Genomic DNA, 72,089 nt, shown 5'->3' on the forward strand with positions numbered 1-72,089 from the left:
ATGCAAACACAAACCTCTCCTTGATCGTTAACCATTGTTTTTTACAATACTCAACCGGTTTTGGGTAGTCCGTGCCGTATTCATCCTCAAATTTCTTCAAGTTACATTCGTAAATTTCCTCGGTCATCGACCAAACGATTTTGTCCCATGCTTTCATGAACATTTTCCAAATAATTCCATCCTCCTTCCACTTTTCTTCAAATAACCTATCCTCTTCCTTACGTTCTTCCACGGTTAATTTACTAATGCGCTCATCCTCTTCCTTTGACCTCTTGGTACCCTTCCTTGGTCTTTTATCTTGGAAATGATGATGGCAATTGGTTTTGAGATTGCATTGAATGTGCCACGTACATTGCAAGTTTTTGGATTCCGGAAACACTACCGCTATTGCATGCATTAAGGCTTGATCATTATCCGTTACAATAACCCTTGGAAAATTATCACCGTTATAAATGGACCTCAACGTCTCCAACATCCAAATGAAACTCACATTGTTCTCATGATCCATTAAACCCCATGCAATCATAAACGTGTTTTTGTCCCGAAGAAGTAATGAAAGCAAAATGGTTCACAACGGCATGTTATACTTGTTTGTCTTTATAAGTAGCATCTATCAACAAAATTTGATGAAAGCATTGAGCCAATTGGATCATTTTGGGATGTGCCAAGAAAATACGAACCACTATACCATCCTTTTTCCTTCTCAAGTGGCCGTGTAACTCCGCTAACCACTCGATTGTTATGACCGTTCTACCATCCCATTCAGTCCTTTTGATCGTAGCTAGGGCCGAATTGTAGACAAAGAAGACAAGTTGTCGGGTCGTCCGCCTTTATTTTACTAAAGATCGCACTCGCTTTTTTGGATCCGCATAGACCTCACCGTCTGCATTTGATGTGTTTTAACTTGGCAACCATTACATGTCCAATTAAATCCAACGGATCATCATGGTTGTGACAAACCGTTATCAACTTTTACATTTTATACTCTTTACCTTTAATACATCGGGCTTATAGAAGACAATCTTAAATGGGCATCCTATCTTCTTGGTATTGCTCGGTATTTCCTATTCGTCTTCCGACGTACTTACTATTCTTTCCCTCGTGACTCTTTCGCGTCCCACCTCGCTCACAATCATTTCAAATCGAGTGTCACTAACATGATTATTTTGAACTACCACGCACATGTTATCTTTTGCCTTGTTCATAAGCCATTCCTTGCCTCCTTTTACTTCCAAATGTCTAAACGTGCATAAAACAAACAAATCTAATAGCATAACCATTTAACATATAAATTTTGAAAAAAAGAAAAGTAGTAATGAGTATACCAAATCGTTTGCATAGTATAGGGAAGTGTCGGGCCTCAATAGAAATCATCAACAAACTCTTCAACGGCCTGCATATGAAAGCAACAAATTATTATACAATAATCGGAGGTTATTAAATAAGTCAAACTGCCGAATATACTATATTCGGATCCTATCGGTTACCCAAAACACCCGATTATGCAAATGAATGTACACAGTTATGAGTGCAAAAATGATATAATCGGAATCTAAAATATATAGTAAACAGCCGAATATAAATAACCGGGGAGATAGATAACTTTAATCGATAAACATCCGATTTTCAAGTTTTCGGAAATTTTATTTTGAGGACACTGTATATTCGGCAGTCAAATAATGTTAAACTATTACCGATTGTAAAGGATAAGAATACTGAGTTTTGAAATTTTTTGAGGGAATTCGTTTTGGGGCCATTCGGAGGTAAATAACTCTACATAACTAGAATGTAGTTTTTTTTTTGGAAAACCAGTTTGGGGTTTTTTCTCATATTCGGCAGTAAACTACTATCTTGGAACTACCGAATATACATATTTGGTACTCAGTGTGTTATATTCGCGTTAAGTTATTCGAGAAATTATCTACCGAATCTGGGTAGTTCATGGCATTCAATGCATGCAATAATCGGTTTTCTTGTTTACAAAGCACAAACGCATGCAAATCGAGTATTTGAGTTTCTTAACAAATACTGTGTTTACATGCATCGTTAGCTTCAATATCAGGCGATTCTCCATTTTCTTCCATGAAGGGTCGTCTAGGTTTTCCTCTCCACAAAAGTTTGGATCATTCAATATACCCCAAATCGTCTTCGCCATGATTCTCACCTTCTTCTTCATACCATCCATTTTTGTAGTGATAAAATGGGTTTCCCCTTTTTTCCTTCACCTTCTTCTCTATAACTCTAACAACTCAAAAAGAAAATGAAGAAATGGAAAAAAGAATGAAAAAAATCTTCTAATACTGGACCGACTAAATCGGAAGTCTGGATAAATTTTTGTCTTCCGATTGAAATCAGAGGATAAAAATGTTATCATATCCTCCGAATATATAAGGGTAATCTTGTCATTACGAATTACGCGAGATAAGGGCTGGCTACATTTTCCCTTTGGGTGACCTTTTTTGTTTTATTATTGGCCCCTAAATCCTTTTGAGTGGCCCCTAAAAACGCGAGGAAAATTAAAGTCCCTAACCTAATATGGGGGTTGGTCTAACCTAATATGAGACCAATAATTATGTTGGGTCCTCAAATAAATATGATGATTGTTTTCTTTTTTTACGTACTCGATAAAAATCTAAAGGAAATTCACTATTACTGCGTCCACGGGAAGAAAAGAGGGAACATTATCTATATACCCTATTACACCCCTTGAAAAATATCCTTTCTAATTTAAATTATACCTCTAAGCCTAATACATTACCAAAACGCCCTTTTTAATATAGTGTATATACAAAACCACCACGCTACCACTATTAAAAGAAGAAAAAAAAAGATATACGGCCCACACCACTGTCCACCGCCAACTACCACCACCACTGTCCACCGCCTCCCACCACCGATGACGACCACCACCACCACCGACGACGACCACCACCAACCACCACCACCGCCAACCACCACCATTGTCCACCACCACCACTGTCCACCAACACCACCAACATCGTCAACCACCGCCGTCGCTAACCAACACCACCACTATCCACTACCACCATCGTCGCCAACAACCGTCACCCACCGCTGCCGCCAACACCGCCGTCAACCACCATCGCCGCCGCCAGCCACCACCACCATGTGGAGTCAACTTGCTGAAGTTGTGTCCATATCGGAGGCAACCAGCTCAAGTTGTCTTCAATAGTAAAGGAAACTAGCACAAAGTTGTCTTCAAAAGCGAAAGCAACTAGCCCAACTTGTCTCCATATATGGAGGAAACTAACACAAGTTGTCTTCAGATAAGGAGGCAACTAGCACAAGTTGTCTCCAAAAAAAAATAAAAATTATACACAAATAAGTGAACCTAGTGTGAGTCGAACACACATCTTCTGACATATAGTCAGTTGTGCTACCATTGCACCACAGGTTCGCCACACCATCAGTGCTCAACAAACAATTCAAACCACCACCATAGAACACTTGCAACATGAGCCAATCATAGCTTAGGAATTAAACCTAAAACTATGGTTATATTTACACCTGCAAGTATACAGGGTCAGATAGTAGATAATGAAAAGCAGGGGAAGTCCACAGGGACAAGGAGGGATCTGGTGTTGTTTCTACTTTTCTAGTGACAGAAAGTAAAGCAATGCAATATATTAGAATGGGAGGAAAATCAGCTTGCTCACTGATATGCCCCTAGTATTGACTGTCTTTTGACAGCACAGTCAATCACATGCATACCAGAGCACTGATTACTTCCCATTGCTCAAACAAAACAGGCATCAAGATAAACATGAACAGGAGCTTGATATAAAATGTAACAATCACACACTCAAATTAAATACATGTTGGAGTTCAGAACAGCTAAAATTAACAATGCATTTGAATTGAGAATCATGGAATTGAAAAGATTGAAACCCTCAAAGCTACAGTTCAAAACTAAACTATTCTACTGATGCTCTGGTTAATCCAGGCATAAGCCTTTACATCACACCCACAGTCATATTTATACCCAATTACAAGTTAGGGTTCTTCCCAAAAAATCCCTAAAATCAAACAGAAATTAGGTAAATTATTTCTACCTAATTTGACAGTACAAATCAGACCCATATCTTCTATAATGCTCCTCCATGCTTCTCCCTAACAGTAATTAGAGTTTACTCGAAAATCCCCAAATTAACTGAAATTAGGGTTTGGGTTTTTCTTACCTTGATGTGACAAATCTCCTCAATTAGCATCGACCCATGTCTTCTCTGCTTCTCCTGGTGCCTTTCCCATACCTTGATTTCTTTTCTAGCTTCACCTAATTTCTCTGCCATGTCCATCAATTCTTTTTCCCTAATTTTCAAAACCCTAGACTAGGGGAAATCAGTGAATAGGAAATGATGGGCACGTTAGAGGGATTTGGGAGTGATGATGATGGTGTTTGTTGGCAGTTGGTGGAAGTGGTGGTTGTGGAAGTGGAGTTGGTGGTGATGATGGCGGACATGGTGGTGGTACGGGTTCTGCAGACGGGGGAAGGAAGAAGAGATGGAGAAGAAAGAAGAAGTCGATAGAGTTAGGGTTAGGGGGCGTTTGGCTAGGGGTATAGGGTGTTCGATACTTGGGTGTTAGGCGGGTTCAGCGAGGTTTGATGATCTGCGACAAGGAGCGATGGATGGAAAGATGGTAGGTGGATCCAACGGCGATACGGAGGTAAGCGTGGAGCGACCGTCGGATGAAGGGATGTAGCAAAACGTACGACCCAAGATGGATATGGGTGTTGCGATGTAAAGCGGGGGCTTCGGAGTTTGATGTGCGATGATGGAGCGACCGTAGGATGCTGAAATGCTTCGATCTGACGGCTGAAATCCGAGACGGGCATGGATAGTGGAAATGTGTTTGAGTAAGGGTTTAGGGCCTTGGGTATGCCAAGCCCATATCTTCTTTAAGGACAATTCTTCTTCTTCAAGACCATTCCTAGCCTCTTGGTTTTGTGCACAACGTTCTTCGCGGCTTCCTTGCGTAACTCCTCCCGGCTTTTCACTACTTTTCTGCTCTATTCCGCTCCGCAATTCATCCAAACTTTATTTATTACCTAAAAATATAAAATTAAGTAAGAAAAATATTTATTCTTGAAAACAATGAAAATACAGAATATGGGATAAAATGTAGAATTAATGCACAAAAGATGAGTTAAATGCCAAGAAAAATATATAGAAATATGCACTTTTTAGGACTCATCAAATACCCCCAAACCTGAATTTTACTTGTCCTCAAGTAAAAAAAAACTAAGGAAATCCTAACTATACCACTGTCGCTGGTCTCTCGAATGCATTTAGCATATGCACTAAGCCTTTTAAACCACTAAGTGTCCCTAGTGGACGAGTGAAGTCTCGTGAAGGTTTGCTTAGAACGTACCTACAAAGTTCTAGGTCAAAATATAAGCTCAGATTCCATCAAATGTGACATGTGCAAGTCAGTAGAAGCTCACTGCAAAATGTAGATGTCAATCTAGCTATCAAAGGCACAATCCTAGCACTGATAACAACTAAAGACATGTGATAAGAGTGTAAAGTGTATCTACACATGTGTAAAGAAAGATCTGAAGTTATGATTACTAATCACCAAGAGATAGTTTTTAGGCTAAGAACCGAATTCTAAGCCAAGCTAGCTGTCCGGCTTTACGAGAATTGTGAATGTTCACCCAATGAGTTGGTGATATTTCAGTTTACCCGCGTTATACATCGATGGCTGCACCCTCCTTGCTTATTACAAGACTATTTACAACAAAAAGATGACTCTTTACATGACTCTTATGTACATTGATTACTCTCTTTTATTTTTGGAACAAGAGAGAACTATTGTCTTTAACATGACAAAACATGGAATAAATAAATACTTGATTGATTTGAATTTTTTTTATTTTTTTTTTATTTTTTTTTATTTTTTTTTTTGAAGAAATAACTTTGATTTTTACAATATAATGACACTTTTGATACATGAACAAAAAGAAAAACATAATTACATGACTCTTAGCAAGAGGTGGCCCTTATCGAATGCATCCGGTCAAATTCTATGGTTGCTTTTCTTAACGTATCCTCCAACTTCTATCCCAGCCAACCAAAGAACAATCTAGTCAAGTCTCATTCAGTATTCTAAAGTGATTGGCAATCTAACTTCCTATCAAACACCTTGAAGATCGAGGCTATACATGTATTGGTAGATCGTGCGTGTGCAAGTTTCTTATCACATGTGAATTGTGCTAGAATCAGGGGTGCCTAAATATCTAGACTAAGAATCCTAATAAAAATACATATTTGCACAAGAGTCAACATTTCAAGGTAAATGAGCTCCATTTTTATGATTTTTCTATTTTTTATTTTTTTTCAATTTTTCAATTTTTTTTTTCAAAAAGAAGGAGTTCTTGTTTTCAATTATGGCATATTATCGTGGTATCTACTCTATACCCCCAAACCTAAACTAAACATTGTCCTCAATGTTTCAAAAGATGTAAAGAATTATAATACAACATATGGAGAGGATCATGTTGAGTAGAGAAAAAGGAAAGAGAATACCCGATTTCGGCGAAAGCAATATTAGAACTCCGTTATTCAAGGCAAGAATCCAACATTTTCAACTTAGATCATATTGGATTAGCAAAAATATATACAAAAGAAACCAAAAAGTTTTTTAAGAAATTTTATCTACTGGATTATATACAAAAATTCACCATACACTAACAATCTAAAGAGTTGAGGATCAACCCAAAAGACAAAGTGTAGAGGTTTCAACAGCTTCACACAATAATAATATGATAGGCATGCAAGTGAAGCTGTGAAACAAAATGAGCTACCCCCAAACCTGGATTTTTCAACGGATAAAATTTTGGAAACAAAATCTCGCAGTTTTGGGGGTTCATCATGCACAAGGTCTAGCTCGAAATGAACTTTGCTAGGGACGGGCAAACATGCTAATTCCAACTGTGGCTCCTCAAAGATATTATACTTAGATGCAAAATAGTCCAAAAGGACTTGGGAAGCATACAGTTCCAATCCTAGATTAGGAATTTTCAGAAAAATCGGTTTGACAATATGGGTACAAACCAAATCTAAGTTGGGTGGAAGGCCATCAGATTGTGACTTATGTAGGAAGGTGACATCTAAGTTTCTCACATGCATGAGATCAAAAGTACCAATATTATCAGTCACATCAGCATTTTCTAAATCATAATCAAGTTGTGTAGCATGCTCATCATCACAACACAATTTCACAAGTCCAAATTCAGAATCATGGTTATCCGAAATATCCAAATTAACATCAAAAGAAGCAATATATTGTGGCTTAAGTATGGAATCAGACACATCAACTATATTTTTATGCATAGGATCATTAGTGTCAACAGAAGATTCAACATTACCTAAGTCATGCTCTTCACAGGATAACTGCACAATATCTAAATCAGTAGCCTCATCACATGTATATGGAATACTAGAAGAAACATCATTCATGAAGGTCGGGGCAGAAAAGCCTAATGTATTTGAACCCAAAGGTTCCATAACATTTTCAGCATAGACATGTTCTTCTAATATAACATCATCATAATCATCATCATCACAAATACATGAAAATCCTACTTTGTCAAAACCATTAGTGTTTTTCGTCCATACATCTGCCTCTAAAATAGGTGAATATGGATTGACATTTTCAGCAATAGGGTATGAAACACTATATCCAGAATTAAGCTCATTGGGAAAATCAACATCTGACTCATGGTGATTACCCATATCATGTGGCATGGTCCTAGTTTCCCTATAGGTTTCCCACTGATGGGTTTTCTCTGCAACTTCAGCTAGAAATAACCATGCATCGTCCACAGTTTTATCAATTGAATTCACCATTACACATAGATTCAACCAAGGCTCGAGACTTAAAGTCTAGTCCCTCATAAAGAATGGCGACCAGTCTCCACTTCTCGAGGCCATGATGAGGACACACAAACAACAAATCATTAAATCGTTCAAAATAATGAAAAAGTGTTTCTCCATCTAACTGGACAAAACAATTAATACTTCGACGAATAGAGATGGTCCTATGATGTGGAAAGAACTTTCCGACAAATTGATTTTTGAGTTGGTCCCAAGTGGTGATTGACTGCGGTCTCAAACCGTAAAACCATGTTTTGGCCTTTTCCTTTAAAGAAAAAGTAAACAAACGCAATTTCAAAGAGTCTTCGGATATATGGTCAGGTTGTAAAGCCCGGACGATTTGTTCAAACTCTCTTACATGGTTATAGGGATTCTCATAATCGAACCCTCGAAATATAGGAAGTATTTGTATCATGCTTGCGTTTAGTTCAAATGGGCCATCAGTCTGGGGTAAGACGATACATGATAACTGACTTATTATGTTAGGGTACATGTATTCATGGAGACTACGGAGTTTATTCACACACTCGCCCATTTTTTCAAAAAATTTGGTTTTTAATGGGTTTTGAAAATTTGGTTTGAAAGGGTTTTGAAAAGAAAATTTGGTTTTGCTTGGGACAAAATTTTGGTTTTTGAAATAAGGAGCCATTTTTTTTTTTTTTTTTTTTGCCCAAAATTTAGTTAAGTTTGGTTCACAAAAGAGGCAAGCCCAAAATCCAAAAAGTTAAGTTTAGAGCAAGCCCACTATTAAGAAACTACAAGCCTAACAAACAACTAAATTACAAGCCCAAATAAAGAAAGAAATAAAAATAAAACTAATTATTACAAACCCACAAAAAAAGAAAATAAAAATAAAACTAAAATTATTACAATCCCAAATAAAGAAAGAAATAAAATTAAAATTAAAATAATTATTACATGCCCACAGATTAAAAATGGAAGCCCACAGGTTGGGTTCTCTTAATGGGTTTAGGCTTACCTTTGAAGCACAGCCCAGCTGTTCAGTTTGGTTGCAAAAGCCCAGTTGGGCTTTGGATCATCCTAAGCTTTGGCTTCAACACTCAAGGCCCAGTTGGGCTTGGTTCAATTTCCTCTCCTTCTGCAGCTTACATCCCAGTTGGGCTTGGTTCAAATCGGTTCACTTCACAAGCCCAGTTGGGCTTTATCTTACACCAGCTGCAGCAGCTTCAGCAGGCAGCAGTAGCAGGGAACAGCAACAGGAGCACAGCAGCAATAGCAGCAGCAGCTCAACAGCAACAGGAGCACAGCAGCAATAGCAGCAGCAGCTCAACAGCAACAGGAGCACAACAGCAATAGCAGCAGCACCACAGGTACCTGGTGACTCAAAGAAGAGAATGAGTTCTCAAAAATTTGGAATTGAGACAGTTTCAAACAATATTGATACCAGTAAGCAACTAAGAGTAATTTACTGCATGGCAATGAGTTATTTGGACTGACAAAGGGGTTGACACAATATGCAGTTATGGATAAAGTGCAAAAGAGAAGTGACCTAGCAAAACAAGACACACAACAAAATACTTACAACTACTAGAACAGAAAAAGGGAAATGATGGATATGAACTTCAGTTACACTACAATAAAAAAAAAACAGGACAAGAAGTATGAATTGATGCAGCTTCAAAAGTATGTCTAAGATGCAGCTACTATAAGATACAGCTACAGGATGGCAGTCAAGACAGTAAGAGAACAATGGCTTCACAACTTTTAACACTACTAAGAAAACAATGTGTTACAGGACATGGAAACTCAGGGTTACAACATGAGATATCTTACAGGATATGTTACAGGACAATGGAATGCAATGCAAAAGAATGGCAACAGTGAAGATTGAGCTAAAAATGCATATGTACAGGAGAGACTACACAGCAAGCTAGAAGAGCAAGTGAGCAGCAAATGAGCAAAGGGAAATAACTTGTAAGAGTGACAGCAAGAGTGACAGAGATGACAGATGAGATGCAAGAATGAGGTTATGTGCAAGATATGCAATGAAAGTGCAAATATGCAGTGACAATGAAAAGTATGCAGTAAAATGCAGAAAATAAGAGCAAAGATAAAGAGCAAACAGCAACAGCACCGCTACCGAGTCCCCGGCAGCGGCGCCAAAAACTTGATAGCTTAGGAATTAAACCTAAAACTATGGTTATATTTACACCTGCAAGTATACAGGGTCAGATAGTAGATAATGAAAAGCAGGGGAAGTCCACAGGGACAAGGAGGGAGCTGGTGTTGTTTCTACTTTTCTAGTGACAGAAAGTAAAGCAATGCAATATATTAGAATGGGAGGAAAATCAGCTTGCTCACTGATATGCCCCTAGTATTGACTGTCTTTTGACAGCACAGTCAATCACATGCATACCAGAGCACTGATTACTTCCCATTGCTCAAACAAAACAGGCATCAAGATAAACATGAACAGGAGCTTGATATAAAATGTAACAATCACACACTCAAATTAAATACATGTTGGAGTTCAGAACAGCTAAAATTAACAATGCATTTGAATTGAGAATCATGGAATTGAAAAGATTGAAACCCTCAAAGCTACAGTTCAAAACTAAACTATTCTACTGATGCTCTGGTTAATCCAGGCATAAGCCTTTACATCACACCCACAGTCATATTTATACCCAATTACAAGTTAGGGTTCTTCCCAAAAAATCCCTAAAATCAAACAGAAATTAGGTAAATTATTTCTACCTAATTTGACAGTACAAATCAGACCCATATCTTCTATAATGCTCCTCCATGCTTCTCCCTAACAGTAATTAGAGTTTACTCGAAAATCCCCAAATTAACTGAAATTAGGGTTTGGGTTTTTCTTACCTTGATGTGACAAATCTCCTCAATTAGCATCGACCCATGTCTTCTCTGCTTCTCCTGGTGCCTTTCCCATACCTTGATTTCTTTTCTAGCTTCACCTAATTTCTCTGCCATGTCCATCAATTCTTTTTCCCTAATTTTCAAAACCCTAGACTAGGGGAAATCAGTGAATAGGAAATGATGGGCACGTTAGAGGGATTTGGGAGTGATGATGATGGTGTTTGTTGGCAGTTGGTGGAAGTGGTGGTTGTGGAAGTGGAGTTGGTGGTGATGATGGCGGACATGGTGGTGGTACGGGTTCTGCAGACGGGGGAAGGAAGAAGAGATGGAGAAGAAAGAAGAAGTCGATAGAGTTAGGGTTAGGGGGCGTTTGTCTAGGGGTATAGGGTGTTCGATACTTGGGTGTTAGGCGGGTTCAGCGAGGTTTGATGATCTGCGACAAGGAGCGATGGATGGGAAGATGGTAGGTGGATCCAACGGCGATACGGAGGTAAGCGTGGAGCGACCGTCGGATGAAGGGATGTAGCAAAACGGACGACCCAAGATGGATATGGGCGTTGCGATGTAAAGCGGGGGCTTCAGAGTTTGATGTGCGATGATGGAGCGACCGTAGGATGCTGAAATGCTTCGATCTGACGGCTGAAATCCGAGACGGGCTTGGATAGTGGAAATGTGTTTGAGTAAGGGTTTTGGGCCTTGGGTATGCCAAGCCCATATCTTCTTTAAGGACAATTCTTCTTCTTCAAGACCATTCCTAGCCTCTTGGTTTTGTGCACAACGTTCTTCGCGGCTTCCTTGCGTAACTCCTCCCGGCTTTTCACTACTTTTCTGCTCTATTCCGCTCCGCAATTCATCCAAACTTTATTTATTACCTAAAAATATAAAATTAAGTAAGAAAAATATTTATTCTTGAAAACAATGAAAATACAGAATATGGGATAAAATGTAGAATTAATGCACAAAATATGAGTTAAATGCCAAGAAAAATATATAGAAATATGCACTTTTTAGGACTCATCATCCAATAGCTGCAGTCACTTCGATGCACCTACTCAAACACCATCAACAACACATAAACAGTAACAACTTCTTATTCTGCTTTCACTGCCTGGATACATATTGAGTTCCTTCTCAACTTCCTAAGCATTCATCTATCCTCTTGACTTTAAAGCATGAGCATCAGCAGCACAACCATCATCAATAACTCAACACAGCCATGTGTTACCATTGCACCACAAAATTCGTCACAACTACTGTAAGATATATGTATAAGATAATTTCATATTAATGAATGGACCCAAAAACATAACCAAGTTGCCTCCGAAAAAATTGGGGCAACTAGCTCAAGTTGCCTTCGATTCTGGAATCAACTAGAGCAAGTTGCCTTCGATTCTGGAATCAACTAGAGAAAGTTACCTTCGATTCTGGAATCAACTAGCTTTCAAGTTTCCTCCAATACTGGAATCAACTAGATCAAGTTGTCTCCAAGCTTCAGCTGCAACACAAAACTTTTTGCACCTCAACTCTCATTTGTTCACTGCTTCACCAACTGCAACATTGTTTCACAAACTTATAGCTCAAATCCAACAACAGCTGCAATTTTGCATTTGCAACATCACCAAAACTGCAATTCCTGCACTTGTATCTTTACCAGTAATAGTTACTGCAATTCCATCTCATTCACTCATTCACTGGCTTCAAACACCATTGGCATCTTACAAACTACTTCTTGACCTGGCCACTGCATCACCAATTTCAGTTCAATATTGATTTCAGTTTCATCAGCTCTTGTAAAGCAACACCACCTGCTACTAGAAACAACATTTATCACCAGCTCCATACAACACCACAGAACACAACATAGCTCAACTCCTTCCATGTCACATTGCTGACTCCACTCTGCAGCTTCAATAACAACCACCAGAACCAATATCTAAACTCATTTCAGTTTACTCTTCTGTTGAAATTTTGTATCTTCATAACCAACCCATTGAATCACCTACATAACTAGCCCTCAACACCCTTCATCTGTATTAACTCCCAACATCACAAAATCCTAGCTGAACACCCATATTTTTCAACTTTCAATCACAACCAATACTGCATCTGCAAATATCAGTTCAAGACTGATTTCAATATCATCGCCACCTCCCACTGCAGCAAACATCAATCACCAGTTCAACACTTTCTGAGACTGAAGCACCACCATTTTCCTCCATTGCAGCAACAACCTAACATTCATTTAACTTCAACTCTGGCATCACACTAGTAGAAAAAACAAAATAGGTGACATTTCAAAACTGTTACAATATCAATTTCATGACAGTTTAGATGAAATCTGGAAGTGCCACCAGAAGCAGTGTCACCGTACGGGTCATTTTATACTGACGCTTCTGAACTGTCACATAACCGTTACCAATTAACCATCAAAACTGTCATGAACTATTCAAAACCGTCATTATAACAGACATTCATGACGGTTTATTATTAAAAATGTCAGCTAAACGGTGTTATGGTGACTATTTTCTTGACAAACCGTCATTATAATGTTGAAAAACGTCAGAATAAATAATATTTCCAACGGTTTTCTTGTATAACCATCAATTTATGTGCCATACAGTATTCTTGTATAACCGTCGGTTTACGTACCATTCATTGACACTTTTGTTTATTAACAGTCACGTTAAGACAATTACAATGACTGTTATGTAGAAAACTATCATATATCATAACCATCAAAAATAGTGCGTTCAATTAGTGTTTGCCATTCCATATTTTTAGCAACCTGATTAGAATGGACTAGAGTTAAATTGATTTAAATGGAAATTACTGCTGATAGTTCAAAATTTACATAAAACATGAAGAAAAAAAATTTACAAGATTAAGTGAGTACCAAAAGATGTAAACTGCAACTGCTTATTCTACTACTAATAGTACCAATACATAATATACAGAGATTTTGAGATTCTAGAATATTCGCAACTCCTTGATTGCATAATGCATCACGTTGTTGATGTCTTCAATCAAAGTATACATTAATCAATTAATCCCACGTCTCTTTCACATCAGAAGCAAACTCGGGACTAGAGCAAGAGCTAGAAGCAAATTCATTGAAAACTGGAGTTATAAAAAAGCTGGAGTGACGCTACAACCTTTTGATAACATTCACCATTTATGCAAAATGGAACAACGTACCCTTTGTTTCAACCCAAAAAAAAAAACAAATCAGAACCAAGTGGAATCTGCAAAGATCAAGACATCAATTTTAAAAAACCCTTCAAATCCAAAAAACGAAACCCTTCAAATCTAAAAAACTAAAAATTGTAAGAAATAAATTAGGATACATAAAAACTGTGATGGGAGAGTTCTTCGCTCTGGCCGCAACTTCTTCTTCGTCATCTCTTCTCCTAAAAAAATAAAAATGTCTCTCTGCAAAATCACCATGGGAGCGCAACTTAGAAAATTCAGGCCTTTGTGCTGATCAACACAACGAAAATAAAATAAAATAATCAAATCATAAAAATCTTATTCGTATTGAAATTAACAGTTGAAACTATGAAGAAGACCAAGCTTTCTAAATGCGATGCTTTTTGATTTTGTGATTGGATTTGTGATTAATAGTGGAGGAATCTCAAAACATGAGAAGGGGAGGAAGAAGTAGATAGGAAAAAAGAGAGCCAGAGCGGCGGAGAGGTAGAATATTGAATTAGGGATTTTTTTTTGGAAAATCGATTTAGTGTTTTCACCAGTGAGTATATATAACATGATCCTTTATGGCAATTGCAGGGAGGATCCGAACGAGGCGTAATTTTTGCACCTACTTTTTTGCCTTTCCTGTAAATCTTTCCATTGGCTCATAAATTATTTTTTTTAGAAAAGAGTACCGTGAGTCCATGCCCATAGTCTTGTGAAATAATTATTCACGGATCCACTATCCCAATGAATATACATGTGGTCAAAATGTTCTTTCTAGTACAGTATGTATGTATATATATATTTACGTCAATAATGTTTCAAATTTTAGACAGTGATTCAATTAGCACTACATGCATTGTCGTGTATTTATTGTAATACATGATGGCACGATTTGCAGCGATTTTGATAGGCAAATGTGGTTGTGAGCTATTGCGAGAGTTAGTCCTAAACAGTCACTATTTACTACAAGCTAATGTGACATTTACCACAAAAACAGTCACTATATGAGATACTGTGACAGGTAGACACAAAAGTGTCATTATATATCATATATACATGACGGTTTATAAGTGTCACCGTAGGATAGGTCAATTATAGAAGTTTATAGCAACCACCGTCACAGTAGGCAGTTTCCGTGACGCTTATGTCAACCGTCACCATTTGTGATAACAATTCGTGACGGTCAGATTTAAGAACTGTCAACTATACCTGACTAGCAATGTATTGTGACACTTTTTTCTAAAACCGTCATGGTAGAAAATTTCAAACCGTCACCAAATTCAACATCTGGCCTAGTGTCACCAAATCCGAAAATCTGGGAACAAGATCAATTATCAAATTTCGCTGCTCCAGTTGGTGGTTGATGATTTCAACCGAATCACCCAATCACCTAAATCACCACCACCACCATCTTCAACCACCACAACGAACAATCTTAACCACCACTGTCTCAATCAATTCTCGGCATCAGAATCCAACCTTAGATATTCAGAAATTCGAATTCCATTTCTAACAGCAACCACAACCATCTCTTCCATGAGCTCAAACAACAACTCAAACCCTGGTTTCCATTTTCATTACAGATTCGCAATTTCTTCTCTTCATTCGATTCCCGGCCACAATCTCAGATCCCCTGCATCACAGCGAGACTCGATCATCGGAACCTATCTTAAAAACAAATCTCAACCGAAAATTATCAGAAATTGAGATCTAAAACCAGATCCATCTCCTAAATCTTCAACTGATATTGATTTCTGCATCTTCTAAGATAAGAGAACTGGTTGTTCTCTTCGAAACGGTTTTGGTGTTGGTGGCGGCGATGGAGATGATGATGGTGGAGTTATGTTCGATCGATTTTTTTGGTGGTGATATTGACAGCGACGAAGGGAGGGGAAAGGTTGCTGAAAGATAAGAGAGGTGGAGTTTTGAGATCTGAAATGGAAACCAAAATAAACTTAATCTGGTTTAATAGATAAAATTGGAATAAAAATATTTTTTTATTTACTTATGGAAGGTGAGGGGTATCTTATTTTACTAATACGAAGAAAAGACATCTTTTTGGTACGACCCAGAAATTGGTCCGGTCACCCCTAGATTACCAATTTGCCCTTAACTGAAAACCGGGTTTCTTCACTGTGCGCCGGTAAATTCACACAAAAGCAAGGGTATCTAACAACTTCGAATCTCTTTTTATTTTCCGACTTCGTTTCTTTCTTCCTCCTCTTCTCCGTCTGAAAATCTTAATGGAACAACACCAATCGATCAAAACCAATTAAACCAAACACTCTACGTCGATCGGTTTTATTATTAGGGTTTTTTTCCAATTTCAATTCAACGTATCTCAATCATATCAAAACATTTCCTAATTATCTCAACTTACAGATTCAAACCCTATTTCCCAATTTGAATTAGGGACCAAATCGCGTGGTTTTAGGTTGGAAATTTACAGTTCAATTCAAGCTTCATTTGCGCAATATAAGATACTACAGGTTCGTTTTTGTTTCCTTTTTTAATATTGACCTAAATTCTATAATTTGGGATTTTCGCATGTGATTAACCTGTGCAATTTTAGTTTCAGGGACTAGTTTCGCATATGAACTTTTGATTCAATTGTCAAAAATTTATACGTTAGGAATGTTACAGAAACGTAAATCAACTGAAAACGATACCATTTTATAAGTAGCTACATGGATTTTCAACGGCTGTCATGATTAACATCTTGGAAGTAGTTAATTAGTAGCTTATACGAAACATGGTTAGCTAATGAGTACACAACAATTAGTTAAGAACTCTCCTTTGCTTTAACATATCTTTTAATTAGATGTACTTGCATTAGCCATAATAATTGTTACCTAAACATGGTTAGATATTGATCGGATAACCTCTCTTTTCTGTACCATGAATCATAACATGCGGTGGATTATTCCCTGAATTTAACACGGTGATTCGGAAGATTTTATGGGGGTAATGATATGGTATTATTTCGGTAATGGAAAGGAGAAAAATATTTTTCTAGGATATCGGTAGTGGTTGTATGTGCATGATTTGCTTAGTATCGCCAATTCTCTTGATACATGGGTTTCTATACTCAAAATACAGTTCCACTGACACCAAAGGATGTAAATGACATCCATAAACGGTGGGACTATCCTTGGATCATTAAGAGGTGGCCATCATACCTCAAAGATAGTTGAAAACATCTAAGACCGGGGCATCGAACAGCTACGGAGATACAAATGTAAATTTCTTTCATATTAAGGTTTTTTAATCCAACCTATGAATGATTTCACCGCATGTTATTATGTTTGACTACTTCAGGGCTTGATTACTAAGAGGATCTGTTTTAACATGTTGAGTGGCTTTCTACCAATTTTAGGAGCATGCATCCGAGGCACACAAACAAGCTGTTGTCCAAGCAATGTTAGGGGCTAGAATTTCAATAGTCAACATCAGACGTCATAGGGCAAGATGGGAGATGAAGCCGGTGTCTGATAGGTTCTTTTTAGATAAAAACTTTTCACTTGAAAAGAGAGACAAATAAACTTGAAAAATTAGCTTTTTAGCTCAAAGAAGATGCCTATCTCTGTTCCCAATGCAAACATTTGGAAACAGGCCGTTTACCTATGAACCTAGGAAGTTTCAGATTCACCAGCTATTGAAGGGAATTATTCAAATAAAATCTATTAGCTGACATTATGAGTATGGTTTTAAAACACTCAGTTATCTGAATGTATGATACTCTTTGTTTTTTTTTTTTCAACCTGCATATTGAACCCAAGTCACATACAAAGCTTTTAGATGCTATTATGAATACGGAGGAGTTCTATTAGCTGGAGTCCTTTTGGTGTAAATGGAATTGTTTAATTGAAAAGTTCGATTTTGTTTGAAGTGGAATGGAATGGCAAGCGCATCGCGCGTGCGGCTTTAGTAGAAGTTGATGGAGTTCCTTAATGAGAATAAATGTCGCTATTAAACTTCAAGTTTCAATTTCTCTTTTGCTGAAAAATGTGGATGGAATGCCCACTGATCAAGTTTATATTAGAATTTTTATGTGGATAGCCTTCGTTTTTCTCTGTCGGGATTTGGAATCTTCTTTGGCCAGTATCTTCATATTTGTTGCTTAAATTTTTTATGCTCTTTAGGATCAATATTTTTGCCCCAATACTATTTTGGTGCATCCATGATTTAAAAATTTATGAATATATAATGACGGACATTATTATCTATTTTTTTTCTAATTGTTTTGCCCATCCAATTTTTTGGCATTGGAGTGCCATCTGGCTGCTATTATTAACCTCTGCAGAAGCCTCCAATTGATAGAGCAGGCCGATCGTCAAAAATATTAGGTACAACGAACCAAATGTTGTGCCGTAATCTAAGTAATGCAGCAATATGGCGGGATCCGAAATTTGTCATACAAATTTTTCATATTGGGCGTACAAAGTGAGCTTGATTCTTTGGTTGCTTTTTTTCGCATCACTCTTAAGAGGGGATGTTCTGGAAAATGTTGTATATGGCATCCGTTTAAAAAAATTGCAGTATATCATATAATGTAAAATAATGCATATAAAAACAAAAAAATATCATATAATGTAAAATAATGCATATAAAAACAAAAAATTTGCCTGGAGGAAAAATCATGGAGTAGAAAGTTCGTTTTGTTTTGGACCAGAAATGGCAGGCGCATCGCGCGTGCATGTTATACGCTAATATACATAATGGATAAGGATATTTATGCTAAGCTCATTGATACTAGGGGCATATATAACATTCCCACGAGAATAAAAAGGGCTAGGCAGCTAGCTGCAAAGTCGTCCTCACCTAGGCTATCTGATTAGCTACGCTACAAGGATCGGTATATTTACAGGTGCAATTTTTGTTACTCCCTTGGTTGGCTTTCTTGTGTTGTTTAATCATGTAGTGGTGGTTCTCCTTTTTATTAAGGAAGGTGAGGGGTATATACATAATGGATAAGGGTGTTGGTTCTTGTTTTTATTTGCTGAATTCGAGTGACTCATGATGATATTCCTACATTCTACTGCGCTCACAGAGAATATGAGAATATATATGATGTCGTCCGGCTTCAGCGCCAAGCCAACAAAAAAATCTCCATTTGTTCCGGGTCATCAATCAAACAATGTTTGATTGCCTCCATGCCTTCATTCAAGAGCTGGCGTCAGGTGCAAATTTTTAAATCCAAATTTAAAATAAATATCCAGGTAAAAACCAACGGCTAATTTGGAGGAAAAATCGTGTTTAAAGGGTGTTGTACTTTATTGGTCAAGGAATATCTCACTAATTAGCTAGTTTGTGCAGGTACCAATATATACCCTTATCCCTCTTCATCAAAACTTTGCCAAATTAAAATTCGAAACCTAAACATTCGGTTTCACTTCATTTATTGTCGGTTTTGGATAAAACCATTTTTATTTTCCGTGAAGTACTATCAAGAACAAAAAAAGAAAAGAAAACCATAACATAAACCAGCAAGGCCACACCCCGGTACGTCCCTGTAAGAAAATCCTTTCAAAACTCAAGTAATAATGGGTGGTCAAGACCAACAATGATGAGAAACAAAACATGAAAATCACTTGTCAAATTTTCTTGAATTCTGGAGTGGACACTGTAGAATTAAACGATCACTAACTTAACTTTTTTTTTTTTTTTCAAAACATAAATTTTAGACACCTTGTTACAACACCAATACGACCAGAATTCCGTTGGAGTTCGAGAATACACATAGCAAGTACACATAAGAAAACTTAAGTACGCACCAGTTTGAAAATTTAGTTTAGAACATCAAATTAAATAAGATAAATCAAAAAGAAAATCGCGGATATATAACTACCCCAAATTAAGAACGCGTAATTGGGGATATGGAAACTAATTGGGGATATGAATTACTTCCCCCAACTAAAGGTGTCTGTTAAGGGGTGTTTTTTGGGACGAAAATACTAAAACACCCTTAGATTAATTAAAAAACATTATGAAAAGACTATTATATCCTCCCACTAAATTAAAAACTTAAAATCAAAACCAAAAAACCAAAATCAGTTATCCCCATTTGATTTGTGTCGGCATACTCGATACTTAGGGTTAGGTTTTGAAAAAAAAAATTATTCCATCTTCCTCTCCTCTTCTTCATCGTTCTTCATATACTCTACAATTAATCGTTGAACCAAAAATTTCTTCGTCGCTTAAAACCAACCCATAAGAATGCCTCCACGAAACAAATCAGATGCCCAATCGAAATCAAAATCGATTGCTCAACAGAAATTAAAGAAAAGGCTTGCTTTGATTGCTCAAGAGCAAGAAAACGAAGAACAAGAGTTATCGGACGATCAACTACTTAGAAATATGGCTTTTGTGAGAAGGTAAGTCATTTAAAACTGTTTAATTAGTGTTTCAATCGATTTGTAGCACTGGGTTTAGGTCGAAATCGCGAAACTCTATGTGAAACAGTTGAGTTTCAGAAATTCCGGCACTCATTTTAGTATGAAGACCACACCGGAAACTAGTACCGGCAGTCAATCTAGGATGAAAAACACACCGATATCCCGTTTCGGCGTTCAATTTAGGTTGAAGACCGCACCGGAACTTAGTTTCAGCATTGAATTTAGGATGAACACCATTTCTGAAACTAGTGTCGGCATTTACTTGAACTTTTACGAGTACGCCGGTAGCAAGCTTCTAATCAACATAAAACCCTATGATTTTGTTAGTTGTTCCGCGTACATTGTATGTTAGATTCCATACCGGTACTAGGGTTTTTGTATCCAGAAACTTTAGAACTACTACCGGCATCTTGGAAAATTTTATTTCAATGCCGGTACTCCGTTCCGGCATTTATTTTTATTTTACGTAGCTGCCGGTACTTGAGTTTTTTTATCCAGGAATTTCCTATAGTAAACCGACATCCTAGAAACTTATTTATCAATGTCGGCAGCTGCTCCCGGCATGTAATCGTTTTGATATAGTTTGCCGGTATTGTATCCCGGCATGTTCGATACTTTTTTTTAGTATGCCGGTATTTATGATTCTATGCCGTAATGTGGTTTATCTATGCCGGTATTAGAAATTAAAGTTAGTTGTCTTATATTTATTTCGTGCTTCTTTTGAAATAGATCTAAAGCAAAGGAAGCTAAAGCAAAGGAGACTAACAAAGGAAAATCTAAAGATGCTGTCACTAAGAAAAGAAGGAAGGATGGAGCCGAAATTGGTAATACCGGCATTCTCTTTACACAAGGTCCGACGCCGGAAACCGGAGCCGGCATTCCAGATACTTCTAAAACAACGCCGGTACCAAAGTGACTAACTTTTGGATGTTTTTCTAGTGGTACCGGCATTCTAGATATGAAAGATTCCAAGATGGTATCTCGTGCCGGCTTGGTCCGTAATTTTTTTACCACGCCGGTAATAGGTTACGGCGTGCTCGATAATTTGTATAAGACGCCGGTATTTAAGTTCAAAACTCTCTAACTCCTGGATGTTTTATTGGTGGTACCGGCATGGAAAGTTATGAGGGAACCATGCCGGTTTGGATATTCCATGGAATATTCGGTGGGAGGTAAAACGTTAACTTCGTGCCGGCATGGTTTTTTTGGGGGAAGACCACGCCGGAAATTGTTCAAAATTGGAGAAATCTATTGCCGGCATGGAAATATTATGAATACTGTGCCGGTTCTGGTGGTGCCGGCATGGTATTCATACTACGGGTATGCCGGCACCAAGCTTTTTCAAAGAAAAAATTGCGGTTTCAAAAAAAAAAAAAAATTCGACCCTTAGCAGCATTACCTGTGTGTTGGGGTTGCTTTGTATGTTGAACATGTTTACTTTCTTGGGTTGGTTCTTCAAAAAACACTTGATGCTCACGAAAATCATGATCCAAGGGTGTTGGTTCATCATATAATTCCAATTGTGAGTTGTTATCATTAACCGAAGATTGAATATGATTGTTATTGTAGTTGAGCTAAAGATTCAGCAGCTACAATTCTCTCCTCACAATCATCTTCCATTTTCACAAAAAAATTTCCACCCAAAAATATTTTTCCCTCCTTCTACTCTCACCTCCCTCACACAAATTCAAATAAAAATACACACTAATTTATCCCCCAAATACTTAAAATTTTACTAATTATTATTAACCACTAAGCCTGATTAGTGAGGACTAGATTAGGAATTAAAAAAATAATTACATAAGGGATGACCCAGATTTGATATTTGGATCCCAATTTTATCATGTAGCTATATCTCCCAATCGCGCGTTCCAAATTAATCCCGTGATATACACATCATAGATGACAAAAATACTAACACTTCAAGCTTCCAAAGCTTGCCATAAGCACAATCTAGCTTACTAGTCCAAGTTCCTTTCATACTCTATGGGAAGAAAAAAAAAAAGAAAAAAAAAGGTGAGTGAACGCCCAGGAGGCAACAGCAAAATAGTAGTGTCGGCGCAAAACATAAACATGTAGACAAAAAGCAACAGCTAAGGCAATATAAATAAAGTAAAGCCTTGGCAATTGGAATCCAGAACAAAGATTAAGAGCCGTAAATAAACCAAGTTAGGTTGGGGGTGCTCAAATACTCTCGGCATTATGTATGGGCAGTGCCAACGTCAGGGTAGTTCTAGTTACCAGCCATTGTTGTCAAAACGTTCTTCCAAATAGCCACCGAGGTGGTAGGGTGCCATTTAAGGCCTGACAGTCCTTAAAGTAGAGTCTTATTTCCTTTTATCATGTTTAAACAGTTAAATGCAACATCCTCAAGCACATTCGAGATAGATAGACAATTCCTTTAAAAAAAAAACCAACACGAGGCTTTATGCTGCAAACGAATTCTAAAATATTAGCTACATGAAGCTGAAAGACTATCGATAAACGCATCTCCAAGGGAGAAGATCACTTGATATAATTCTGAATTAAAACATGGCAAAAACTTGCAATGTCACTAACCTGGAATTTCCATCTAACTCAAACTAGCATCTTAATTTCCGAAAAGAAGTATTTGATAGAACAGTGAATAAGCAATAATCCAAACCAATAAGGCTAATCAAATTAAAGAGCATTATTGAGAGAAAAAATATGATATTGCAATGAATTTTAATGTATAAAACATCACATGTTCACGAGTTTCGGAATCCAAGTATCCAACCATTTCAAGCTAGTTCTGGTGGGCGCGAAGTTACCAGTGAACGAAAATGCAAACACTGTAACGAAGTAAGTACAATTAATTCAAGTTAAAGACGCAAGAGAATTAAAAGCTACCATTTATTAAATCCAGTTATGCAAACAGGGATTCTGAAAGAAAACATAAGCTAGTGTCTTAAGGCAAAACATTGAGCTGAAATTTGTGAGGATCAATAAAACACAAATCTGTGAGAAAATGTTCAAATATGATATTACAATGAATTTAATGTATAAAACATCACATGTTCACGAGTTTCGGAATCCAACTATTTCAAGTTAGTTTAGTGGGCGAGAAGTTACCAGTGAGGAGAGAGAAAGATTGTTTGTTCTCCAAGTTAGAGTTTTCTGATTATTTTGTATTCAAATTAAAGATCTAATAGATGTTCGTATGAAATTTATGATGATTACTTGAATTGTTCTATTGAATTCCTTAAGGGTGTGGTTGTAGGATTTCCTGCAACTACATTTTGGCGCTAGAAATCAGCTCGGAGTGATTAACCTTGTTGATGAATCTAATTGAAAAGCAAATATGAGGATATAGGTGATTCTTTGTTAAGAAGAGGTTTGATAAAAAAAGGAAGATCCTGTTTTAAAATGAAAGAAGCATAAAATTGTTAAATCTGCAAAAATGGACGAATCGAACAACATCAAACAGCAAATCAGAGAACAGATCCAACAAAAGAACAATTACAAAAACCAAAAAGGTGCTAAAATAAGAGATGAACAAGCAGAAACGATCAAAATCATCAAAGCAAGAGTAAATAGCAGAAAATTACGGAGTAACCTAATAACGAAAACAATGGTCAATGATTTCCATGAAGGAAAGAAAATTATGACGGTAGAAAATCTATCTCCCTTGAAGGATTGGGAAAAGCGGAAGATAACATTTACAGCAGAGGAAATACCAGAAGAAAACTTAAGGCACACAGATCCTTTGGTAGTTACAGTAACTGCAGCACGAAAAGAAAGAAATGCGGAAGCGAAGTTTTCAGATGAATGGGCGATAGATAGAACCTTGGTAGACACAAGTAGTTCGGTAGATATCTTATTCTACCATGCGTTCAAAGGAATGGGATACAAGGATGCGGATATGACTTGCTCAGCTTATCACATTCATGGTTTTAATAAAACATCAACAAAGCCAAAAGGAGAGATAACCGTGCGAATACTGTTGGGAGAAATTGATACACAGGTGACGTTGTGTGTGGTTGATGTGGAATCACCATACAATATGCTCTTGGGACGACCATGGATACATGCGGTAAAGGCCGTAGCATCGACTCTTCACCAATGTATAAGGTTCCCAATACTAAGCGGAATTGGTGAAATCAAAGGAGATACTAAGAGTGCGAAGATTTTCAATCAGATAGATGTAAGAAACTATGAAGGACGCGCAGGGAAGCGAAAAGATCGCTGGAGAAGAGCAAAAGAATTAAGGAAGGAAGAAGAATTCAGAGTTTACATGATAAGAGCGCAAGAAGGAAAGGGAATACCAAGCGAAATTCCAGACAAATAGGGCGAACCGATGCACAAAATAAAAGAGCCAACACCAATAGGAGAACCAAGAGAGAATTTCACCGCAGCAGAGCCGACAAAAGAAATAAATGTTGGAACAAAAGAAGAACCAAAGATATTAAAAATTGGAACAAAGATGGGTAAAGAAGAAGAAGAGTGAACGATTAACATCTTACGTGAATATAATGACATCTTCGCATGGAGCATGAAAGAAATGCCATGAATAGATCCTTCTATTGCGTGTCATAAGTTGGATATCAACAAGGATGCACGGCCATTTAAACAGAGGATTAGAAAGATAGCAACAACATATCATCCTAGGATAGAAGCAGAGCTTCAGAAGATGCTTGAGGCAGGCATTATACGACCAGCAAAGTACCCAGAGTGGATTGCAAATATGGTGGTGGTGCCGAAGAAGAATAATGGAATCAGTATTTGCATCGACTTTAGAGACTTAAACAAGTCATGTCCAAAGGACAGTTTTTCATTACCAGATATGCCACAGATAGTTGAAGCGGCGTCAGGAAATGACAGGTTATCGTTGATGGATGGATATAAAGGTTACAATCAAATTCCTCTGGCGGAAGAAGACCAAGAACATATATACCGTTTTTTTCGCACCTAGAGAATTATATAGTTACACGAAAATGCCTTTTGGTTTAAGAAATGCAGGTGCGACATACCAAAGAATGGTAGAAAAGGTATTCGCAAAATGGATACATACAATATTAGAAGTATACGTTGATGACATGTTGGTGAAAATTAAAAAAGCTGAAGATCATGTTGACGGTTTGAGAGAAATCTTTGAACAGATGCGTCTGCACAACATCAAGATAAATCCAGAGAAATGCATTTTTGGAGTCGCATCTGGAAAATTCTTAGGATATATTGTATCAAAAGAAGGAATAGAAGTTGACCCAGAAAAGGTACAAGAGGTTCGTGACATGCCAACACCTGCGACGGTGAAAGATATACAAAAATTGAATGGACTCCTAGCTTCATTGGGGAGGTTTCTCTCGCGTTCATCAGATAAGTGCAAACATTTCTTCAACATCCTAAAGAAGGGGACCAAGTTCAAATGGACAGATGCATGTGACGAAGCGCTGCAAAATATAAAGAACTACTTAATGAATTTATCTATTCTGCAGAAAGCGGAACCAGGAGAAGAATTACTGATATATTTGGCATCAACACCATATGCATTAAGTGATGTACTGCTACGTTTGGACCAGGGAGTGGAAAAGCCTATATACTACATAAGTAAAACATATAATGCCGCAAAGAAAAACTATTCGAAGATTTAAAAGCTGATCCTCACACTGGTTTATGCAACACAAAAGCTTCGTATCTATTTTCAAGCTCATAAGGTTAGAGTATTAACAAAAGTACCAATTGAGTCAGTCATGAAAAATTCAAAGAGATTAGGGAGAATCTAAAGATGGAATGCACAAGTAGGGCACTTTGAGATCAAATATGAAGTATTATCTTCGCCAAAGTCGCAAATTATAGCGGATTTCTTGGCAGAATTCCCGCTTGAAGAAGACGAAAGTGTGGAGGAAATGATGGATGTAGATGAAGCGCATGGGAATCCTAAAGACTTGTTGACAGATCATAGTAGATGGGAGATATTAGTAGATAGATCATCGAATTGAGAAGGCAATGGAATTGGAATAATTTTTATCTCACCAGCGGGAGCGAGAATGGCATACTCATTCAGGTTGGAGTTCGCGTCCACCAATAATGAAACCGAATATGAAGAGATGGTGCACGCGCTGCGGTTGGCAATTGAAATGAAGTTAGAAGATGCGCGGATAACTAGTGACTCACAATTAGTTATCCTCCAAATAGAAGGGACATATAGCACCAATGAACTATCCTTACAGAATTACAGGAAACTTGTTGAAGAGTTATCAACAAAAATTCCAAAAAAAAACTGGAGACACATATCAAGGAAGGATAATAGATTAGCAGATGCATTTTCTTTTATTTCATCCATGATGGTAGATCCAACTGCAAGGTGTATAAATATGCAGACACTCTTTTCACCCTCTATCAAGAATGAAGAAGACGAAGATGCAGATGTAATGATCGTAGAAAATGCAGAAGAAGAGCAAGCGAATGAAGCCGCAGACTGGATAACCCAGTTGCATTTATATTTGGAAAAGAGAGAAGTTCCAAGAAATAGATTGGAGGCACATAAGTTAAAGAGTTGAGCAACAAACTACGAACTAAGAAATGGTGTATTATATCGAAGATCATTCAATGGACCATCGCTTAGATGCTTAACGCGTAAAAAGGGGATGGAAATTTTGAAAGCATTACATTATGGGGATGCTGGGAACCATAGTGGAGGCAGATCTTTGGCATGCAGAACAAAGATACAAGGATATTACTGGCCCTACATGCATGAAGACGCGAAAGAAGTATCAAGGCGATGCGAAGAATGTCAACGTCATGGAAAGAAAATACATGCACCAGGAGCGGCAATGAGCTCATCAACAAGTGTGTGGCCGTTTGAAAAATGGGGCTTAGACATTGTAGGTACAATTGTACCAGGAACAGGGCAGAGGAGATATTTAATAGTAGCAACAAATTATTTTACAAAGTGGGCAGAGGTGAAAGTGGTGCAGCATATTAGAGATAAAGACATATTCACATTCATATTTGAGAATATCATTTGTAGATTCGGAATACCCGCACAACTAGTTTCCGATAATGGAAAATAGTTTGGAGGAGAAAACATAGAGATGCCACTTAATGCATTCAAAATACAAAGCGGAAAATCCACTTCTTTGTATCCACAGAGTAATGGACAAGCAGAGGCAACTAATAAGACAATCGCAGATACACTAAAAAAAAGCTGGAAGGACACAACAGAGGGTGGTGTGAACAAGTGCATAATACAGTGTGGGCATACAGAACAACCAGAAGAGAAGCTACAAGAATGTCACCTTTTGCTTGACATATGGAGTTGAGGCGGTGTTACCAACTGAGGTCATCATTCCAACAACTAAAAAAGAAGCATGGGAAAAAGAATTTAAGTGAGGATTTGATCTTAACAAAGCTTGATGATTTAGAAGAAAGTAGATAAATTGCTTTACAACATATGGAAAATTACCAACAAAGTATAGCTCGAGAATATAACAAGCGCGTTAAAGTAAGAGACTTTCAGCCAGGAGATCTACTGTTGCGAAAAAAACGCCCTATCAGAAAGGAAAGGATGGAAAGCTGGAAAAAAGATGGGATGGACCATACATAATAAAGAGAATAGTTGGGAACGGAGCATATGAGTTGATGGACCCTGAAGGGAAGAGTACTGGCCGCAAGCTTGAACATCCATGGAACAGGTTATATTTAAAGAAGTACTATCCATAAGTCATGCGGTAATGGTCGCACATATATAACAAATAATCCGATGTAACTAAGGATAAAGTGTGTGAAATGGAAGACACGAATTTATAAAGATTCAACAAAGATATATTATTCAAAAATAGGAATATATTTGAAGATTTCGCTCTTTTAAATATAATTTTCAGAAAGACAAAAATAAGACCCTTTTTCTTAATAAGAAAGGATAAAATATATTAAAAGGAATCATTGAATGTTTACATTCAGTTCATATCTGACTAAAGATTTTAACCAAAGCGGATAATCAGAAAACCAAAATTGATTAATCGTATCAATTCTAGCCTTTTTGGCTAAGCTATTAGAAATTTCATTCGACTCTCTATGCACAAAAGTGCACTTCCATCCCCTAAAACTAACTAAAAGACTTCTACAGTCCTGAATGACATTATTATTCGTTCATCTAATACTAGAAAAATCACCATTGATAGCTATTACTACACTCTGGCGATCACCCTCCAGGTGTAGCTTTTCCACAGCTGAATCCCTTGCCCACTTAATTGCTGCCAGTCCTGCTAGAGCTTCAGCTTGTTCCTCATCTTGAGCTATGCCTGAGAAGGATTGAGCTCCTACAAATTTCCCTGCATCAGAAAACAATATCAGTCCTATACCCATATAATTATTTTTTTTCAAATAAGCTGCATCAAAGTTAATCTTATTGAATCCAATATCTGGCATTTTCCAAGGAATTATATTCTTAGTTTGATTCGCAGCAATTCTTGCAATATTGTATTTTAAAGAATTCTCATTCCACTCAACAATGTCTTTGTTAACTTGTGCCACTAGTTGAGATACTTGAATTGATCCATTGTCAAATATTACAGAACATCTAAGCTTCCAGATGTGCCATATGGCAAAGCTAACAAATTGAGTATATTTCTCCTTCTCTTCCTTGGATACATTACTGGTATGGAACCAGCTAGCTATCCAACCCTGTAAAATGACATTAGAAATACTCCCTGCAATGTTAGCATCAAGAGAAAACCAAATCCTTTTAGTAACATCACAATTAATAAATAGATGATTAGCAGTTTCAACTTCTTGTTTACAAAAGGGACATTCACTACTTATATCAGCAACAAACCTAGAAATTTTACTTCTCATAGAAACACAGTCATGTAGACATTTCCAAAGATGATATTTTATCTTTCGTGGAAGGTTAATCTTCCATAAATCTTTCCAGGGGAAAGGAGCATTGCCAGTACCATTAATTTCCTTCATAATGCAATTATAAGCAGATTTCACACTAAATTTTCCATTATGATCTGGAACCCATCTGAGAATTTCCTTTCCCAGTACAAAGAATTCTGATTTTACTAATTTCATTAACAATATTACTGTCAAAAAGATAATTCAGAGTATCTACATTTCACTCTTTTCTTTCCTGAACAATCAGTTGGTTCATTGTAGTCATAGCATTAGAAGCAAAATTACTATTAAGAAGATTGTCAATGGTTGGCACCCATTTGTCCTTCCATATTTCAATGGATGTTCTATCCCCAATTTCCCAACAATAATATTTCCTAATCAACTCCAGACCTCTACATATGCCTTTCGACTCCCAAGAAACACTTTCAGTACAAACAACATGTAAAGGACTATAATCAGGAAAATATTTATGTTTGAGGATTTGAACCCACAAAGCATCAGGATCAGTTAGCATTCTCCAGGCTAACTTTGCAAGCAAAGCTGTGTTTAAGTGTTCAGTTTTCCTAATGTTCAGACCACCCAGATCTGTGGGTTTAGCAACATTATCCCAATTACAGAGATTACCCCTTCTAGCAGACCTCTTCTTATTCCAAAAAAACCTTCTTTGAACAACATCTAACTTATCTGTCAGCTAAATGATTGGAAGCTAGGGTGCCTAAGGTTGATTTAATAAGGACAGTTCTACCTGGTTGGTTTAAATATTTCCCTTGCCAATTATCTAACCTTTTATCGCAAGATTTTTCTAAGTGCTTAAAAGAATCCATTTTGTTTCTTTGAAGAAGTAATGTAAATCCTAAGTATTTATCAGCTAGGCCAAGATTCTTAATTTTCAAAATAGCTAAAATTCGGGATTTTGTTCTAGGTTCAATCTTGGGACTAAAAGCAATCCTAGATTTCTCAAAATTGATGGCCTGACCAGAGAACTTACTAAACCTATCAAGCATGTTCTCTAAATTCCTAGCACTTTTAATACTTGCCCTAGTAAAAACAAGGCAGTCATCAGCAAAAAATAAGTGACTTACTGATGGGCTGGTTGTAGTTACTTTGATACCCTGAATTTCATTTTTCCTCTCTGCATCAATAAGAATTTTAGATAAAACATCCATACAAATTATGAACAAGTTGGGGGACAAGGTGTGTCCCTGTCTAATACCCCTTGTGGGATAGTAAACCTCACCAGGACAGCCATTAAGAAAGATAGAAGTAGACACTGTTGATATACATTTCTCAATAAGATTACACCAATGTTCATTAAATCCTAGTTTTTTCAAGATATTGATTAGGAACTTCCATTCAATTCTATCAAAAGCCTTGGACATATCTAATTTCACAGCCATTAAACCAGATTTGGTTTTGTTTTTTCTCATTGTGTCAATTAGTTCATGAGCTATAACTATATTGTCTGTTATTTTCCCAGAGGATAGGAAAGCTGCTTGGTAAGGACTAATAAATATGTCCATCACAGTTTTAAGTCTACTAGCTAAAAGTTTAGATATAATCTTATAACTAGCATTACTTAAAGTAATAGGCCTAAAATCAGCAGGAGTCTTAAGGGCATTACTTTTAGGGATAAGAGACACAAAGTTGTGATTTATCTGCTTAAGCATATGACCTGAATGGAAGAAACTTTTTACATAGCTATAGTATCAAGACCTACAGTGTCCCACATTTGCTGATAGAAACCAGGAGGGTATCCATCAGGGCCAGGGTTGGTCCAAGGCTGCATTTGCCAAACAACAGACTTAATTTCCTCATCAGATGGAGGATGAATCAAAAATTGTTCTCTTCATCAGAAATACAGGGAGTCAAAACATCAAGGAAGCTGCTATCACTGACAGGGTTTGTAGTTCTACTCATTTTACTAAAATGATCCTTTAGTTCAGTTGATATCATGCTTTTATCAGTTAGCCAAATTCCTATGGTGTTTTTCAAACATTCAATTTGTGTTCTTCTTTTCCTAAGTTTGACTTTATCATGAAAGTACTTTGTGTTTTTATCATCAAAAGACAACACATTTTCTTTTGCTCTTTGCATATAATAATTTTGTCTAACAACATACCAATGTTTCAAATCATCTTCTAATTTCTTCTTAAGTAAGCCATTAGAAGTATCATGCATATTAGTATTGATGTTATCAAGTTGAGATTGAATGTCATTTATATGAGTTTGAAAATTACCAAAAGATCTCATATTCCATTTCCTAAGAGCCACTTTAACATTATAAAGACATCTAGTATGTTTGTAGGCTTTAGACCCATTTTCACTAGTTGCCCAGTTTTCCTTGATTAGCTCTTTGCAACTGTTGTCACTAAACCAGCACCTATTAAACCTTAAAGGTCTTTTAGTGTTGTTTTCTTCCCTAGAGGTCACAAGAAGAATATGACAGTGGTCACTAGCTAAACTTAATAAGTGGTAAGTTATGGCATTAGGGAAGTAATTTATCAAAGCATGATTAACAAGGGCCCTATCAAGTCTCTCAAGAATAAGAGAGTTATTACTCCTATGATTACTCCAAGTAAAAGGGTTACTTCTATAGTTCATATCAAAATGGTCTAATTGATCTAAATGATTTTTAACTTCATCAAGTTGACTCTGAGGAATAGTGTTGCCACCAAACTTTTCCTCCTGTCTCAGGATAAAATTTAAATCACCAAGAACAATCCAAGGACAAGAGTATTTATTAGCCAAACTATTCAGATAATCCCATTCCCTATCCCACCTAACATCACTTAAAGCACCATACATACAATTCAACAAAGTGTGACCACTTCTAGAATCGATATTAACAAGCACAGTTATAAAATTGAAGTTCATATCAACAAGATCAATATGAATTCCATCTTTCCGTAACAAAAAAAAACCCACCAGAAGCCCCTATAGGATTAACATAGAGATAATTCATATAATTATAAGAATAAGTATATTTCTCCATTTTCTGATTCATAGTCTTAGTCTCACACACAAAAAAATGATATAAGTATCGTTGGCCCTAATTATCTCTCCTAGATGTTGTCTAGTATGTTTATTTCCAAAGCCCTGGACATTCCATGACAGAATTTTCATATTTCTCAAATCTAGGTCACAAGCAAACCTAATTCTACCAACAAAGTTCAGAGACACCCAATTATTGCAATCAACCCAGTGAAAATCTTGAGGGTAAAACAAATTAAAGCAATTTGTTGAATTAACAACTAAATTAAAAAGGTTATTAAGAAAATTGCAAACCTGATTTGCAGCTCTCATTCACATTTCAGCAGTGTTCTGGTGGTACGTTCCTTCACTTCTTCCTTCATATTCAGTATCTGTCATATTCAAGTCCTCTCCATTATAAGTTACAACAGAATTGTCCTCATGACGAACTCCATCACCCTGAGAAGAAGAATTCCCCTCTTGTTGTTCAGTCTTATTATCCAACAGAACATAGTTGTCTTCAATCGAATCATATCTGATTCTTTTATTTTTTCGCGGGTCAGATCCATCTTCAATTTCACAACCCGGTCCATTAGATGCCTCATTCGACCCATCAGTTTCGCCCGTTTATTTTTTCTTTTGGAGCATTTCTTAAATCATGTGAGCATGTTTTGTATGTAAGTCTCCAAAATCCCTCTCTGTCAAGCCATAAATATAGATATCCCAAGACGTATGTTCACAAGTTTCATCATTATGATCTAGAACATAACAGTGAGGACAAATTTTTTTGGGTTGTTTCTCAAAGTGATACTTAACCCAGACTTTTTGTCTGGCAGCATTGAAAATCCACACACCCCTCTTAAGTGGCTTACTGAGATCAACCAACACCTTAATTGTAGCAACCCTTCCTTTAATAGTGAATATTTTCATCCCTTCTACTTCAATCTTTGGGCCGATATCAAGGATCGACTTCTCAATGATTCCTTGGTCAATATGCTCAAGAACAAGATTGTGCAAGACCACAGAAAACATTTGATGAGTAAACTTGTAGTTTTCTAGAGGAATTGAATTATCATATTCTTGAAGAACAATGAGCATAAAGTCTATAACCCAAGGAACCATTTTGCAAACTTCTTTCATCTCTTCATTCGTCTTGAACTTGAAGACAAAAAGATTACGACACATATGGTTAACTTCAACCTTCTTATAACTTCTCCATATAATATTCACCTCCTTCAAGACAATCTCATAATCAACTTCATCCTTGTGAACAATCTTGCCTATGAGACAGTTACGCCAGTTGTTAGATGCTTCATCGATTTCCCCTCCAAGATGATACTACTTCTTGCATTTCTGTTTTGATTCAGATTGAAGTTAGTTTCCTTAAACCTTCTGGAAAGAGCAGATAATTGCATGTTATTAGGTGCCGCCATTTTTCTATTGAGGTTACTGCTTATTGATTTTTTTTGCGAATGATAAGAGGGCCCTTCATCTTGTACTTTTTATTTCAAAAATTAGGTTTAGGGTTTGGCTCGATCCAACCTACCAAACTTATTCCATTTTCCCGATTCTACGCTCCAATTTTCATCAAGAAATTTCGGAGAAGATATTGACTCTAAGAAAGGTAACTGAAAATTCAAAATTTTGAAATCCAAAATTTGCGCTTTCACCATTGAAGATTTACCAATTTTACCCCTTAATCTGCTGAGAGCACAGAGATGATCTTGATTCCAGTTTGTGGGATTATGATTTTGTAAAAATCTAAATCTGTATGTGACAGCAAATCCTACTAATTTGTGCATCATGCATAAAGACAATAAAAAAAGAAAAAACCACCACTGCGAGTTTTCCTGTACCACTCTTTGAGAACTTGAATATTTCCATGACAGATGAAGAATTACCACTATTTCCAGAGAAGACTGAAATTCCCATACACCACTGTTTCGAAAAACCACCACCGGAACACCACTAAAACACTACTTGATAACTGCAAAGAAGGTAAAAAGAGATTAGTTATCCATAAAGAGCTTAAAAATTAAACTTGTTTTTAACGAAATTTTTTAGAGAAACATGACAGAAAAGATGAACAGGTATAAAGCCAAAAGAAAGAACAGGAAGCCTTTTTTCTAATCAAACCATAAATGATCAGATCAAATCCGAAAGATAGAGTAATCATTAAAATTGAAAACCTATTTTTGGAAGTGGGTTGACTCAACAATCGGCCGATCCTCAGAGCAGCTAAGTAATTCCTTGAAGAGTTAGGTTGTCCAAAAGATGAACTTAACCAACTATGTTGTCTCTTGTTTGTATCCAATTGTCAAAAATAAGACCTTAATAGAAGGAATCAGAAGTAAAGACTCCGATAAGGAGGCTAGGTATCTAATTTTGGCGTGCACCCTAGTTCGCATACAACAAGAGGCAATAATAAGACCTAACGCGCGTCACTTTTGTAAAAGCCTAGTTAGCATGGCTCAAGCGAAAGCTACATCGACCATGGAGTTTGAGTCATGGAGATTTGGGGTGAAATAAAAGCCCATCCAGGAGAGACGACGAAATCGAAAGATTAAGGTGATAAGATCTCTTCTAAAGAGTGCAGAAACTCGATCAAGGCGCCGAGGTACACGGTTGAGTCAAGAGTGCCTGGGGTGTACCTGACCGCTCTTGACAAGTCTTGACTATGATGCACTCGGTCCGAAAAAACCCCACTTAGGGTGCGGTCTTGTAACCATATGCCATATCAGCGGAGGGATAAGAGGTCGTGAAAACAACTGGTTGTTGCATCACTGGATGGGAGGAGCCCACCCTAACCCGGTAGGGGTACGCCTCCTTGAATTTTCATGAGGCTTTTTACTCACGGGAGTATTAAGGATTGTCGTATTTGCGCGGTAATAAAACCTGCAGAGGCAATAATACAAGATGATGATAAGGCGAGATCAATGGGTCATTGCACGAAAGTGTAAAGACCGCCTACGATCTTGTCGCATAAAAGAAATACATCGGGAAAAATAATACCTTTAATTAGGAAGGCAAGATAAGACCTCATGAAAAAATTAAAATTCACACTAACATTGTTTTGCAGGGAAAATTCAAAAAGAAGTAAGACGCACAAAATCACTTGAACATTTCTTGCAAGGAATATAATAAGAGGCAAGTATGGAAATTAACATAAATAATATATTATCTTTCTTATCAAGAAATGAACGATAAAAAAGGGGATATGTGTCAAGCACACCTAAATACACTTGTAAAGACATAAAAGAAAAAGCTAAGCATCATTGGAAGACGCATCTTGATCAACCACAGAAGCTTCAACATTCATCTCGCTGTTAGGATCTTTGGAAAAACCTTCATCAGATCCATCCTTTTCAAGTTGATTTTCTTGAAGGGGAACTTCAAGATCTTCCTCCTCATCGCTCACATACTCATAATCACTGTCTGGAACAGGAAGTTGCTCATCATCGCTTATATCAAGAGGTGGAACAGTCACCAAAGGAAGCGATTTCTCAAGAAGAATGTTGTTCACAAGAGTTTGAGCCTTAATATGAGCGTCACGAGCGACAGCCTTCTCAGCATTTTTTATACCAATTTCCACGAAGCTTTGAAGATATGAACATCTCCTCTCTGATCGATCACGAGAAGAAATTAGAGCAGTTGAGAATTTCGCACGTTCTTTGCGAGCCTTAGTCAGATCGGATCCCAACCAAGAGATGGTAGATTGATGCAGTTTCTCAGACTCTGCAAGAGCGAAGTTTTCGTAAAGCAAAGATTTAAATAATAAAAGAAAATTAAATTGAGGCAGTCAGCTCCATGTGACTACCTTCCCTCTGTGAAATGAGATATTGAGCTAACGCAGAACCACTATTCTTCATATTTTCCATAGCCTTATCAAAATCATCACCAACTAAACCTTTAAGACGAGATCGAATTTTCTTCTCATCCAAAGAGAGAGAAACCTTCTCTTTCATAAGGGAATCGTGAGACTCTTTTAACTGGGCGTATTGTTCTTGAAATTGGTTCATCTTCACGGTCAAATTTATCTTACTTTGAATGACCTTTTCATTTGGAGTAGTCCATGTCTTTGTTGATTCATCAAACTGATTCCTTAACGTACGAAGAGATTGCTCTTGGTTATCACAAATTTTCTGGAGAACGAGATACTGATGCGAAAACATCGCTTCTTTCTTTAAGAAAGACCGCTTCTCAATGGATAGACTTTGATTCTCTTCTGACAAAGTTTGATGTGTTAAATCAGCACTAAACAACAATTTAGATAGATGATAAATCTGGGAACCCAATGTCTCACACTGCTGAGTTAAATGGACATTCTCACTTGTTAAATTTTCAATCTGGTCAAGAGAATATGAATGCTCGTTATGTAATTGGCTTATTTGGGTCAGCAACTTCTCATTATCAGCGCGAGCATCTTCAACGGCAAATTGAAAATCATATCTCTCCAGAACGCGCTTCTGGTTTAAATCTTAATGTGCGAACGAGGAAATTCAAAAAACATGGAACAAAAAAGATAAATTACTTCTAAAAGGGGATATAAAAGTGACGAGAATTGCACCTCTAAGCTCTTGATTCTTGCTACGAAGCTTTTCGCGTTCTAGAGTTACAGTTTGGAGTTTCCCTTTCAGCTTATTAACCTCTTTCTCTAAAGCAAGTTGTAGTGCATGATTGTTAGACTTAAAATATCCCTCAGCCAAGATCATCTGGCAGTGAGATTCCTGAAAGGGAAATAATACAAGCGTGAATATGTAGTAAAACAATTTGAATAAAAAAGATATATGGGCAAGAACACTCACCAAGAAACCAAGAGCGATATGGACACTTGGGTCAATACGAGAGAAGATCTCGCTCCTTGATTTTCGTTTGGCCGAAAACCGCATAATAATTTACTCAGAGCGTCACAAATGCGAAGTTCGGATATTATTAATCGTCGGCATTAATAATATCCGATAAATCTTGAGAAGCAGGATCAACTCCCTCTAAGACTCCCTTATCAACAGAGATGGACTCCATAAATTTAGAAGAAGAATGAACAGAAGTATAGGAAAAGACACTCATAGACACAGGGGCAATAACATTCTTTATAGCAGAAATAATTTCCGCAGGGATGACGTTCTCCATAGAAGCGGGAATATTCGCAAACAATGGAACATTCACAAAGGTAGAGACAGTCTGATTCACTGGTGGTGCAGTTACAGTTGGAGGAGCAGAAACTTCCTTCACCGCATGATCAATTGACACATCTTCGTTAGCAGCGAAAACTTCGTTTAGAGAAGCAGGTATATCCAACGAGGCAGAGGCAATCAAACCTTGTGCAGGAGTATCAATATTAACGCGAGAAGAGACCTCGACTTTCTTACGGTCAAATTCATAAATGATGAGACTCTTGTTGAGTGTGGGGGCTTTGCGAACTCTTTTAATTTTCAACTTCTTACCACCAATTGTCTCGCACAAGGAATCCTGCGAATAACAACACAGATAAGAAACAGAGGCAACGATATTGTTTCATAAAAGAAAAGGTATTTCTTACTCCTTTATTATGCGATGATTTCCTCTTCAGAGACTCTTTGCCTTCCAAATTTGAAGAAGAATTAGGGTTGGGAATCGTAAATTTGGTATGGCCAATGGAAGAACTTTTGCTGAAACAGAACCAGTATGGGAATTAGTATAACAATAAATTTATACCATGATATACCATGATTTTAACAAGAAGAAAGAAAAAATCAATTTCAGCAGAATCAGAAAGAAAAATAAGATCAGTAAAATCGAAATCAAACCTGTGATGAGAATTCATAGAAACAGCAGCAGCAGCAGCAGGATCAAGTGTGTGATCTCAAAAGACGAAGATAAAGAAATTTGAAGAAGATGAAGATTTGCAGAGGATTCACAGAAACGAGAAGGGGAAACGAAATAGAAAAGGAAAAATTATCTCTCTTCAAGTTTGGTTAATAAATAGATGAAAAAGATGACCGGACAAACTCAAACGTGCCGGTAAAAAGGAGAGAAAACTAGCACGTGTAGACGGTTACACTGGAATTACGGAGATATGTCGAAAGAAAAGGATATGAAAAGGTGAACAGGTGCGGCAAAATAGATTGGAGTTTCTCATATTGCTCCCTTTGTATCAAAAGAACGATATGAGAAGAGGCAAAATGTATGAGTAAAATACTGCACACCTATTAGTCATGCGAAATAACGACCATCAGGTCTGAGCGAAGACAACCGCATACAGTATATCCAGAATGACGCAACAGATGACGTCATCTTAGTCACGAGAAAAGTGTGAAGAACCATGCGATATTATAGAGCACATGCGAAAAGAGTCAATGTAAGCGTGCGTCGGGGATTTATTAGCTGTCATCCACTATGTAAATTCTTATATAAGAGACCGAGCGACCTTGTATTGAGGGGAGATCTTCTGGAGAAGTTAGAGTTTTCTGATTATTTTGTATTCAAATTAAAGATCTAATAGATGTTCGTACGAAATTTATGATGATTACTTGAATTGTTCTATTGAATTCTTTAAGGGTGTGGTTGTAGGATTCCCTCCAACTACACTGTAACAAAGTAAGTACAATTAATTCAAGTTAAAGACGTAAGAGAATTAAAAGCTACCATTTATTAAATCCAGTTATGCAAACAGGGATTCTGAAAGAAAACATAAGCTAGTGTCTTAAGGCAAAACATTGAGCTGAAATTTGTGAGGATCAATAAAACACAAATATGTGAGAAAATGTTCAAATCCTTGGATAGTGGTGGGGTTGAATCAGCAACATAAAGAACTTGCTTAAAGTCTAAATCATAAAGGTAAACTGCATTATCGGGGAAGTTTTCAAATACCCATTTTATGGAAACATAAGCATCAAGATTTTAAAAATGGAGAACAAGATCAATATATCAGACAGTGCAGGCCGCATTCAAAGTTTCTAAAACATAGCTCATTGGAACATTTTCTCAAACAGGAAATAGGCTAATTCGAAGTTCAGTATAAGACTAGATATAAGGTGGAAAACAAAACTTGTGTAACTGCAAAATACTTCTAATCTTGACAAACCATTTATACCATTCGATATCACAAAGAAATTAAAGGTTCTCAATTCCAGTTCAATAATATAGCCAGTTCGAAATGAGTCAAAAACATGAGGAAGTTTTAAGAAAATTAACAGATGAAACTTGTCAAATTCATAGTTAGAGAACATCCAAATTGATTTGTATGAATGGTTTTAATTAGAAATATGTGGTGTGTGATCAGGACATTCAAAAAAAGACATCAACTTATAATAAAAGGAAAAAAAAAAAGAAGAAAGAAACCCTACCTTTGTAGAACACAAATTCAGCCAACTTCAGAGTGTGGGTTGAGCTCGAATTTCCATTTGAAAAATCAGAATCCATTACTCGAGATTGATTTGAGTAGGGGAAAAAAAAGCAGTAGAATGAGAGAAGAAGAGAAAAAAATGGCGGAACAAGAAAGAAAGGAATTTATCTGTTGGTTTGAGAGAATAAAAATAAAAAAGTTGGTAACTAAGAAAAACTTCTCTCAATGGCAGTACAAAGCTAGCAACCAATATGGAATACAAAAAAGGTTGGTTGTACAATAGCGTTAAAAATCTAAATCCAAAGCCGATTGGCGAGTTCTATTTATTTTGGCATAAACTTTATGGTAATTGTAAAACATTATTGTACTACACAACAGTAGTAACCACAAGTTCAGAGTTAGCAATGTGAAAAATGTTCACACAATGAATTAGCACTTCAAGTACAAATAAAGCTACGCAAAAATCAAAGAATTGATGCAAGTCCCATTTAGCTAGACCGGAGATCTATATAAACCCTTTTAATGCGTATTGTTTCCAAAATGCAAAGAGTATTAAGAATTATTAAACAAGTTAAAGGTATTATATATGAAAAGTGGAGGTGACATTGTCTAGTCAGACAATGAGAGTTGTAAACCAAGGTCTATTTTCCTTTAAAACAAGGTAATAGTGAAAAGAAGGACAACGGTGAAATAGGAAAGTAACAAGCGCATACAGACTACTAAAATCATCTTTTTACACTTTCCTATTACAAGAAAACAGGTAGTTGGGAATGAGAGGAGAACTACGAGAGGTGGTTAAGATGCGAACGAAGACACTATCCATGTATGTAGCTTGCCTTAAATCAACACAGTGGTTAAGTTAAAATGGTGAAGTGGTAAACAAAGTAGGAAACTATGAAGGAACATAGGTTTGATATAGTAAAAAGGATTAGCACACCTAGGAAACAACACACCCGATAAAATTATGAAAATCAATGGTGGGTATAAGTAGAAGACAAAGCTACATTTCAAAGTCACAATTCATATTACATTAGGATACATAGGTCACAGACAACACCAAGCTCTCAACACAGAACTGATGGAAGGAAACTAGATCAGTTTTAAAGATTTTGCATACCAATTTTAATTCCAGTAGGAGAACTATGTGCACATGCGATTAGTATTTCGTTGTATTCAAACAAATCAACCACTGGTGTAACCAAAACCCAATTATAACAATGAAGAAAGCCCCCTACCTCAATGAAAGCCCAAAAATTTTCTCCTTAATTACTTGCGCAACGACTAACTCATGAAAGCCCATCACCACTTATCTGCTTCCAGAGGAACTTGCGTCCTACTGAACTTTCTGTCATTTCCCATTTCTTAAAATCCTTCAAGTCTATATCCGTACTCGACTACATATGGTCTCTCAACTACATCGGCAACAATCAACACATAACCAACCAGCTTTTCTAAATTGTTCACAATGCTTTCTGTCCTCTTGCTTTACTTACGGAACTTGAGACTACAGATTTCCGACACCGCGCCGTCTGCAAAACAGAAAAATCGTCAGATTCGCAATTGGTTAGTATTGTACATTACTAACACACAAAATAACATGTATATCAAAGTATCGAGTTTAGTTTTCCCAATCCCCAAAACCGAAGCGACTCTTTTAAACAACAATACCATCAAACTTTTTTAGCAAAAATTTCCAGGAACAGCTTTAACCATCATATTTCAAATTTCAGAGTTGCAAAAAGAAAAATCAGGATATGTTAGTATGAGCAAAAGGAAATGTTTTTTGTAAACTGAAACAGATTCAAATCTGATATATCAACATATTACTACAGTTTTTAAACAACCGAAGTATATGAAAGCAAATAGGACTTTGAAAAATCGACCATTTCATCAAAATAAGAAAACCAAACGCAGTCCCGATAAGTCGAAATCTTTCCTTTGATACCAACTGTAACGGACCAGAGAGTTTTCCCTTCTATTGGGTTGAAGTTCAACCTATCAAGCAAGGCCACTCAAAGTATAAACTTTAAGATTCGTTTTAAAATTCAAGTAATAATGAATGCGCCAACAATAAAAATCACTTTTCATAAATTTTCTTGAATACTGGACACCGTAAAATTAAACGATCATTAACTCAATTTTTATTTTATTTTTAAAACATGAATATTAGATACCTTTTTACAACACCAATACCAATACGACCATATTTCCATAAAAGTTCGACTATACACATAGCAAGTACACATAAGAAACTTAAAGCGCGCAGCAGTTTGAAAATTTATTATCAAAAATATTAAGTATGATAAAACGGAAAGAAAACATGGATCGACGCTGATATATAACTACCCCAGACTAGCCCCATAATATATGCACATCACAGATACAAAAATACTAACACTTCAAGCTTCCAAAGCTTACCATAAGCACGATCTACCTTACTAATCCAAGTTCCTTTCGTACTCTGTGGGAAGAAAACAAAGAAAAGGGTGAGCGAACGCCCAGTAGGGAACACAACAGCAAAATTGTAGTGTTGGCGTGAAACATAAACATGTAGACAAAGAGCAGCAGCTATATCAAAATAAATAAAGTAAATCCTTAAGCAATTAAAACCCAGAACAAAGATTAAGAGCTGTAAATACTAGGTTGGGTTGCTTTACTACTTATATGGCCAGTGCCAACGTCAGGGTAGTTCTGGTTGCCAGCCACCGTTGCCAAAATGGTCTTCCGGGTAGCCACCGAGGTGGTAGGGTGCCACGTAAGGCTTGATGGTCCTAAAGTAGAGTTCTCTATCTTTCTATCATGTTTAAACAATTAAATGTAACATTCACAAGTACATTTTAGATAATACTCCATAAAAAAAAACAACACGAGCCCGTATGATGCAAAGGAAGTCTAAATATTAGCTGCAAGAGGCTGGAAAGACTATGGCTAAACGCATCTCCAAGGGAGAAGATTACTTGATATAAGTCTGACTTAAAACATGGCAAAAACTTGCGATCAACTCAAACAAAAAGATGCCAGTACAGTGAATAAGCAATAATCCAAACCAATAAGGCTAATTAAATTAAAGAGCATTATTGAGAGAACAAATATGATATTGCAATGAATTTAATGTATAAAACAGCACATATTCCCGAATTTGGAAATCCAACCATTTCAAGCTAATTCCATTTGCCAAGAATTTAACTGTGAAAGAAAACTGCGAACACCGTATCCAAGTAAGTACAATCAATTCAAGTTAAGACGTAAGAGATTTTGAAAAAAACCTACCCTAGTGTCTTAAGGTAAAACATTGAGCTGAAATTTGTGAGTATCAACAAAACACAAAATCCGTGAGAAAATGTTCAAATCCTTGGATAGTGGTGGGGTTGAATCAACAACGTAAAGAACTTGTTTCAATTCCAAATCATAATGGTAAACTGTATTATCGTGGGGAGTTTTCAAATACTCATTTAATGGAAACATAAGCATGAAGATTTAAAAATGGAGGGTAAGATCAGTATATCTGACAATTCAAGCCGCATTCGAAGTTTTGAAAACATAGCTCATTGGATCATTTTCTCAAACAGGAAATAGGCTAATTTCGAAAATTTAGTATAAGACGAGCTAGATATGAGGTGGGGAAAAAAAACTTGTGTAACTGAAAAATACTTTTAATCTTCACAAACCATTTTATACCATCCGAAATCACAAAGAAATCAAAGGTTTTCAATTTCAGTTCAATAATATACCCAGTTCGAAATGAGTCAAAAAATCATAGAAACTTTAAGAAAATTAATGGAAGAAACTTGTCGAGTTCATAGTTAAGAAACACCCAAATTGGTTTACATGAATGGTTTTCATTAGAAATATGTGGTGTGCTGGTGCGTGATCAGGACATTTAAAAAGAGACATCATAAAAGTAAAAAAACCTACCTTTGTATAAAACAAATTCAGCCAAATTTGGAGTGTGGTTTGGGCGAATTTCCATATGAAAAATCAGAATCCGTTGCTCGAGATTGATTTGAGTAGGAAAAAGAGGCAGTAGAATGAGAGAAGAAAGAAGAAAAAAATGGTGAACAATAAGGAAATGGATTCGTTTGTGATAAATTGGTTCGAAGGAATAAAATTAAACAGGCTCTACAGTCCAGAATCACTCCAGATGCTCATGTATGTCACGTGGCAACCATTCCCAAATTCTGTAGCACCTACTAATGATACACATTAGTCCTGTAAATAAGCAATAACCTATTTTGGTGGGTTTTCACTTTAAATTCTTTTGCAGCACCGTTGGGATGATTTTAATGCTATTGTACAGGACTTCTTCAAAAGTGCTAAGTTGCTTAAAGAGGTAAATAGTACTTTCTTAACTCTTATGACTAAAAAAGATAATTATAATTTTATCTCGGATCTTATAAGTTGTTGTAATGTCTTGTATAAATGTTTGACCAGGATAATATCTATAAAAATAAATCTCCTCATGAGATTTTTCGGGCTAAGCGTGGTCTTAAACAAGGATGCCCACTGTCCCCTAGCATCCTTATCATTTTAGGTGTCATTTCATACATATTCTGCAATATATCCAATCAAGTTAATTATTGATCATGGAAAACCAAAAAGAATCGATACAGTAAATAAACGTAACAACAAATCATGAAATATCCATATATAGGAGGAAATTTTATGAGCATACAACTGGGCTAGCTAATAAACCAAGGCCTCCGGCATTGGCCACAGATGCAACTAGTTTTGGTCCAGATATGTCGGCTCCCGTTGGTGCCAATACGATGCCATTGTCCCATCCTAGTAGAGTTGTATATGGGTCGGACAGGTCGGATTTTAGCTAATACCAATAACCAACCCAACTATAGCGGATTTTTATTTTCATAACCAACCCCGCATTCACAAACATCGGGCGGATTTTTGACCCGCCCGCTATGGGTCGGTCGAGTTCGGGTTTAAACCCGCTTCAAATTGTAGTTCAACATTTTCTGCAAGTTTTTCAATATTTCGATTGTTGTCAATTGTTGGTGAAGATTCGAAGTAGTTGTTGTTGTTTTCGTAAGTGAAGAAGAAGAACTGAGGAGGAGGAGGAAGAAGAACCGAGGAGGCCGAACAGAGAGGAAGAGACTAGAAAGTGGAGAGAAAGAGGGTTATCTTATGTACTAGTACCACCAGGGTTTCAATAACGGACGGTTAGGATTAGTTTTATCAATGGTGTATATTTAGCGGGGTTTTTTTGGGCGGATTCGGCCGGGTTTTCGCTAATACCAACTACCAACCGAACTATAACGGGTTTTTATTTTCATAACCAATCCCGCACCCACAACATGCGGGTTCGAATTAAAAACCTATAGGTATAACGGGTACGAACGGATTCAGATAAATTGGACGGATCTTGTGCAACTCCACATCCCAGAGCGCTAGCGCCAGCGAAACCCATTTTGAATATAAGTCTGTATGGATGGTATTTTCTATACTCGGTCGCTAGTATCAAAAGTGCAACAAAAACAAATAATTACTAGCTAGCTAGGTTTGGTAAACAAGATGGAAAGGATTTTCTATTTATAACGTACATTATAATGAGCAGTACATTTTCATCATCCTATCAACTGCCATTGCCATGCCAGCAAATTTCTAAAGTGATTTTCTTTAGACAAATGCTATCACACACGATTTTGTGGGATGGCTTTCCGCAAAAACGGCTGCTTTACCGTTTGATGATTAAATCAACGGTTAGATTCACATTCAGAAAAGAACCTATCATTTTCAGGAAATGACCCACTACTTTCAGGATAGGACCCACTATTTTCCCTAAAGAGTTCAAGGCTGTTAAATCTGGATTTTAGCATAATCTAACGGTAAAGAAGCCGCTTGAGCGGGATAGCTTCCCGCAAGGTCGTGCGGGATAGCACTGCTCTTTTCTTTATCACATTCATGTGGTCCCGTTTCCCGCATGATCGATGGATTTTCGCTATTATTTTTTCATGTTTGGGGTGGATTCTAGGGCTAAAATAGATACCTGATTTTTGAAGGTTCACCAACTAACTCGCGATTTCCCCAAATTTAGATAAAATATCTAATAAATCTTTTGCTTCCCCCATGTCCGATTTGGTGAACAGAAAACAGTCATCAACGAAAAACAGGTGGGATATAGTAGGAGCATGTTTATTTATTTTGATCCCCGAGATTTTGTTTTTTGTTGTAGCCTTTTCAAGGAGTCTTGAGAGGATCTCCATGCAAATAAAGAAGAGATATGAGGATAAGGGATCACCCTGTCTTAATCTCCTAGAATTTGAGAAAGTTGGGCCTGGAAACCCGTTTAGAAGAATTGAGAAACTTGTAGTGGAAATGCATTGGAAAATAAGATTAACCGAAGTATAGCTAAATACAAAGGAGGATAAAGCTTTTTCAATAAAATTCCATTCCACTCTATCAAAAACTTTGGACAAATCAATTTTGAGAGCTAAGGAACCTTACTTTTTTTGTTTTGGAGGTTTTCATGGAATGCAGCAGTTCACGAGGGATGATAATATTATCTGTAATTTGGTTGATAAGATGTTGAAGGCAATGGCATTAATGCTTACTTCCATTTCAAGGTGAAAACCGTTTCTCTTTTGGACACTGAATTGAATTTAGTGACCACAGTACGATGCATATGTACTCAGAGATAAGTTTACTAGACCGATGAGCACTACTACATGTTTAAACTTAAAATGAGGAATTTAAGTATATGTACTGAGACATAAATAAGGCTACTAGATCGACGAAACAGTGGCCAGGAATTTAAATGTGGATTTAAATATTAGTACCATCTACCTAGAAGTAATTCATAAATTCACATCCTCTAATCCATCTCTTCATTACACCTTACAATCGGGTCTGGGTCCCTAATTATTTATATTGGTTGGGAGGTAATAAGTACTAGTCAGTTGATTATAATCAATGCCATTCCCCATTTATATTGGTCTCTACTTAGTTTATTTTTATAGAAAAACTTAGACCAAAAAAAGCACCTAAAACTGATACAAAAGATTGGCGTCTGTTTGGATAGCTTCCCTGCCAAATCGTTCTTACAGAATAAAGCAGCATTGAAAGTATCCAAGTTTTGTACTCTATGGATTAAATATTTTGAGCCTACGCAAAATAAAAGTTACAGGATTGATGGTAGTTTCGTTGTCTTGCTTTTCATTGTTGTTTCTTTGATGATATCTTAAGTGAAATCTTCCTTTAACAACATTGTGGTATATCAACTTGAAACGAACTAGAACTTCCATGGCTGCATCTTGTATTTCTATGTTAGTGTGTTGCATTCCTTTAGCCCATTCAAAATCTAAGTCTGCTCCTCTTGTTGCTCCTCCAGCTCCAGAGTGTCCTGGATGTCCTCTGGTACCAATGGTGTTTCCTGCAAAATCCATAATAGTTAGTGAAGAGTAATAAATCCAATTTTCAGGGTCCTCCAGGGTGCAAATTTTGATGATTATTCCATGATCCATTGTAGTGTATTGATTCATATTTTATGGAATAATGTTGTCATATACATAGCTGATTCAGAGTCCTCAGAGGATAGAGAGTAGGTGTTCATAATATGCTCTGGCATATGATGGATTCTGTTGTGATCACATAAATGTTAATTTATGTTGATAGAAGTTTATATTGCATCTGGTTGAATGTGTCTGAAAATCATATCACACCTGGTTTTCCAGATGAACCAGCAAGTAGTAGCATAGAGGTTGCTATTTTCGCTTGCCTTCCCAGATTGAAACCAAGAGTTTAACCATTCTATGAAGATTGTATTATTATCAAACTCTGTGTGGTTTGACCCAATGATTTCCTTCCATATAAGAGTGGCAGTTGGACAGTTATGGAACATAGGTGTCATTGTTTCCTCCCCAGTTTTGCAGATGGCACAGATAGGATCAATATAATGCAAAATGCTGGCAGTTTTAGCATTGGTGGGGAGGATTCCATGAGCACATTTCCATATAAAGATTTTGATTGCTGGGGAAATATCCATCTTCCATATTGCCTCCCAATTTCCTGTTGTAGTATCATTTTTTAAAGGTTGTCTATCTTGGCCCTATAAAGACCTCTGACAGAAAATTTTCCTATGTCATCAATATTCCATTTTAATCTTGTCTTCTTCTTCTGGATGAGGGTTAAGAGTTAAAATGGTTTGTGCTATATGGTTACTGAATAGATTTTGAAAAATATTCTCATCCCGTCTTCCATCAGTGAGAAGGAGTTGGTCAACTGTTTCGAGCTGATGAGGAAAGTTATGAGGTTTGATGAGTCTAGTATTAGTGATTGGGATCCAAAGATCATCCCAAATATTGATTCTGCTTCCATTACCAATTTTCCATTCACAATAAGCTTGAATGTTACTGATACCTTCTAGTATTCCTTTCCAAATCCAGGAATCACCATCCTTTGGTTTTGATATCCATGTTGAGAACATTTCTGCCAATTAGATATTTAGCATCCATAAGCTTATACCAGAGAGCATCTTTATCTTGTTATAATCTCCAGCCTATTTTTGTGATCATAGAGCTGTTAAAGAGTTCTATGTTCATAAAGCCAAGACCTCCCAAATCTTTTAGTTTACACACTGCAGTCCAAGCTTTTGGATAATAGCCAGTTGGATTTTTCATATTTTTTGCCCCAGAAGAAGTCCCTTTGGAGGTTGTTGATTTCTTTGCAGATATGTTTTGGTATATTGAAACAGTTCATTTTGTAAATACATGCAGAGAAAGTGACGGCTTAATGAGAACTTCTCTCCCAGCAGGGTTTAGAGGGACATTTTTCCAGCTGGATAATCTTATCTTCAACTTATCAACACCAGGTTTGAAGGATTTGATTTTGCTTCTGTGAGTGAAAAGAGGAGAACCTAGGTATTTATCATCAAGTTGTAGGACTTGGACACCCACAATGTTGCTTATGATTGGAATAAGACTTGGATTGGTGTTATTGCTGAAAAAGACTCCAGACTTGTTGAAATTTATTAGTTGACCAGAATTGTCTCCAAAGATCTTTAGAATATCCATAATTTTCTGAGCTTCAATCATATTAGCCTTGCATAAAACCATGCAGTCATCTGCAAAGAGAAAGTGACTGATGGAAGGAGCAGACTTGCAAATTTTAATCCCAGTTATAAGACCCAATCCTTCTGCAGGGATGAGAGTTCCGGATAGAGTTTCCATGCATAAAAGGAACAGGTAGGGGGAGAGAGGATCACCTTGCCTTAGACCTCTGGAAGATTTAAAGAATTTATCTGGAGATCCATTGATAAGGACAACAGAGGTAGATGTAGAGATGCATTGAAAGATTTTATTGCACCAGTGTTCATTGAAGCCTCTTCATAATGGCTATCAGAAATGTCCAATCAACTATGTCAAAGGCTTTAGCCATATCTATTTTGATACCCATGCTTCCATTTTCTCATTTTTTTTACCTCTTTTATATCTCATAGTGTGTATAATTTCATGAGAAATGTCTATGTTGTCAAATATTTGTCTTCCTGGGATGAAAGCAGATTGGTATGGGAATATAATCTTGTTTAGGTGAGGTTTATTTCTCTGAGCTACGAGTTTGGAGATGATTTTAAAGGTGGTGTTGCAGAGGCTGATGGGTCTGAAATGTCTTGGGGAGGAAGGATTGTATATTTTAGGTATGAGGGAGATAAAAGTAGCATTCATTTCTTTTAGCATGAAGCCAGAAGTGAAAAATTGATGCACCATCTTGACAATGCCATTTCCCAGCATCTCCCAATTGGCTTTCAAGAAGTTTGGAGGGAAACCATCAGGTCCTGGGGCTTTGACACTTGCCATGCTGAAAGGGATTGACTTTATCTCATCAGAATCAGGTATCCTATTTAGCATTATGTTGTCTTCTGGTTTTATGATTGTGGGTATAAGACTGAGGATTTCTGGTGCAATATTAGTGACTTCAGCAGAGGCCATTGTAGACAAATGGTTTGTGAAGCAGTTCTTCACTTCTTAGTAGACTGTTAACCACTCTCCTTTTTCATCTTGGATTGTATTTATCTTGTTTCTTCTTATTCTACTCTTAGTTGCTTTGTGGAAGTAACTTGTATTCTGATCTTCCATCTTTTTGTGTTGATCCCTACTCTTGGTTTTCCAGAATTTTTCTTCAATGTCATTCCAGATTTTAAGATTTTTCCTTGCTTCAGCTATGACTTGACCTTTGTCCATTCTAAACTAGTTGTTGTGTAACCAGTGCAGATGTTGCTTCTATGTTTGATTTAATGTTGCCATAAACCTCCTTGTTCCAATCTCTGATTTTTAAGCTTTATGTTCTTGAGCTTTCTGGCAATAGTAAAAGCACTGGATCCAGTTAAGGTTCTGCTCCAACACTCAGCTATGATTTTCCTACAATCCTCATGATCCATCCAAGGACCAAAGAATTTGAAAGGAATTTTTCCACTTTTATAGTAAGGGTTAGAGTTTAGCAAGATAGGATGATGGTCTGAACCAATAGCTAGCATATTAGTGATAGTAGTGTTTGGATAGAGGACTAGCCAATCTTCAGTTGCTAGTCCGCTATCTAACCTTTGCTCATTCATAGCATGACCTCTTCTTTTGTTTGACAAAGTGAAGGGGCATCCAGTGAAGCCAAGATCAATCAAGTCTAGATCAAGAATTTTGTTACAAAACAGAGAAGTTTCAGTGGAATCAATGGGATGAGTACTGTACTTTTCAGTATCATGAAGGATAATATTGAAGTCACCAAGAATTAACCAAGGCAGTTGGTTGGTGGCTGCAGTTTTATTTATCATTTTCCAGGATTTTATTTTACTGGAAGTATCATAAGGACTACCATAATAACCTGTGAAAAGCCAAGGTGGGCTATTGGCAGGTTTGACTATAGCATTGATATGGTTCAAGGAAAAATCTATGATGTCCATAAAAATATTGCTTTTCCAAATCAAATCTAGGCCACTAGTAGTGCCACTTGCCCCTCCTGGATTAACATACCAGAAATTGTTTACATTGATATTATGCATGATTTTCTTGAGTTTATAAGCTTTTTATTTTGTTTCAGAGAGGAATATGATATCAGGATTCAGTTTGTTGAGCATATCATTTAGATATTTCTTAGCATCTCTAGTTCCTAATCCTTGACAGTTCCATGCCAAGGCTGTAAAAAACTGCCAAAAATATGACACAAGAGGATATTTGAAGGCCAGTAATTCTAGTTATGTGGTCATAGTGTATGTTAACTATTGTCTGGATGAACAGAAGTATAGTAATATAATTTACAAAAAGTTAGTGTTTCTGTTTTTTCTTTTCTTTTACCAAAAAAAAAAGATTATAATCAATGCCCTTCCCCATTAATAGAGCTAAGTACCGTGAAGGATCTATTGGCATTGATTATTCTCTCACAATATATCTCATAATTTTAACACTATTCTTTTATATAAGGATGCAAACACAAATGAATTTGAAGTTGATTTTGTAACGATGTATTCATCCCAAAAAACTCTGTATTTCTACCAAATATAAGTGCAATCCCAAATACCAAACTTAACTCTTAAATGATTTAATTTCGACTGTTAATTTTTATAGTGGTGGAGGGAGGGGTATACGTCCCCGATCATTTTCAGAGAAACATGCAACAATTTGAAGAAAAACCTATTAGCGAAATGTAATTTAAAATTCACCATTGTTTAGGTTTTATTAAAAAATTGGTTATTGAGATTGCATATGAATAACCATGTCAATGGAATTTTCCCCACCAATTAATAGTATGCCCATATATTAAGGAGCAATGCATTTGTTGATGGTGGATTTTTGATGAAGGAGAAAACTGTAAAATAACCTTTACTTAGCTGTAGAAATACGATAATTTTATATTGTTTCCGATCTTCTGATAGAAGTATGAAATTAATATTTCATACTCCGAAAGAGAGTTAAAATAAAACCTTATTACATGCATCTCCGACTGATCACGTAATCTCTTCAAAGCATAAATATATACAGCAATATTAGAGCCTCGCCCGACTGAGCTTTCAATATTCTATATATTTTATTATGTATAATGTACGACTCAGTATTTTCTTCTGTATTCGAACCATTCTGTGAGGTTTTAAAACACTACTGGTGCTTGCTGTAACACTGCCTAGATGTTTTCTAATTGTACATAATATATATTCAGAACCGGTATGATGCTTCTACCATCATGTACCTCATTCTTGAATCAATATAATGCTCCATGCTAGAGCATTGATCGGTCGAACTTGCATGTGTTTCTATCTCAAGCATGTTTGTCAAGTTTAGTTGTCAAAACTATATGTCTTGATTTGTAGACTACTTATAGCTAAGACTCGGTTTAGGACAGTTTATTGTAGTTGATCTCCGGACTCCATGGAGATCATCTTACGAAGACGAAGAACTACTCCAGGAACCAGTGGAACTTCATCCGACTAAAAGGTATGTGGAGACTTGAACTTATCTATCACTCAAAAGTCTACTCTATCTCCTACTCTTGAGACAAAGTCGTATAAGTATGATAGTTTTCATACATACACATTTGTTATTTCGTGCAAAGTTTACTCGCCTATCTTTTTCTCTAAATATGTGTTGGTAATCTTTCATTTTAACCATTTTGATCTTTACCCGTGACGAAAGTCATGATGACGTTTCAATCTTGAAAGTAGCTTTGATGATGATAGTCGTGAATAACGATTGTTATAACATTATAGAAGAACGTTTCAATAATTGAAATGTATAGTTGAGATTACCATCTATGGATATAAGCATATATAGTGTGTTCGCACATTAATGTATAAATCCATGTACCGGAGACCAAATGCGTGCATATGTGTGCATGTGGATTGGTGAAGGAGATAGGTTAAGTACGCGTACTGGTGGAACTTTTCCTCCCGGAAAATTCTGCTGAGTTTGAAGTTTAGGAACTCATAAACCAGTCACCTTAGGTACGCGTACTGGCGGAACTTTTCTACCCGAAAAATTCTGCTGAATTTGGAAACCAAAGTCAACTTAAATCCGGTAGCTAAGGTACGCATACCCGTATGCGTACCCAAGCTGTTTATGTCTCGAATCAGAAGTTCATGAACTCAAAACAATAAATATAAGGAATGCAATCTTTGCAAACCGTGGCTATATTTTTCATGAATTGATTCAAGTGAATCAAACCGATTTTGTTTCAATTGTGTCTATGCATAAAGATCTAAGCATTTGAACAACTCTTCAACTAGTTCTTATGAATCATTTGAACTAGTTATGAGAAAGATGAATACAGTTAATAAGGAAGTGCTCATATGCCTAACCATTGGTTAACTATTTGTGAACCAACTAAGTGTACACGTTTAGGTACGGTTACTCAAACCTAAATGAAATACATTTATTTTGTGTGTGACAAGATAACTTTCGATCTAACGGTTGAAAGATATTATCTTGGTTAAATCAGGTTTTCCATCTAAGGTGAATATTGAATGCTTTGTTACCAAGGTAACTTAGATTGCAAACCCTGATTTGAAAACTATATAAAGGAGACATCTAGATACTGGAAAAACTAATCCCCACACCTTTTGTGTGATACTGGTTGGTTTTGATAGAGTCGGTTCTCCTTTAACCTTAGGTTTCTTCTCGAGACCCTGTAGGTTAACGACTGAAAGATTTCATTGGAATTATGAAGCCAGACGAAACTACTTCTCTTGTAGTTGAGCGGTCTGATCTTGCCATTTTCTATTATACGAGTTCAATTGAATAATTGACTTGAGATTATATCTCCGATAGGGAAAGATAAAAAGAAATCACAAACATCTTCGTCTCATCGTTTGTGGTTCCGCAATATCTAGTTTCGCTACCATACGATTTAGATTATTGTGAGGTGATTCATAATTCTAGGCCGTTCTTTGGGAATATAAGTCTTGGTTATCGATTGGTTCATGTTCACCTTGATTTTATCATAAGACGTAACAAAAATCATAGGTTTACTGTGGGAGACCGATTTATCTATTATCATAGACTTTTCTGTGTGATACATATTTTCTTATTAAAGTCTTCGACTTTGGTTCGTAGCAACTCTTGGTTGTGGGTGAGATCAGCTAAGGGAATCAAGTGCGTAGTATCCTGCTGGGATCAGAGACATAAGGAGCACAACTGTACCTTGAATCAGTGTGATATTGATTAGGATTCAACTACAGTCCAGACCGAAGTTAGTTTGTAGTAGGCTAGTGTCTTCAGCGGCTTAATACAGTGTGGTGTTGAATCTGGACTAAGTCCTGGGGTTTTTTGCATTTTCGGTTTCCTCGTTAACAAAAATTATGGTGTCTGTGTTATTTCTATTCCGCATTATATTTTGTTATATAATTGAAATGTCACAGGTTATGCGTTAAGATCAATCAATTAGAATATGCAATATTTGGTTGTTGATTTAAATTGATTGACTCTTGGATATTGGTCTTAGGTACCATCCAAGTTTATCTCTCTAGTATTTGATAAAGACTCGCAGATTTCCATTTGATTGAGTAAAGATCAAATCGAGGGATTGAGATATTAACTCTTTGATATACTTTTATCTAGATTGAGTCTGACTGTCTAGTTAATTCTCTAGAAAGTATATTGGACTTAGTCCATACAGATTTCTAATATAAATATTGGGTGAGGTTGTTAGACCCCCGCATTTTCAATTAGTATTAGAAAAGGCAAACACGTTTAAGACCTTATAAGTCTGTGTTTGTAGCAATCTGACTATATGGACGAGTCTATCTCTGATTACGTACTAGTTCATAAATTACCAGATGATTTTCAAAGATTGGATTCTCCTAAGAGAACTATAACATCTAAGTTAATATCTAAACATGTGGAAACTGTTGATAATTGGAAAACTCTCCTAGAAGAACAGTTGGAAGAACTTTCTGACGAAGGTGACTCAGATATTGATAGAGATGTTGATGAGGAAGTCTCGGAGTATGTTAAGCTTTTGAATTCATTGGAAAAGAAGAAGATGACAACTTCTCATGTCACACTTTTTCTGACTAATCTCTGTCGTACAAACAAGAAATTGAAAAGATGTTACGCAAGTGTTTTTGTTTCGAATCGTTCAAACAAATCGATCCTCAAGGATTCTACGGAAAACCTACGTATAAAGTCACTTGAATATGATAATATTTATCAAAAGTATATTTTGTTGGAAGAGAAACTTGCAGAATCTGAAGCAAGGATTAACTCTCAACAAACAAGTTTTGACGACAGAGAAAGCGCTTATCTCGCTCGAGAAAAACACCATGAATCTGATTTAGCTGCTGCTCTTGATAAAATCAAGATGTTGGAATATGACTTGAAAAAGTTCAATACTAGTTCAATCAAATTAACCACTATGCTAGGAGAAATTAAAAATCATCGTGATACACGAGGATTGGGCTATAAGGGAATAAATGCTCCAAATATTAGCAAAGAGGTAAAATTTGTCAAGGCTAGTGATTCTTCTCAACAAAAGGTTACCACTGATGGCAAAAGTGAAATACCTTTGATGAGTGCCTAATATTGTATATATTTATCCCTTTTTGTTGGCATTTAACTCATCTTTTGCGCAGTAATTCTACATTTTATCCCATATTCTGTATTTTCATTGTTTTCAAGAATAAATATTTTTCTTACTTAATTTTGCATTTTTAGGTAATAAATAAAGTTTGGATAACTTGCGGAGCGGAAAAGAGCTGAAGAGTGGTGAAAAGCCGGAAGAAATTACGCAAGGAAGCCGCAAAGAATGGTGCGCACAAGACCAAAAAGCTAGGAATGGGCTCAAGAAGGAAGAATTGTTCTTAAAGAAGATATGGGCTTGGCATACCCAAGGCCCAAAACCCTCACCCAAACCCATTTTCTATATCCAGGCCCGTCTCGGATTTCAGCCGTCAGATCGAAGCATTTCAGCATCCTACGGTCGCTCCTATGCTTGTGCATCAAATCCCGATGATTCCGCTAAACACTACAACACCTAACCTAATCTCGCACCGTAGACTTCGTTGTATTTTACATCCTACGGTCGCTACAAGATGCTTCTTTCTTAGCCGTCCGATCCACCTACCATCTCCATATCCAGCGGCTTCAGCTCGTGGTACACACATCTTGATACACCCGCCTAACACACTAATACTCGAACCCTATGACCTAGCCAAACAGCTCCCTACCCTAACCCATATCGAGATCCACCTTCTTTTTCCTCTCCCCCTCTCTGCAACAGAAACACCCATTCCACCACCATCACCTCCACCTGCTACTTCCATCATCCATCGCTCCTGTCACCACCATCACCTCCACCATCTCCATCATTACCCGACACGACCCATCCCCCTAATTCGAAGCGCTTTAACCTCTCTCACCAACTGACCTAGGTGAGGGTTGATAAAACACCTCAAATTAGGGAGCAATTGTAGCAATTGGGAGCAGGAGAAGAACCGAGAGAGGCAGAGAAGACATGGGGCGACGTCAATTCAAAGTTTTGGTGAGTAAATTTCGGAAATTGAAAACCCTAATTTCAATTCTAGGGTTTCGGAAAAATTGGGTATTTGGTGATATAAATAGGGGGTGATGTAGAGGGTTAGAGGGGGATGATCTCTAGACTAGCCAGTAGAAAATTGAAACAAAATTCATGCAATTCCAAATTTCAGTTCATCTATGCAGTTAACAGTGAAAGTTGTGCTTGTTTTGATTTATTTTGAATGTTGATTATTGTGTTTAATTTATCATATATTATGAATGTTATTGTTATTATCATGTGTAGTATGAGCTAATTAGCAACAAGCTGAGGCTTTGATGAAGCCTTGGTGCACTGTCAAATGGTAAATTGCTAGGATAGGATGCCATATGCTTGTTTTTCTTGTGCATTGGGAAGAAAGCAGTGCTATGATTGCTTGTGATTGATTGTGCTGTCAAAAGACAGTCAATCCTAGGGGTATTTCTGTTAGCAAGCTGTTTTTCTTTCCTTTCTATTGTATGCATAGGACTCAACTCAACCTAGGAATATGCTATTTGATTAGGACACAAGGTGGAATCTAAGCCTTAGCTTAGCCACAATTCCTTTCTTCAGTCATTTACAATTCCTGCTCTGCTTTTATTCACTGCTTAGTTACATTCCTTTACTGTTTTGCTTAGTTCTTGCATTTTGAAGCCTATTGTGCACTGAAGTCAGTGCACAAACTCACCTCTGCCCTTGGCTTCCAAGCCTTGGTTCTTAGCTGTTTTCCTTGCTGCTTTGGTTCTTTACTTCTGCCACTTTGTATGCCATATTGCTTTGTCTTGCTCACTGTCTCCATTGTTAGCTTAGGTTTCTCTTATAGTGCTCCCACTCCCTGTGGACTTTCCCCTGCTTTCCTTCTATTCTATAAACTTGGCCTTGTATACTTGCAAGTTTCTGTGTGTTTTCCATTGGCACACCAAGTTTTTGGCGCCGCTGCCGGGGAGTGGTGCTGCCATCTGCTGATTTCCTTTGCTGTCTTTCATCTACCATTGCATCTCTGTCAAGATCATTGCATGCCATTCATTCCTGCCCTGCAATCATTGCACAAGATCATTGCAGAGTTGTCTGATATCATTGCACTCTTTTTCACTTGTAGGTGCCACTGAGTTGCTGCTGCTGTTGCTGCTGCTGCTGCTGCTGCTGTTGCTGCTGCCAAGCCAAAGCCTGCTGGGCTGCTGCATCTCAACAAGTTGCTGGGCTCATCCAACTGAGATGGGCTTGTGCCACCATTACTGCTGGGCTTCACCACTTCAACTGAGCTGGGCTCTGTTGCTGCCGGGCTTGTGCACCCTCTGCTGCTGGGCTCTGTTCCACCTGTTGCTGCTGGGCTTGAGCGTGAGCTGCTTAGGACGATCCTAAAGCCCAACTGGGCTGTGCAACTAAAAGGGGACTAAAAGCCTATTTTTGGGCTTCCCTCCAAAAATCAAGTAAGCCTAACCCATGAGTTAACCCACTTGGGCCTCATTTAAATTCAAATTCGGGCTTGTAATAATTAATTTAATTATTTAGTTGGGATTGTAATAATTTTTATTTTTCCTTTATTTTATTTTTCTTTTTCTTTGGGACTGTAATTATTTTTTGTCTTTATTTTTCTTTTATTTTTTCTTTTTCTTTTTCATTTTCTTTTATGGGCTTGTCTTAATTATTATTATTGTTTTTATTTTCTTTTATGGGTTGTGCTAATTTATGCTAGATTTAGTTCAAAAAAAAAAAAAATTTCAAAGCCCAACTTTAAACCAAAAACAAAATCCCTTATTAAAACCAAAACCCGCTCAAAACCAAATCATCAAAACCCATTTTAAACCAAAATATTGGGCCTTTTTATGGTCCGAAATTGTTTCCGATTGCTCTGACTAAAATGTTAGTTAAGGTACCTACTAGGACATGATTGTGACCTACAGAGACCAAACAAACAGACTTGTTAGAATTAACCCAGACGAACCTATCGAAATTCTAAGTTCTGAGGGAGACAGTCCAGATCAACCAGAAACAATGGGAGAACCCCGTACCCTCAAGGATTATATGTACCCAACTAGAGCCAGTCAACCTTCTTGTATTGTGCTACCCGAGGCTAATGGCCATTATGAGCTGAAATCAAGCACAATACAGATGCTTCCTATTTTTAGAGGTGTTGAGAATGAAAACCCGTACCACCACGTGAGAGAATTCGAGGAAATTTGTGGAACTCTGCGTTTCACTCAAATGTCCGACGAAACCCTAAAGTTAAGGCTTTTTCCTTTCTCCCTGAAAGATAAGGCAAAGGCCTGGCTCTATGCTTTACAGCCTCAATCCATCATGACATGGGATGACCTCATAAAGGAGTTTTTCAAAAAGTTTTTCCCGAACCACAAGACTGCGACAATTCGTCAAAGTCTGAATAGCTTTGTGCAATTAGAGGTGAGACCTTAGCTAGATACTGGAGAGATTCAATGAATTATTGCTCCAATGTCCCCATCATGGTTTTGAAAAATGGAGACTTGTGCAAATTTTGTATGAAGGTCTAGATGTGTCCACCCGAACAACGGTTGAGTCGATGTGTAATGGTCTATTCGTAGATAAAACTGCTGACGCGTCTTGGGACTTCTTGATTGAAGTAGCTGAAAAGACGCAACAGTGGGAATCCATCCGTGAAACCAGAAAGACTACATCCGAAGCAAAGGCTTTTAGGATTGAAGCGGATTTCGAGGGAAGAGCAAACATGGCATCAATAGTTAGGAGATTAGAAGAGTTAGAACTACATAAAAATTCAAAACCTTCCACCACTACTCTCCGAGAACATGTCGCTTCGTCTGTTTGTGCTGCTTGTAACGACCCCAACCATCAATTCCAAAATTGTCCCGATTTGCTTGCAGTCCAGGAATCTAGGCTTGAACAGGCACATGCCATGTTTCAAAAACCAGAGCATAACCCTTATTCACAGACCTACAATCCAGGATGGAGAAACCACCCTAACTTTTCATGGTCAAAAGGACCCACTCAGGGAGGACCATCTCAACCCAATCAGAGCTATCAAAACAATCAGGGATATCAGAACAATCAAGGTTATCAACACCCGAGAAACCCTCAACAACAATCAAACTCTCAACAACAATCATATCCTCAACACAATACCGACAAGAGATTATCCACCCTAGAGGAAATGTTCCAGAGTTTGATGCAAAGTCAGAAAAATCTAGATCAAAAGATGGATCAAATGTGTGAGAGAGAAAAGGGTAAACTTCCGAGCCAACCCCAACAAAATCCAAAGAGGATATTTCAAACAGGCACAACATCCTGCACTGAAACCTCACCCGATCAAGTCCATGCCATTACCACCCTCCGAAGTGGTAAAGTCATCGAGAACAACGTGGGCGAACCTAATGAATCTGATACAAATTCCACGCTGTCTCCACAACCCCAGAAAACCAAAGAACTGAGCAAGTTGGAAAATCTGACAATTCTACTGCTGTGAATGTCCCTTTGCCAACTCATTCTCCTGTTGCCCCATTTCCTCAAAGATTGATCTATCAACAGAAAAGTACCCATTACAATGAGATGTTAGATCTGTTCAAGAGAGTCAACATCAACATTCCTTTTCTTGAAGCAATCAAGCAAATCCCTGCTTATGCCAAATTCCTCAAAGACTTGTGTACTCAAAAGCGCAAGCTCAATGTGCAAAAACGTGCTTTCTTAGCTGAGCAGGTGAGTTCCATCATTCTGAACAAAACTCCACCCAAGTTTAGGGATCCAGGATGTCCAACAATTTCTTGCACTATAGGAGAACACACGGTCAATAAAGCGTTATTAGACCTAGGTGCAAGTGTTAACCTACTGCCATATTCTGTTTATGAGCAGTTAGGTCTTGGGGAGTTGAAACCAACATCTATCACTCTACAACTGGCAGACCGATCTGTCAAGATTCCTCGTGGAGTGGTCGAAGACGTTTTGATCAAGGTTGACAAATTCTATTTTCCCGTAGACTTCATTGTCTTAGACACTCAACCTGTACAAAACCCAGACTGTCACATTCCTGTCATCTTAGGACGTCCTTTCTTGGCTACGTCCAACGCGATCATTAATGTCGTAATGGAGTGTTGAAACTGTCTTTTGGTAACATGACGGTAGAATTGAATGTGTTCGATATTAGTCAACAACCTGTGAATCTTGATGATGATGATGTGCATGAAGTTAATATGATTGAAGGATTAATGCAAGATTCGTTGACTAACATTCTATCCGTCGACCCCTTTCAAGCATGTATGGAGAACTTTAACTCAGATTCCTATGATGATGCATACTGTAGTGACGTCCTATCTCTGCTCGAATCTGTACCTCAAATGGACGTCACTGAAAGGAAATATGAAGTGGAACCACCCTTACTCTCTGATTCCAAGCTTATTCCATCCATTGTTGAGCCACCCAAGCTTGAATTGAAAACATTGCCTAGTACGTTGAAGTACGCATTCCTAGGTTCTTCTGATACTTTACCTGTCATTATTTCATCATGTTTAGACACGGAACAGGAAAGTAAGCTTTTAGAAGTACTTAAGGAACACAAAGAGGCCTTAGGATGGACCATCTCAGATCTCAAAGGAATTAGTCCCACCATTTGCATGCACCACATTAACCTTGAAGAGAATGCCAAACCATCTAGGGAAATGCAAAGGAGACTTAATCCTAACATGAGAGATGTAGTCAAAGGAGAGATCCTGAAACTACTTGATGCGGGTATCATATACCCAATTCCCGATAGCAAATGGGTTAGTCCCATTCAAGTTGTGCCTAAGAAGTCAGGCATTACTGTAGTTCAGAACGACAAGAATGAATTAGTCCCTACTCGTACAACCACAGGATGGCGAGTATGCATCGACTACAGGAAGTTGAACACAGTAACAAGGAAGGATCACTTCCCGCTCCCTTTCATTGACCAAATGCTAGAACGTGTGTCTGGACACAGTCACTACTGTTTTCTAGATGGCTTTTCCGGTTATAACCAAATTCACATTGCTCCAGAAGATCAGGAAAAAACTACATTCACGTGTCCATTTGGGACGTTTGCTTATAGACGTATGCCCTTCGGGTTGTGTAATGCACCTGCTACTTTTCAGCGTTGCATGATGAGCATTTTTTCTGACATGATAGATAGTTTTCTCGAGATCTTTATGGATGATTTCTCTGTTTTTGGTTCCTCGTTTGACGAATGTTTGAAGCATCTTGCCCTCGTGATATCCAGATGAAAGAAAAGAACCTTGTTCTAAATTGGGAAAAATGCCATTTTATGGTGAATTCAGGAATAGTTCTAGGACACATCATCTCAGAAAAAGGAATTGAAGTGGATAAAGCTAAAGTTGACCTCATTCAACATCTACCACAACCTTGCTCTGTGAAGGAGATCAGATCATTTCTAGGTCATGCTGGTTTTTACCGGCGATTCATCAAAGATTTCAGCAAAATCTCCAGACCTCTGTGCAGTCTTCTCTCCAAAGATGTTGCCTTCAATTTCGATGCTGCTTGTGTGAAGGCATGGGAGGAATTAAAAACCCTTCTCACCACCGCTCCTATAGTCCGACCACCCGATTGGAAGCTTCCGTTCGAACTTATGTGTGATGCCTCTGATTATGCTGTTGGTGCTGTTTTAGGACAGCGAGTTGATAGACTACCATATGTGATATACTATGCTAGCAAAACCCTTAATGATGCCCAACTCAATTATTCAACTACCGAGAAGGAATTGCTTGCCGTCGTTTTCGCATTAGACAAGTTTAGATCTTATCTGATAGGGTCTAAGATCATCATATACACAGACCATGCGGCTTTGAAGTATCTTCTTTCCAAGAAGGATGCTAAAGCTCGCCTTATTCGATGGATACTCTTATTACAGGAATTCGATCTCGAAATCCGTGATAAGAAAGGTTGTGAGAATGTGGTTGCTGATCATTTGTCTAGATTAACTTTAGAGTCTATTGATGAATTTGAGCTGATTAGAGAATCATTCCCAGATGAACAGCTGATGTCTATCTCAGACCTTCCTTGGTTTGCTGATATTGTTAACTACCTCGCTACAGGTAGGATGCCCTCACGTTGGTCGAGACAAGACCGCTAAATTCCTGGCTGAAGTTAAACATTTCCTTTGGGATGACCCATATTTGTTTAAGTACTGCCCAGACCAAATCATTAGGAGATGTGTCCCCAACACTGAACAGAAAGATGTGATATCTTTCTGTCATGACCAAGCATGTGGAGGCCATTTCAGTGCCAAGAAAACCGCTGCAAAGATCTTGCAGTGTGGATTCTATTGGCCATCATTGTTCAAGGATTGCCATGATTATTGTGTTGCTTGTGAACGCTGTCAAAAGCTAGGAAGCATTTCGAGGAGAAACATGATGCCATTGAACCCCATTTTGATTGTGGAGATTTTTGATGTTTGGGGGATAGACTTCATGGGTCCATTTCCCATGTCTGACAGCAAGTTGTACATCCTAGTCGCAGTTGATTACGTTTCTAAGTGGGTAGAAGCCATAGCAACCAGAACAAATGACCACAAGGTGGTACTTTCATTTCTAAAGGAAAACATATTTCACGTTTTGGTACCCCTAGAGCTATCATCAGTGACGGCGGTTCACATTTTCGTAACAAGTACTTTGAGTCTTTAGTACGCAAGTATGGCATAACTCACAAGGTTGCTACTCCGTACCACCCTCAGACTAGTGGACAAGTGGAAGTTTCTAATAGGGAAATTAAGCACATTCTGGAGAAGACGGTCAACCCGTCCAGGAAAGATTGGTCATTGAGATTGAATGATGCTTTGTGGGCCTATAGAACAGCTTATAAGACACCAATTGGCATGTCCCCCTATCGTCTAGTGTATGGAAAGCCGTGCATCTACCTGGGAATTAGAACATCGTGCTACTGGGCAATCAAAGACTGAACTTCTCTCTGGACGAAGCTGGAATTCAAAGGAAACTTCAACTCAACGAGTTGGAAGAATTGAGAAATGAGGCTTATGATAGTGCCAAGTTATATAAGCAGAAGATGAAGATGTTTCATGACAAGCGTATTCTACGCAAATCCTTCACTCCTGGTCAGAAAGTCTTGCTGTATGACTCCCGATTACATCTTTTTCCAGGAAAACTGCGTTCCAGATGGAAGGGTCCGTACCTAGTACGCACAGTTTTTCCTCATGGAGCTGTAGAGCTGGAGGATGTCTCCAACAAGAACGTTTTCAAAGTCAACGGGCAGAGATTAAAGCCATTCCTTGAGCCATTTCCACCCGACATTGAAACAACCAACCTGGAGGACCCAGTCTATGTGGACTAAACTGGTCCACTCTTTCCCTAAATAACCAAAAAGTTTTCCAAATCTTTCCCTAAAAACCAAAATTTTCGTTTTCCCATCAAAACCAAATGTTCCCAACAAAACCAAATTTTTCCCAAAAAGTCCAATCCCATTAAAAACCAAATTTTCTTGTAGATAATGTGTTAGTTAAATTTCCTTTTGTATATATTTTGTGCTCATCCATTGTGACTCCTAATATGATGGATTTTTGCCTTGAATAACGGAGTTTTAATCGAGCTTCGCCGTACAATCGGGTATTCTCTCTCCTTTTACTCTACTCAGCATGTTCCTCTTCATATATTGTTTTATAATTCTTTCCATATTTTGAAACATTGAGGACAATGTTTAGTTTAGGTTTGGGGGTATAGAGTAGATACCACGATAATATGCATAATTGAAAACGAACTCCTTCTTTTTGAAAAAATGAAAAATTCAAAAAAAAAATTAAAAAATTAAAAAAAAAAAAAAAAATCATAAAAATGGAGCTCATTTACCTTGAAATGTTGACTCTTGTGCAAATATGTAATTATTAGGAGTCTTAGTCTAGATATTTAGGCACCCTGATTCTAGCACAATTCACATAGTGATAAGAAATTTGCACGCGCACGATCTACCAATACATGTATGGCCTCGATCTTCAAGGTGTTTGATAGGAAGTTACGATTGCCAATCACTTTAGAATACTGAACGAAACTTGACTAGCTTGTTCTTTGGTTGGTTGGGATAGAAGGTGGAGGTTACATTAAGAAAGACAACCATCGAATTTAACTGGGTGCATCAAAAAGGGCTACCTCTTGCAAAGTGTCATGTAATCTTTGTTTCCTTTTGTATGTATCAAAAGTGTTTCCTTCTTAAAAAAAAAAAAAAAAAAAAAAAAAAAAAAAAAAAAAATATCAGAAAAATACAAAAAAATCAAGTATTTATCAATTCCATCATCTCTTGTTCCAAAAATAAAAGAGAGTAGTCAATGTAAATAAGAGTCATGTAAATAGTCATTTTGTTGTTTCATTGTAATAAGCAAGGAGGGTGTATGCCATTGATGTACAACGCGAGTAATTGTGAAATACCTCCAACTCATTCACAATTCTCGTAAAGTCCGGACAGCTAGCTAGATTTCGACCTTGGTTCTTAGCCTGAGAAACTATCTCTTGGTGATTAGTAGTCATAACTTCAGATCTTTCTTTACACATGTGTAGATACACTTTACACTCTTATCACATGTTTTTTTGTTATCAGTGCTAGGATTGTGCCTTGATAGCTAGATTGACATCTCCATTTTGCTGTGAGCTTAAACTGTTTTGCACATGTCACATTTGATGGAATCTGAGCTTATATTTTGACCTAGAACTTTGTAGGTACGTTCTAAGCAAACCTTCACGAGACTTCAACTCGTCCACTAGGGACACTTAGTGGTTTAAAAGGCTTAGTGCATACGCTAAATGCATTCGAGAGACCAGCGACAGTGGTATAGTAGGATTTCCTTAGTTTTGTTTTACTTGAGGACAAGTAAAATTCAGGTTTGGGGGTATTTGATGAGTGCCAAATATTGTATATATTTATCCCTTTTTGTTGGCATTTAACTCATCTTTTGCGCAGTAATTCTACATTTTATCCCATATTCTGTATTTTCATTGTTTTCAAGAATAAATATTTTTCTTACTTAATTTTGCATTTTTAGGTAATAAATAAAGTTGGATGAATTGCGGAGCGAAAAGAGCTGAAGAGTAGTGAAAAGCCGGGAGAATTACGCAAGGAAGCCGCAAAGAATGGTGCGCACAAGACCAAAAGCTAGAATGGGCTGAAGGAAGAATTGTTCTTAAAGAAGATATGGGCTTGGCATACCCAAGGCCCAAAACCCTCACCCAAACCCATTTTCTATATCCAAGCCCGTCTCGGATTTCAGCCGTCAGATCGAAGCATTTCAGCATCCTACGGTCGCTCCTATGCCTGTGCATCAAATCCCGATGATTCCGCTAAACACTACAACACCTAACCTAATCTCGCACCGTAGACTTCGTTGTATTTTACATCCTACGGTCGCTACAAGCTGCTTTTTCTTAGCCGTCCGATCCACCTACCATCTCCATATCCAGCGGCTTCAGCTCGTGGTACACACATCTTGATACACCCGCCTAACACACTAATACTCGAACCCTATGACCTAGCCAAACAGCTCCCTACCCTAACCCATATCGACCTCCACCTTCTTCCTCTCCCCCTCTCTGCAACAGAAACCCATTCCACCACCATCACCTCCACCTGCTACTTCCACATCCATCCTCCTCACCACCACCCTCCACCATCTCCATCATTACCCGACACGACCCATCCCCCTAATTCGAAGCGCTTTAACCTCTCTCACCAACTGACCTAGGTGAGGGTTGATAAAACACCTCAAATTAGGGAGCAATTGTAGCGATTGGGAGCAGGAGAAGAACCGAGAGAGGCAGAGAAGACATGGGGCGACGTCAATTCAAAGTTTTGGTGAGTAAATTTCGGAAATTGAAAACCCTAATTTCAATTCTAGGGTTTCGGAAAAATTGGGTATTTGGTGATATAAATAGGGGGTGATGTAGAGGGTTAGAGGGGGATGATCTCTAGACTAGCCAGTAGAAAATTGAAACAAAATTCATGCAATTCCAAATTTCAGTTCATCTATGCAGTTAACAGTGAAAGTTGTGCTTGTTTTGATTTATTTTGAATGTTGATTATTGTGTTTAATTTATCATATATTATGAATGTTATTGTTATTATCATGTGTAGTATGAGCTAATTAGCAACAAGCTGAGGCTTTGATGAAGCCTTGGTGCACTGTCAAATGGTAAATTGCTAGGATAGGATGCCATATGCTTGTTTTTCTTGTGCATTGGGAAGAAAGCAGTGCTATGATTGCTTGTGATTGATTGTGCTGTCAAAAGACAGTCAATACTAGGGGTATTTCTGTTAGCAAGCTGTTTTTCTTTCCTTTCTATTGTATGCATAGGACTCAACTCAACCTAGGAATATGCTATTTGATTAGGACACAAGGTGGAATCTAAGCCTTAGCTTAGCCACAATTCCTTTCTTCAGTCATTTACAATTCCTGCTCTGATTTTATTCACTGCTTAGTTACATTCCTTTACTGTTTTGCTTAGTTCTTGCATTTTGAAGCCTATTGTGCACTGAAGTCAGTGCACAAACTCACCTCTGCCCTTGGCTTCCAAGCCTTGGTTCTTAGCTGTTTTTCTTGCTGCTTTGGTTCTTTACTTCTGCCACTTTGTATGCCATATTGCTTTGTCTTGCTCACTTTCTCCATTGTTAGCTTAGGTTTCTCTTATAGTGCTCCCACTCCCTGTGGACTTTCCCCTGCTTTCCTTCTATTCTATAAACTTGGCCTTGTATACTTGCAAGTTTCTGTGTGTTTTCCATTGGCACACCAACCTTCACTGGAAGTTAAGGTTCGAAAGAGCAAAGTATATCAACGTGCAAAGTCAGCACATACGGATCGATGTAAGAACATTCCTTATGTTTGCCACTATTGCGGAAATAAAGGTCACTTGGAAAGGAGATGTCGTTTCCGTATAAGGAATGATAAAATTCATGATGTTCTTGTTTGGGCATCACAAAAAGTTGTGACTCTACAGGTTGTAACAAAGATCATATGTTAAGGCTAATCCCTTTAATGCTACAGGTTGTAACTGTCCAACCTTTAGGCAAAAGAATCAGTGTTGTGATAAACCTACTTTTTCCAATAAACGTCATAAGAAGCCTTTTCACAATCGTAATGATTAACATAAGGATAACTTTGTAAAGACTAAGACAAGATCTAATGCTCACAATTGGAGAAAGACTAACTTGCAAAAGGATAGTCAATCAAATTCTCTTCCAAGAATTCTAGAAGAGAGTAATGGGAAAAAGGTTCTGGTTGTTCCTAAAGCTCAAAAGTGGATTCCAAAGAAAATCAATGATGCTTTGAGTTTGAAAAGGAATGATCTCCCAGAAAATTCCATAACTATGGAGAAGGCAGTATCCATGATGTTGGAACTTAAAAAATTCTTTGGAGAGATGAATTTGGATGTGAAAGGTTCTAAAACCAATCTCTTTCATGATAATCCAAAAGTCACTTGTGGTGAACAAGACATTTTTCACCTCAACACAACTTGAGTGTTGTAAGTGCATCCTCACCAAGGAATGCCTTGTTATGTATACGACGAGAGAAGCACAAGAATTGGGGCACACTGATTATGTTCGGTAAGGTTGTAGATTTCAATTGGATTCATCTCAAAAGGTATGTCTATAAAATTGAGCAAGATTTTTTCTTTTATTTATTTGCTTATAGAACTTATAATGATCCACGTACCTTTCTTATCGTTGATTTCTACCTAATTTGATCTGTGTTTAAGGTTCTTAAATGTTTAGGTTTGAAAATAATAGTTCGGGATGTTTGGACTACATGGTACACATACCAGGTATGCATAACATTATTTAAAATCAGAATACATGGGTTTAAGTACAGATACTCATTTGCATACTGCTCCAGGATACGAAATTCGTTTGCAAACCCGTATGCATACTTGACGTCGATATTCGGTAAATTTGTTTTGACCGTAACTTCTTCGTCCGAACTCGGAATGACCTCACTATTTTTGCATTATCTTCCTATTTTAATTCTCTTCAAAATGGTGATGATAAATTCTAAATTTAGATGAGTTGTGGTTGGTCTTTGTTGCATATCTTTTTTTTGAGTGTTTTGCTCCTTTTCGTCGCACTTGTTCTACTTCTATTGGACTTGGGAACTTGGATTCTTGGAGTAATTATTTTCTAAGTTCATTTATAGATTTTACAAGAATGATGTTGGTGAATCACAAAGAAGGAAGTTCAAGAATGGGCAGTAGTACGCATTGCTGTGGGACTCTTGAATGTTCACAATCATCTTATGTGACCTATGATGCATGGTCTTTAATGACTTTGTATGTTCTTATATGTTAAGAAAATATTTTTATACTCTTTTGGTAACCACTCTTGGTATAAATCCGTGTGAAAAAGATTGATTCTACCTTCTAAGGGCAAATATTATTTTTAGAGTATTAATATGTATTGGTTTTATATATTGCAAAAATTATTATGGGATATGTTGTTTACATCCGTGAACCTTGAATATCCCATATGTGCTCAAAATTTATCTCTATTACATGTCAGTATGAAAGTATTGATAAAAGATGGAATGAATGATTAAATATTTTTCGTGGGTTGTAGTAATGAGGTTCAAACTCTCGGACTTGTGAAGATTAAATTTCAAGATTTGATAAAATTATATATACAAAAATATTAACAATGGGTGCAAGAGGTAACCAAGACACTAGATTCCACTATTATGCAAAATTAAATGATAAATATTTCAAAACTCCATTCAATTCTTAAGTCCTCTTTTATCTTTAATTCACTATCAATCATACAGATTCTCAAACATTATTTGCAAACCTTAAGCATAGATTATCAAGAGATTAAACCAAGCATAACCTATCAAACTGAATAACAAATAATTAAGACAATCATTCAAACAATTTAAAACTCTGCAAAAGCAGCGATTAAGTGAATTATATAATTAAATGAAATAGTTACCCATTTATGTTACATGAATAGCTTCCTCCACTGCCTTGGTTACGAAGGAATTAGCTCATCATAGTATAAATGCTCTCAAAATAATTTATTATGGCTCAAAAATGGTTTACAAATGATGAGAAGAAGAGAAAATGGTGTAAACTGTAATCTGCGACGCACAAAACGCGTCACAGAATGAACGATAAATGACAAGTGCTGCTGCTGTTTAGACTGCGTTGCGACCCACGGCTGTGCGTCTTAGACACTGTTCATAAACGACTGTTCTTGCGAGTCCGTTCTTCGTGTTCTTGGTGTTCTTCATCAGCAGCAGCAGCAACAGAGTTTCATCAACTCTTGATTTTTGCTTCTCTGGACCTCCTCTCGACCCCAAACTCTCGACAGACCCTCTACTCGATCCAAATAACCTTTATATACTCACATGCATCATCAAATCCCCCGCAATAACTCGTGAAAATCCTTCTTTACTCGGAGTATTTTTTTTCTTATTTCGGAGAATAATTTCCAAAAATAACTTCTTCACGCTCCAAATCTCTTCCAACACGCTCCAAATCATGTTGTAATCACCCAGAGTGTTTCTGGAGCCATCAAACTCGATCGAAACACATCCATAACTCTCCAAAACTCGTGTTTTTCTCCTCCCTGTACGTGTGTCTTTGTTTTGAGTTCGTGGCTTCCCTAGCCAATTCTAGCCAAATTCGATTGGACCCGACACCCAAAATATCTTCCTTAGGATTAATCACATCTTCCTGCCAAGTCTCAGCCATTTAATCTCCCTATAACACGTTAAAAAAATTCGATCAAACTTCTGCCAGTTCTCATGCATGTTTTCCCGCCAAAATTCAGTTTTTGAAATGAAGAAGATGGTGTCCCCCTATCCAAACTGGGGGTGCGAATAGCAATTGGGGTGGAAATAGTAATTTTCCAGGATTCCTCCGGCACATTTCTGGGACGCTTCCGGTGCATTTCTGGGATGCTTTAGTAATTTTCTCTGGGGTGTAAAACACTGCTTTTTGAGCCCATTTCGCCGCAAGGGCTTATTTCTCTAAAAAGCATCTACAAAAACACAAAATAACACAATAAGTACTTAATCGAGTCTAACAATACAGAATATTGAGAATAAAATAGACACATAAATGCGTCTATCAAATACCCCCAAACTTATTATTTGCTAGTCCTCGAGCAAAACTAAAAAATAAACCCGAGTTAATCTCGGGTGGGTTTAACAGAGGTGTACCCACAAAAACCATGACTTCTAAGTGGTCACAAGTATCCAAAGAGTTATGAGGACATACATATTCTCAACCTATCTCCAAGTAACTAGAATGCCAGAGAAATTAAAGGTGTCAGCTCTAAAGCTGACTGAAGAAAAGGGGAGACACATCCGCACGCCTGCTAGATAAAGAGATATCCGCTACACAGCTAGATAAACATTGTAAGATGCGTCCGCTGCTTTACAGCTGGATAAAATTAGGAGAGAGATAAAGATGAGAGGGACATCTGCTACACAGCTGGACTAATTACGTGTGATGAGTTAAACCAGTGCTAGAAAGATCTTGTGCCTGATTGAAAGCAGACTAACAAAGCAACCAAAATGCATCTTTCTTCGACTCTCTCACAGTGCTCAGTAGAAATAACGTCTTCTTCGGTCTTCAACTGTTGATGATAAACTCTCGAACCTCATAGAACCTTGACAATTAACTCTTCTCTTCAATTTCTTGCTTGACTTATAAATTTCTTCTTCCCTATGGCCTTATTGAACAAAAAGAACGTAATGATGGTTTTTTTCTTTTCTTTTTTTTATTTTTTTTTTTATTTTTTTCTTTTTTTTTTTTATTTTTACAAGAAAAAAAATTTACATGGCCATGAGATAAGGACTTTAGAACTTGGATCTTCACAAACTTGTGATGTCTTGATATCATGAACTTCAACAACATATATCATTTTCTCTTGTAACTTCTTGTAACTAAGTCTTCAACTTTGATTTTGAATTATTCTTTTCTGTTGTTGCTTCTAAACCTTAAACGTCTTCAACTTTTTCATAAATTTTGATGTCACTCCGCTTGTTGATGATGATAAGTTTCTACTGAGAGAGAGTCGTAATCCAGTAACTAAGACTACATTGTGAGGTTGCTCTGTCTTTCTGGCATTTCCTTCTGACCTACTTGCCTTTCCATCATGGATGGTTAGGTCCATCACGGTTACCCTCTAAAAGGAACAAGTTCTCTCCTGAATTTCAAGGATCTCAATGTCTTTTTCTCTAATGTTCAATGGTTGTTATCTCTAGCATTCCAATTTCTAATCTTTTCGGTGAGAAACAGTATGTAAACTTAGCTAACCGGGTACTATGTGACGCTAGAAGTTTCAAAAGTGCAACTAAAAAGTTCTTTCCCCACCCCCAAACTTAAATCTAACATTGTCCTCGATGTTCTAAAGATAAAATTAAAAGCATGAACAATGAGAAACTGTTACCACTTGAAGAAAAGAGTTAAGGAAAGATATTACCATGTTGCATGAGATTGGGTTACCTCTCAATAAGTGCTAAGTTTAAGTCTTTAGCCAGACTTAGGAAAGGATTAGTCAACTCGAACCATAAAGTAACAGTCGAATAACTGTGGGTCTTCAAAATGAAATAGAGCTGACCAAGGAAACTACAATAACCCAAGAAAGTGAACAAGGATAGCATGCCCTTATCTAGTTTCCTGATTAAGATTTTATATCTAATTGTGGTTCAGGTTCAGGTTCTATGAAAGGGTCTAAATAAAATATTTTCCTCGGATGCATTTCCTCATAGGTTGGATCCAAATTATTAGGTCCTAGAGTCTGGAAAAACTCAATAAGAACTTAGAATCACAAAAATAAAACCTAAATAACTGAGGATCCTCTAAGTCAATCAGGTTTGACTTAATAATTGACCACAGTGAGCGTAGTGGTCATTCTTAAGAAATGTGTCGATTCTAATTTATTAAGGCATTTAGGTCTAGTCTCACAACTAATATTCGACACTTTGGAATATAAACGTTCCCACAGTTGGAAGAAAACTATTTGGTGGGAAAACAAAGTCAATCTGGGGATCATAGCCTGGGCAAACCACATCAACCAGAGGATGGGTTTCTAACGACTGAACTCCTTCATGGACAATGAGGTTCTGGAAAACGAGTATGAAGGTAATCCTTTAAGATTGTTGAGGCATGGATATCAATTCCTATG

The 72,089-nt window shown here is 37.3% G+C and overlaps 3 protein-coding genes and 1 long non-coding RNA gene across 4 annotated transcripts; 1 reads left to right on the plus strand and 3 right to left on the minus strand.

Annotated features, from left to right (window-relative positions):
• The first annotated feature begins 15,321 nt into the window (after window positions 1-15,321).
• On the plus strand, window positions 15,322-18,160 carry LOC113303800. The gene is made up of 2 exons (XR_003337772.1): window positions 15,322-17,172; window positions 17,311-18,160. It is a non-coding gene; the product is annotated as an uncharacterized LOC113303800 (long non-coding RNA).
• Window positions 18,161-28,441: 10,281 nt separating this feature from the next.
• Window positions 28,442-29,368, minus strand: LOC113306354. The gene has a single exon (XM_026555301.1). The coding sequence runs from the start codon at window positions 29,366-29,368 to the stop codon at window positions 28,442-28,444; it is 927 nt and encodes a 308-aa protein (XP_026411086.1).
• A 43-nt stretch (window positions 29,369-29,411) lies between these two features.
• Window positions 29,412-32,494, minus strand: LOC113306356. Its single transcript, XM_026555302.1, has 4 exons — window positions 32,477-32,494; window positions 31,051-32,125; window positions 29,975-30,863; window positions 29,412-29,850 (listed from the first exon to the last, which is right to left on the minus strand). The coding sequence occupies exons 1-4, from the start codon at window positions 32,492-32,494 to the stop codon at window positions 29,412-29,414; spliced, it is 2,421 nt and encodes an 806-aa protein (XP_026411087.1).
• Window positions 32,495-35,325: 2,831 nt separating this feature from the next.
• On the minus strand, window positions 35,326-43,737 carry LOC113303801 (structural maintenance of chromosomes protein 5-like). Its single transcript, XM_026552881.1, has 9 exons — window positions 43,401-43,737; window positions 41,904-41,946; window positions 39,487-41,014; window positions 37,948-38,346; window positions 37,701-37,809; window positions 36,967-37,630; window positions 36,729-36,888; window positions 35,979-36,638; window positions 35,326-35,896 (listed from the first exon to the last, which is right to left on the minus strand). Exons 6-9 carry the CDS (start codon window positions 37,048-37,050, stop codon window positions 35,427-35,429), a joined length of 1,374 nt encoding a protein of 457 aa, XP_026408666.1. The 5' UTR covers window positions 37,051-37,630; window positions 37,701-37,809; window positions 37,948-38,346; window positions 39,487-41,014; window positions 41,904-41,946; window positions 43,401-43,737; the 3' UTR covers window positions 35,326-35,426.
• Window positions 43,738-72,089: the final 28,352 nt, after the last annotated feature.

The sequence above is a fragment of the Papaver somniferum genome, chromosome 8 (genome assembly GCF_003573695.1).
Source record: "Papaver somniferum cultivar HN1 chromosome 8, ASM357369v1, whole genome shotgun sequence".
Taxonomy (NCBI): Eukaryota; Viridiplantae; Streptophyta; class Magnoliopsida; order Ranunculales; family Papaveraceae; genus Papaver; species Papaver somniferum.

Bases quoted from the DNA above. Each gene is read 5' to 3' on its own strand.
- LOC113303801 (XM_026552881.1), bottom strand. From the start codon at position 37,050: ATGCGGTTTTCGGCCAAACGAAAATCAAGGAGCGAGATCTTCTCTCGT. The intron at 36,889-36,966 runs GTGAGTGTTCTT...TTTCCCTTTCAG, and splicing joins ATATCGCTCTTGGTTTCTTG to GAATCTCACTGCCAGATGAT. The intron at 36,639-36,728 runs GTGCAATTCTCG...TCGCACATTAAG, and splicing joins CAAGAATCAAGAGCTTAGAG to ATTTAAACCAGAAGCGCGTT.
- LOC113306354 (XM_026555301.1), bottom strand. From the start codon at position 29,368: ATGAAATTAGTAAAATCAGAATTCTTTGTACTGGGAAAGGAAATTCTC.
- LOC113306356 (XM_026555302.1), bottom strand. The intron at 30,864-31,050 runs GTATTTCTGATG...TCTTCCATTCAG, and splicing joins CCTTGATGTTTTGACTCCCT to GTCATATGCTTAAGCAGATA. The intron at 29,851-29,974 runs GTTAGATAATTG...TGTTCAAAGAAG, and splicing joins GAAAAATCTTGCGATAAAAG to GTTTTTTTGGAATAAGAAGA.